At 45.5% G+C, this 72089-nt stretch overlaps 3 protein-coding genes across 3 annotated transcripts; 2 read left to right on the forward strand and 1 right to left on the reverse strand.

The window, feature by feature from the left end:
* Positions 1 to 13967: 13967 nt before the first annotated feature.
* On the forward strand, positions 13968 to 16429 carry LOC120930825 (E3 ubiquitin/ISG15 ligase TRIM25-like). Its single transcript, XM_040342004.1, has 2 exons — positions 13968 to 14971; positions 15005 to 16429. The coding sequence occupies exons 1-2, from the start codon at positions 14042 to 14044 to the stop codon at positions 15698 to 15700; spliced, it is 1626 nt and encodes a 541-aa protein (XP_040197938.1). The 5' UTR covers positions 13968 to 14041; the 3' UTR covers positions 15701 to 16429.
* An 11521-nt stretch (positions 16430 to 27950) lies between these two features.
* On the forward strand, positions 27951 to 30281 carry LOC120933825 (E3 ubiquitin/ISG15 ligase TRIM25-like). Its single transcript, XM_040347223.1, has one exon. The coding sequence runs from the start codon at positions 27980 to 27982 to the stop codon at positions 29552 to 29554; it is 1575 nt and encodes a 524-aa protein (XP_040203157.1). The 5' UTR covers positions 27951 to 27979; the 3' UTR covers positions 29555 to 30281.
* A 16723-nt stretch (positions 30282 to 47004) lies between these two features.
* Positions 47005 to 49169, reverse strand: LOC120933826 (E3 ubiquitin/ISG15 ligase TRIM25-like). The gene has a single exon (XM_040347225.1). It carries the CDS (start codon positions 49051 to 49053, stop codon positions 47392 to 47394), a length of 1662 nt encoding a protein of 553 aa, XP_040203159.1. The 5' UTR covers positions 49054 to 49169; the 3' UTR covers positions 47005 to 47391.
* Positions 49170 to 72089: the final 22920 nt, after the last annotated feature.

A 72089-nucleotide genomic window follows, 5' to 3' on the forward strand; every position in this document is an offset into this window, starting at 1 on the left:
TCCTCTTGCTGGCTGGGTATGGAGATGAGTGAGGGGGAGATGACCCCCCCACCCGTCTCCATATCATTGCAGGGAGGAAGTGACGTCACAACGTCCCTTCCGCCCAATGCTCCTAAAGAGACATTTTATTTTTATTTATTTCAAATGACATTTAATTTGTTTTTTATTTTTTTCTTTCATTTAAGTGTAAATATGAGATGTGACGTCTTTTTGGCCCCCAGATCTCATATATAAGAGGACCTGTCATGCTTTTTTCTATTACAAGGGATGTTTACATTTCTTGTAATTGGAATAAAAGTGACAACAGTTTTTTTTTTTTTAACAGAACAGTGTGAAAAAATAAAAGGTAAAAAATAAAATAAAAGTTAAAATAAAAAATTGAAACCCGCTCCATCACACTAAGCTTGCATGCAGAAGCGAACGCATACGTGAGCAGCGCCCACATATGAAAAAGGCGTTCAAACCACACATGTGAGGTATCACCGCGATCGTTAGAGCGAGAGCAATAATTCTAGCCCTAGACCTCCTCTGTAACTCAAAACATGCAACCTGTAGAATTTTTTAAATGTCGCCTATGGAGATTTTTAATGGTAAAAAGCGTGACATGTTGGGTATCAATTTACTTGGCGTAACATTATCTTTCACAATATAAAACATTTGGGATAGCTTTACTTTTGTCTTATTTTTTATTTAAAAAAAAGCATATTTTTTCCCAAAAAAGTGCGCTTGTAAGACCGCTATGCAAATACGGTGACAGAAAGTATTGCAACGATCGACATTTTATTCTCTAGGGTGTTAGAAAAAAATATATATAATGTTTGGGGGTTTTAGTAATTTTCTAGCAAAAAAAACAGTTTTTAACTTGTAAACAACAAATCTCAGAAAGAGGCTCGGTCCTTAAGTGGTTAAAGTATCCATTACAGGGATAACTGCTTATTCCATTCATTAGTGATCCTACACTGACATCTACAGGTCTATAATGGAACTGCATGTTGCACTTCTCCTCATTTCTCCTCTATACCTCCTATACAGCAAGCATGGTGATACGCACTCACCTCTGCAGAGAGAACCGCACAACTTTTCATCATCAGATCTCTTATATGAGCTCTGCTGGAGATTTACACCTTTTTACACAACTTTTGGAACCCCCGACATATATTACCAGACCAAAGATGTGTCCAGTATTGTCCTCACCAATCCTGACAGTTTGATAATGAAGCTCCATGGTGAATTGAGGATTCTCTGAGGAAATACGGGGAGATCCCCAACTGAAGATTTACATCACTCAACATTGTCTTCTCCAACATTCTTTACTCAATGAAGTCCCAGAATACAATCCCATTGGATGAATACAACTCATTATTGTCCTAACACTGACACCCTCTGGCCTTACATGGAACTGCATGTAATGATTATTCTTTATTTATTTTTGTGTTTTTCCCCCCAATTATCCTGGCTATGGAAGAGATTCCCGAGTTACTCTTCTGACATTTCATAGCCAGCAGACAATTACAGAACTCCCATTACTAACAGAGGATATAGACTTTTCCTCATCAATCGTATGATAGAGACGACTCCGGGAATCATTATTACGTTTTTGGTTGTTTTTATTACATTGGATTATTGTTTAGAGGAGGAGACATCAATGGAAGTTTATATGTGCCTGGAACTCTTCACTCCATTACACAACCTTTTTTCATTTATTTCAATCATTGTAGTTACACATAACATGCATTATTAATATTAATATCAGTGGATAATTCACAATTAGATTGGATATGATCTCCAGCAGCAGTATTACCCCCCATTCATGTCTCCTGTCCTGACTTAGTCCTCCATGTTTGTCACGGTCACAATAAGTACACTATTCCCTGTTTGCTCAGCCATAATATAATAGATATAAGAGCACAGCTAATGGATTTTTGGTAATTTAACTGTCTCCGCCCCCCACATGCCGACATGATTCCCCCGCTCAGTCCGTATATGTTTCCAATTGGATTGGATCCGCTCTAACTTGTTCAAAAATTATTACACAGATTTTTTTTTGTTACCTTTATATTTTTTGTCTGAAGGTTTTCAGAGTGAGTCAGAGACCTCCTGGTCTCATCAGAATTCTCAGGCGGAGAATCACCAATCTTCCATCCCCCATACACTTTTATCATTACAGATCTATTGTATTCTTAATATACGTTATCGGAAAATTTTTGTTCCTGCAAGAAATTCTACTTATGGTCCATCCCTATTGTATTGCCTTATATTCATCCGGATGGAGAGAAATTCTTCTGTTACAAGTTCCTTGTACACCTGGTTGGCCCCAGAAACATTAAAGAGAGGTAAACATTCATACAACTCCTTCATGTGCTACCAATCACATATCTACACTCCCTGATAGATCCCCGGAAACAAATCACTACCATGACCAGAACTAGACGGGTGCGCTTCCTTTCATTCTGAATTAAAATTCAGACACATTTTCATATTTCGGAAAATCGGATGTGTCTAAATTTCAGAATTAGAATGGTACCAAATTCAAACAAATCCAAAATATCGAAATTTGAATTCGGACGAAATTCTAACTTGAATAGTTTTCGAATACTTTTTGAATTTGAATAGTTTTCCAATTGCCAAAGAGAATAAAAAAAGAAAATAAAGGAATTATAATAGAATTTTTTTTCTATTCTATTACTTTATTTTCTATTCTATTTTATTCTTTTTGGGAATTGGAAAACTATTTGAATTTGAAAAAAATTCTAATTTGAAAACCATTCGAAAACTTTTCAAAAATTCAAAAACGTTTCAAATTCAAAAACTTTTCAAAAATTAAAAAATGTTTCAAATAAAAAAAAACTTTATAAAATACAAAAAACTTTTCAAAAATTCAAAAGATTTTCAAATTAAAAATCTTTTCAAATTCAAAAACTTTGCAAAAATTCAAAAGCTTTTCAAAAACTTTTCAAAAATTCAAAAGCTTTTCAAGTTCAAGAACTTTTTTAAAAATTCAAAAGCTTTTCAAAAATTCAAAAGCTTTTCAAAAATTCAAAAGCTTTTCAAAAATTCAAAAGCTTTTCAAAAATTCATAAATGCTTTTCAAAAATTCAAAAGCTTTTCAAAAATTCAAAAGCTTTTCAAAAATTCAAAAGCTTTTCAAAAATTCAAAAGCTTTTCAAAAATTCAAAAGCTTTTCAAAAATTCAAAAGCTTTTCAAGAATTCAATAGCTTTTCAAATTCAAAAACGTTTCAAGTTCAAAAACTTTTCAAATTCGAAAAGCATTTAAAATTGATTTGAAAACTTTTCAAATCGATTTGAAAATGAATATTTAAACTTTCTTCATTAATTTTTCTTCAAAACAAAAAACACGGTAGATACAACACAAACACGGTCTCAATATATCGTAATACACAAAGAAGAACAACCTTCAGGCCCCGTACACACGACCGGGTTTCTCGGCAGAATTCAGCAAGAAACTCGATGGGAGCCGTATTGTGCCGAGAAAACCGGTCGTGTGTACACTTTTCACAGAGAAACCCGCCGAGGAATTCGGCGGCTTCACAAGGAACTCGATGAGCAAAACGATGTGTTTTGCCCGTCGAGTTTCTCGGACGTGTGTACGGGGCCTTACAGTTTATAATAACCAAGCATTAAAACCTGATGTCCCTAGAACTTGGAGATCCCTCATCCCTCCCCCACCCATATCTACTTCAAAGTCCCACCTTGTTTCCCTTCCCTCAGGTACTATACTCCCTCATGAAGGGGAGGGGGAGGGGTCACAGGCAGGCACCTTTGCAAGGCATACCCATCCAGTCACCCAGCCCCCTCTCTCTTCCAGGGTATATATGTCACAGCCCCCACAGGGGAGAAGCAGTCAGAGCAAGAGAGAGGGAAGATATGTAGAAAAGGGGGAAGAGAGGAAAAAAAATCCCCCAACCACACTCCACCTCCTACACCCCTTAGCCACCCCCCCAATCCCTAAATACCATCCCTCCCTTCCTATTTGCCACACTTATTATTAATTGTGTAGCTCAAAAACATGTCAATAGGGAGACCCCCTTGTGTTGGTACTTATGTACTTAAGGTTTTTCATGTGTCTCTAGGAGGGGGGAGAATCACCCCCAAACTCCCACCCAGTTGCCCAGCCCTTCTACCATTTACAAATCTTTATGCTTGTGTATATCGTAGCAAAACATATTTACGTGCAATTTTGTATCCTTTTATATATGAAGTGTATCTAAAAAGAAGAAAAAAAGAAAAGGAAGACACCTCCCCCACCAACCTCCCCTCTGCCTCCCCCCCAAAAGCCACGCCTCAGTCTCTCACGTTATTCAAATAATTCTCTGATGCTTAAAGCGGTGGTTCACCCTCCTTCACATCATTAGACCATTACATTCGGCATCGTAGCGCGAGCTACGGTATGCCGGTCTTAAATTTTTAATCCCCGTACTCACTGTGCTATCGCTCATTGAAGAATCCGACTCCCGCGAGGATTGGGCGTGCCTATGGAGAGGGAGGATGATTGACGGCTGGCTCTGGCACGTCACGCTCCCCGAAGACAGCCGGAGTAGGTCTCGGTTCTTCACGGCGCCTGCGCACAGGCTATGCGCAGGCGCCGTGAATAGCCAAGCCTATTTCGGCTATTTCCGGAGAAGCGTGACGTGCCAGGGCCGGCCGTCAATCACCTTCTCTCACCATAGGAACGCCCATTCCCCGGAATCTTCAATGAGCCATAGCACAGTGAGTACGGGGATAAAAAATGTAAGACCGGCATACTGTAGCTCGCGCTACGATGCCGAATGTAATGGTCTAATAAAAAAAAAACATTTTTTTTTTTTTAACAGGGTGAACCCCCGCTTTAAACTCATTCCATCCCCTCCATATTTTATTGAATCTTGGTCTACAGTCATTTTGTATGGATATCAATTCCTCCATCAGTCTAATTTTATCCATCTCCCTTAGCCACTCCTTTATCGACGGGGTTTCCTTTGATTTCCATTGTCTCTGTATTAAAGCTTTCGCTCAATTTACTAGATATGGAGTAATTATTGTTTTATATTTGTTCCTTGATTCCCCTGTGGTGTGAAACAGACATCGCCAGGAAATCCCATTTAACCTCTACTCCATTATTTTTTTCTATCATTTTCAATATCTCCCTCCAAAATGATTGTATCAAGGGGCAGTACCACCATATATGGGTGTGTGTTTCCTCCCCCCGCATTCTCTCCAACACAATGGTGATATCTCTAGATTTATCCTATGAAGTTTCGTTTGGGACATAATACCATTTAATTAAAAGCTTATAGGTCATCTCTTTTACTTTCGCATCTATTGATGTGGAGTGTACAAAGTCTAAAATTTTCCCTTTCGCTTGTTCTGGTATCATTTGATTAAACTCCATTTCCCAGCTCTCTAGAGGGCCTGGTGACTCAGACCCTTGTGGAGATAACAATATCCCGTATATCTTCGATATCTCATGCCCACTTATTCCTCCCTGATCAATAAGTCTTTCCTATGAGTTAAGCTTTCTCATAGAGCGCAGAGGTCTTGGGAGGGTACTTAAGTGTTGGAGTTGCCTGTATCTCCATACATCCCATGGTATTTATCTCGTAATTCAGAGATTGAGCATAAGACATTCCCATTTAGGACATCTTTCAATTTTAGGCTATCCAAGAGTGTCCATCTCGTTCTTCCTTCCAGGCAGGAAGTAGTGTGTACCCGAGAGGGGCATCAGCGGGCTATTATGTTGCCATGTCCTTATTTTAACCAGCTTATCCCACATTCTGAAGGTTTCCTTTGTAATTGATGCTATGTCCTTAGTAAGGACCCTATGTTGGTGTAGAGGTGGGTTCCTTTTTTCATGTGGTCTGGTCCTGTCCTGTGATACAAACTTATTGGCAGGGGGTGGTTAATGTGATTAAATCTGTAAGTAAGATCAGTGTACCCTGTGACCCTTTACCGATGCTCCTGGGGATAGTGGACACACTGCCTGGTACTCTATCTAGAAAACTTTTTATTTTTTTTGCAGCCTTTTACGCCAGGAAAGCAATTATTTTGAGATGGAGTGAGGCCTCTCCCCCCACGGTGCAACAGTGGAGGAAGTTGATTAATAGGGCTCTCCCCCTCTATAAACTAACGTATATGGGTCGCAACTGCCCCGGGAAGTTTGATAAGGTCTGGGCGGCCTAGGTGAAAGCGGAACAACTGGAACTGGACTAGGTGGGCGGTGTCTCAGGTATGCCTGGTTACTCTCTTTGGGTGTTAATGTTGGTTGCACTGGGAGCCACGTGGGATCTCATAGGGATGGAGGCCCAGGTCACGATTATCTGAGGGTCTGGTGCTGTGGGGCCTGTCCTTTCCCCCCGCCCCCCCCCTTCACGCCTCCCCCTTCCCCTTCTTTTAAAGGCACAGTCTACGGTGTGCTAGTGGAGGCCTTTCCCTCGGCCCTGATGAGTTACTGGTATGGTTCCCAATAGGTGTTGTGATGCATTTGCCTATATGTCTCAGTCTAATTCTCCCTGCTTGCCCTGTGTAATTCTGTCCTCGGCTAACAGGTTATTGACGTGCTAATGTCCCCTCACTATTTCTAAAGGTTAATTGATCTATTGTGTTGTGTGAAGGAGATCTGTGTTTAAGTGGCTTGTGTTAATTATTCTGATTGCTCCATTGTGGTAATTATCTCTCTATATGCGGGGTCGAGCTGTCTAGTTAATGTATTCAGTACAACTAGTAATCAGCGTCATTGATGTCATTGTCTAAAGAAAATGTGTTTTCAGACTCGGCTCCGTCGTGTCTGCCTAATCATCTGTATGGAAGCCCCAGTGTGAGGGGGGCGGAGATTTGTCATTGTAACAGTTTTGGAAATGACATATAAGCTGTGTGATATAACATTAAAGTCTGTCTTGTTCTAGCAGTAAGCCTGGACTAATGTGTGGCTTAATGGGCGATCTCAGGAATATTCCTCCTAGTGGAATATTGGGTGACGTTCTTATGGAAGAAGGGAATCTTTGACGGGGATATCATTCTAATACCGTCACAATTGGTTGGCAGCAGCGGGATTTTCCCTTCTACTCTCCTTTACACCCGGATTCCAAGCAGACACTGGAAGAACTACTGGAAGTTCGTGGAAGGATTGCTAGCAACAAAACCAAGCGGGTAATCATAGCAGAATTAATGGAGCTAGACCAGGAGGACGGGATTGCAGCAACGCCAGCAGTACAAGAGATGGAGACACCAGTGATTCAGGAGGAGGAATCGCCAGCCAACAAGCTAATGAGAGAGAAGCTAGCATGGTTCGGCCCGAACCCAACGCCGGATGTGGTGCTGAAAGTGATGGACCTGTTAGTAAACGCAGAACTACAGAAGGATAAACAAATAAGAGACGCAGAGCTACAGTTAAAACTGGCAGCAGTCCAACAAGCAGCCGCACATTCTCCAAACAGTGAGTACAGCACAGCAGACGCAAGGAAGATTCCGTTTAGCGCTTTTAAAACTTTTGATGAAAAGGACTGTGAAATTGATAACTACCTGGCTGATTTTGAGAGACAATGTAACCTGCACCGAATAGCTAGAAGAGAGTGGGTTGCAATATTGTCAGGCAAACTGTCAGGCAAAGCTTCTGATGCTTTCCGGACCGTGCCAGATCAGGATATCCATAGCTACGCCAGGGTTAAAGAAGCGCTCCTGGCTCATTATGCAGTAACCCCAGAGTCCCACCGACAGAAGTTCAGGGACTCACGCAAAACCACAAAAGACTCTTACGCGGAATGGGCATGCCAGTTGTCCCTGTCGGCCTCTAACTGGGTTAACAGCAGCCAGGCCACCACCGCAGAGGACATTTTGCAACTAATGCTCCTGGAGCAATTTTACAATCACATCCAGACGGATGTCAAAGATTGGGTGAGAGATCGCAGGCCCATGACTCTACCAGAGGCCGCGAAGTTGGCGGATGAATATGCGGATACTCGCAAGACGAACCAGGTCACACCACAGGTACAACCTCCATGACCAACAGTGCCCTCACACCCACCAGCCGCTAGATACCAACCTCCTAACAGACCGATGACATCGAGCCCTCGCTATCCACGCCAGGAGGACAACGAACAACGCTGCTTCCGGTGCAAACAGTTGGGTCACTTCAAGCAGAATTGCCCCCTGAATGACAACACCAGATCAAATTGGTCTCAACCTGGGTACCGCCCACCAGCAGCAGCCCATTGTGTAGACTCGGCTTGGGATCCCCAGGAGCTGGGTCTGGAAGAACCATTGGGCACCCCTTACGAAGCCCTCATGGTACAATCTGTTATTACGGACAACAGGGAACACCATTGTCAGCTGGTCATGGGCGACAGCCATGAGCCGGAGGGGCCCTGGAGGGAGCTGGGCAGAAAGAGGCACCGCCAGCTACCCTCCAAGAAGAGGAGGTCCTGGAAGCCGTATAACAAGCTGACCTGGGAGGAGAAGAAGCGACTGGAGGAGATGGAATCGCAGCGGGCGCCCCAGATGCGGGCCCGAGATGTTCGCCAAGGGCCCACCGGTGGCCCCTTACACCACCACCCAGTTCCTGATGATGAAGGGCCACGTGGAAAGCCTGCAAGACATGAGCAAGCAGGAGCTGATCCGTGAATACATGGAGCTGGAGGAGTGCATAAGCCGCATGGAGGAGGAGAACAACCGCCTGAGGTCACAGCAGGCCGACCCCCCCAGGCTCCATGAACTGGATATGGAGCTGGAGAAGCTCCAAGCGGAGAACCGGCGGCTGCGGAGGGAGCAGGGGGTGGCTGACCTTATGGGGCTCTGATTCCCCCCCCCCCCGGACTCTGAGCACCAGTGCTACAGCATTTCAACAAATATAACTTTTCCTTTTTATGAATCTCCTGTGATTGTCACTTCAGAGCCATAACCTGCCCCTCCCATAGCGGGACACCTAGATGGCGGCGCACAGACCCATTCGCTGTCTTCACACTGACTTCTGGTGACTCTGCAGATTGCACAAAGACTTGGGGACTGAACGGCGTGTGATCTGACGACCCGGTGGCATACCTGAGTCTGAAGCAGTTGCCAAGGGAGGTCAGTCACGCCAAACGGAGTTAACCTCGGACTAAAAGCTCTGAACCCGTCAACCCTACTGGACCAGGGAAGGTCCAACCGGGTTTGCCGTAGCAGGGAGAAAAAGGGGGGCCATTGTGATGCATTTGCCTATATGTCTCAGTCTAATTCTCCCTGCTTGCCCTGTGTAATTCTGTCCTCGGCTAACAGGTTATTGACGTGCTAATGTCCCCTCACTATTTCTAAAGGTTAATTGATCTATTGTGTTGTGTGAAGGAGATCTGTGTTTAAGTGGCTTGTGTTAATTATTCTGATTGCTCCATTGTGGTAATTATCTCTCTATATGCGGGGTCGAGCTGTCTAGTTAATGTATTCAGTACAACTAGTAATCAGCGTCCTTGATGTCATTGTCTAAAGAAAATGTGTTTTCAGACTCGGCTCCGTTGTGTCTGCCTAATCATCTGTATGGAAGCCCCAGTGTGAGGGGGGCGGAGATTTGTCATTGTAACAGTTTTGGAAATGACATATAAGCTGTGTGATATAACATTAAAGTCTGTCTTGTTCCAGCAGTGAGCTCTGACTCATGTGTGGCTTAATGGGCGATCTCAGGAATATTCCTCCTAGTGGAATATTGGGTGACGTTCTTATGGAAGAAGGGAATCTTTGACGGGGATATCATTCTAATACCGTCACAGGTGTACTTCTTGTGTGGGAGGGATTCCTGGAATAATGGGGTTATGCAGTCTTCTGTTTCTATGCTGTACTCTATATACACATTTTTGTTGGCTCTAATACATGGATAATGTGTTCACACATGATCAGTCACCTTCTGTGTTAATTTGACATGTCTTCTTTGTTCTTACTGCTGCATTCAATGGTGTATTCTGTATGCATAATGTCTGGCAACTGTGTATTTGCTCTGTTTTTTTTTACATCAATAAACAACTCTTTTGTTAAAAAAAAGGACCCTATGTTACTTTGGTACCCAGATTATTTGTTCCAGGCCCCCATTGCTCAAGCTTTCTTCCAATACTACCCATGTTTTTCTGAGAGATTCCATGAGTCCAGTCAATCGTTCTCCGTAATACTGCTGCCTCATGGTATCTCTTAAAATCTGGCAGATACAAGCCTCCCCTGTGCTTAGGCCTGGTCAAGATTTCAGCCGAGACATGGGGCTTCATGTCTTTCCATATAAATCTCCTGACCCCCATTCCTAGCGTTTTAAAGTAGGTATCTGGAACGTTTATCGGAAGGGGTTGGAAGATATATAGGGCTTTTGGCAAGATCATCATTTTAATAACGTTTATTCTGACGAACCAGGAGAGCTTATCAGCCGGGTAACCCCTCAGCTCCTGCTTGATCTTATTTAATAAGGGCATATAATTATCATGATATAAATCACTTTCTAGGTTAGACAGGAATTCGGAAACGTTTCAAAATTGATTCGAAAACTTTTTGAATCGATTTGAAAATGAATAACAAAACGAATCCTAAAAACAAATTAAATGAATTTAACTAAACAAATTTATGTAAATAAAGAATCGAAATGAAACAAAACAAAACATTTTTTTTTCGTTCTGCACATGTCTAACTATAACGGTTATTTCACATGATGTTCAGGGATTCAATTCCCCAAATAAAAGGAAAAAAATCTTCTTGCATTACAAGAAAATAAATGACAAGATAATTTTACTTCAAGAATCACATTTCATGAAAGATAATCACCCAACATTTCTCCATAAAGCCTTTAACCAATATTTCTATTCCTCTTCATCTACCAAAACTAAAGGAGTGGCCATTGTTAGTTTGTTACCCATCAATCCTTCCCTCTGGAGGTTCATCAGGTTTACAAAGACATCAGGATTATAATTGTGAAGGGTATTTTGTCAGGTGGAGAGGTAACAATAACCCATGTATACCCACCAAATGAGACACAAACCACGTTTTTCACACAATTCTTTAATATTCTACAACGCTACCACTCCCCACATATAATACTAGGGGGAGATTTCCATTCCACATTACAAACTAATCTGGATCGTAGTAAACAAATTCCAAATTCAAAAACGTTTTCAAAGCCCACTACTACACTTATACATGATCTACAACTTATTGACTCTTGGAGAGCACTCAATGTAGGAGAAACACCAATATACTTCACATCCACACCAATCATACTCTCGCTTGGACTATATTTTTTGGACTCTTATTATCTTGGCTAACACCCATGATGCAACAATACATCCATGTTCTTGGTCAGAACACCATATTACCACTCTCAGCACCCAATTTATTGGCCTCACCTCAACACCATACTCATGGAGACGCAATGAGTCTTTACTAACTGACCCCAAACACCAACAAGAGATAGACTCAGCTATAAAATAATATTTTACATTAAACTCCACTCCAGATGTCTCTCCCACAACCATATGACTGGCACACAAAGCAGTCCTGAGAGGTCACCTCATCAGATTAGCTGCACAATGTCATAAGAAAAGATGGGAGAAGATACATTCCCTCAGAAAAGATCTTCATAAATTATATAAAGATCTCACCAACACACATCACCCCACTATCTTTATTACGATATCCCAAAAACGTCATGAATTACATTCCTTATTCTCATTCAAAGCAGAAAAGACTTTGCTGGTCTAAGGACACATTTTTCCTGTCTAGCGAAACATATTCATCAATGTTTTCCTGCAATCTCAACCAATCAATAAGGCCCACAAATGTTTACAAACTCAAGAATAACGCCAATCATCTGATCGCTCATCCTCAGGAAATTTTATCTATTTTTATAAAATAAACAAATCGGATCTCCTCTCCCCTCCAACATCCTCAATTCCCCCCCTGCACTGTCCTGGTTAGACAACCCCCCCAATACCTACACTAACCCCCCCACACAATTAGAGAAATGAAATGCACCGTGTACTGATGAAGAAATTCTCCAAATGATTAAATCCCTTAAAAGAGGTTCAGCTCCTGGTCCAGATGTCTTCTCTTCCTTTCATTATAAACAATTTCCCCAACATCTAATCCCCAATGTAACAAAATGATACAATAACATTATGAAAGGAGATCAATTCCCAGAAGAAATGTGACTTGCAAACATGTCCTTAATTCCGAACCCAAATAAAGACCAAACATCACCCCAAAATTACACAGCGATTTCGGGAATAAACAATGATCTGAGGATATTTATCAGACTGTTAGCCAATAGATTATCAACAATAATCCTTCTCTGATATCCCCTTACCAATCTGGATTCATCCCAGGCCGACAAATTACTGATAATATTCATTTGGTAACCAATATAATTCAGGATGCAAATATGAAATCACAATCAGTTTTATTATTAAGCCGAGATATTAATAAGACCTTTGTCAGGGTGTCATGGAGTCACCTTGATATGGTGCTGCAGAGATATGGATATAAAGGAGAATTCCCCCATTCCTTCCATGCTCTGTATCATAGACCCCCCACCAGAAGAAAGTCACCAGGATGGAATTCTGAATTCTTCAAGGTGGGTAGAGGAACACGTCAGGGTTGCCCCCTTTGACCTTTATTTTTCACACTAGCTATTGAGTCCTTAGCCACGGCAATACTACTTCCCCCAGATATCAAAGGTTATACATCAAACACCAATACATATAAGGTGAGTATGTATGCAGATGATATGATACTATTCCTTACACAACCTAATATAGCTTTACCCAGGGTCTATTGCTGGGTCTACAAAAGATCTGGGGCTAGAGCCCATAGCAGCGAAGTTAGGAGCCATATGCTTGGGCAGGCATACACATATAAATAATATACATGGGTGTGTGTGTATATATATATATTGTTACATATATGAGTGCAGATTCCCCCTTACATCAGACTCCACAGAGAGCCCCCCTTACATCAGGGTCCCCAGAGAGCCTCTTCCTTACATCAGGGTCCCCAGAGAGCCTCACCCTTACATCAGGGTCCCCAGAGAGCCTCACCCTTACATCAGGGTCCCCAGAGAGCCTCACCCTTACATCAGGTTCCCCAGAGAGCCCCCCTTACATCAGGGTCCCCAGAGAGCCTTCCCATTACATCAGGGTCCACAGAGAGCCTCCCCCTTACACCAGGGTCCCCAGAGGGACCCCCCTTACATTAGAGTCCCCAGAGAGCCTCCCCCTTATATCAGTTTACCCAGAGAGCGATTCATACATAAGGGTCCCCAGAGAGCCTCCACCTTACATCAGGGTCGCCAGAGAGCCTCCACCTTACATCAGGGTCCCCAGAGAGCCTCCACCTTACATCAGGGTCGCCAGAGAGCCTCCCCCTTACATCAGGGTCACCAGAGAACCTCCCCCATACATCAGGGTCCCCAGAGGGACCCCTCTTACATCAGGGTCCCCAGAGAATCCCCGCTTACATCAGTTTACCCAGAGAGTGCTCCATACATAAGGGTCCCCAGAGAGCCCCCTATATTCCCAGCACCAGCACAGAACCCACCAAAAAAATGTCTGGAGCCGCCCCTGCCAATCAGACGTCTATTTCCCTGTGACTGCAGGAAGTCATAGAGGAACCAAGTTCCTCACAACTTCCTTCCCTTTCTGCTCTGCCACTTCGGTGGAGCGCCACCTGCAGTGGGGAGTACAGACTGCACCTGTCTACATGGGATGTGGTGCCTTAGCCCACTCCAGACTCTGCTGTGAATACCACCATTATTCTCTGCATGTCGGGGGGTTGGCATCATTAATGAAGACATATTTTTGGGGTACAAAGGCTGCAGTATATGCCGTGTATAGTGTAAGCTCAGACTTTATATAACCAAATGTCTTTTCATCATGATGTAGTCATCTCCACTTTTCATCTCAATGCTTCTCTACATCCGTCTTTCCCTCTTTCTCTCTTCTAATGTTGGGAGGTAGAATTATCATTACTACTGCAAAACTAATCTTCTCCCTTCTGTACTCTGATCTCCGTGTTCTATAATATTCATCCAGCCTCACCCTGTGTAGGAGGATGTCACCCCTCCCCCATCCACATTCCTCTCCGGTGTCAGAGACTTTGAGTTTCGTTTCTCTTCTGCTGTCAGCGATGGCGTCTGCTGATCTGAGAGCTGAGCTGGAATGTTCCGTCTGTCTGAACATTTACACCGATCCTGTGACCCTGACATGTGGTCACAACTTCTGCTGGGTCTGTATTGATCGTGTGCTGGATACACAGGGGGGGTCTGGAGATTTCTTCTGTCCTGTATGCAGAAAAAGGTTCAGGAGTCGTCCTGCACTGCAGAGGAATATAACACTACATAACATAGTGGGAAATGTTGTGTCTGCTCATCCAGATTGGGAGGAGTCCGGGGTCTTCTGTACTCAATGTGTGGACTCTCCTGTACCTGCTGTTAGATCCTGTCTACACTGTGAGGTTTCTCTGTGTGATAAACACCTGAGAGTCCACAAAAAGTCCCCAGAACACGTCTTATGTGACCCCACCTTGTCCATGGAGAGCAGGAAATGCTCCGTCCATAAAGAAGTTTTGAAGTATTTCTGCACCAAAGATAATACTTGTATCTGTGTGTCCTGCAGTTTGGCTGGAGAACATCGAGGACATCAGGTGGAGACACTGGATGAGGCTTCTGAGAAGAAGAAGGAGACACTGAGAAATGTTCTGCAGAAACATCTTACAAAGAGAGAGGAGACAGAGGAAAGAGTCCAGAGTCTGCAGGAACACAGGAGGAAAGTAGAAGAAGAAGCAGCTGGTGACACCGAGAGAGTCACTGTCCTGTTTAGAGATCTCAGGAGACGTCTGGAAGACCTGGAGAAGAGAGCCCTGAGGGAAATCTCCGGGAGGGCAGAGCGGATCTCCATCTCCATCCGGGATCTGGAAATAAAGAAGGAGGAGCTGTCCAGGAAGATGCGTCACATTGAGGAGCTGTTTAACATGACGGATCCACTGACTGTTATACAGGAATCAGACACAGGTGACTTGTGTGATACTGAGGATGGAGATAATGAGGACAGAGAGAGACATGAGGAGCTCCTCCATGATGGAGGGGGTCTGGGTGTGGCGGGGGTCTTACACACAGGTTTATCTGATATAATAACAGAGGTAAATGTATACTTCTATATACAGGAGGCTGCAGACATATTACTGAATGGAAACACAGCTGGTAATACTCTACAGATATCAGATGACAGGAAATCTGTATCCGGGTCAGATATAGACCAGAATCGCCCAGAAACACCAGAGAGATTCCAGTGTTATCAGGTGTTGAGCAGTCAGAGTTTCTCCTCAGGGAGACATTACTGGGACGTGGATGTCGGGGGGTCAGATGAATGGAGAGTCGGGATGTGTTACCCCAGTATAGAGAGGAGAGGATGGGAGTCATTGATTGGATCTAATAAGAAGTCCTGGGGATTGGACAGGGATGTTAATGATGATGATGATGATGAGTATTCTGTGAGACATGACAGTAATAAGATCCTCTTACCAACCGATATTTCCAGTAACAGAGTCAGGATAGATCTGGATTATGAGGCCGGGCGGATCTCCTTTTATGATCTGTGTGACCCGATCCGACACCTCCACACCTTCACCACCACCTTCACTGAGCCCCTCCATGCTGGGATAGGTGTATGGGATGGTTGTATAAAGATATGTGGGGGGAGGGAGGAGATGTGAGAACTCCGCCCACAGTCTGGTGATGTCAGATGAAGGGGTGGAATAAATGTAATATTCATCCAATAGTATATAGCAGTGGGCGTGGCTTCCTTTCAAATTTTTATACTATAAATTAATGTGCGATTTCTTACTGATCGCTGTGATTGGGTAGAATATCTGTCCAATTACTGGAGTAACAGTAATCCTCGGGTCACACCTATGCAATTTTTTTAGTGATTTTATTACAGAATCGCACTACAGTCCATGTAACATGGTTTCCTATGGGACGCGGTCACATCGAGGCTTTTCTCAGCCGCTGCGTTTTTTGGAAAGGGTCAGGGAATTTTTATAATGCGTTTTTTGGTTTAATAGACTTCAATGGAGAAGCCGCAGAAAAGCGTGCGATGCGTTTTTGCCACGATTTTACAGCTTTTTTTAATCTGCCCGACAACAAATTTCCAAAAAAGAAAAAGGAGCATAAAAACGAATCAAAGGTGAATGTGGAAAAACAGAAAACGCACCGCAAAAAAACACTGCAGGGATGGATAAAAAGCAAACTGCATAGGTGGGAACCGGGTCTAACTATCCAATCAGACAGTGAGGGTGGGTGTGGCCTATCTATCTATAGACCCAACATCTCTCCATAAAGAGGACCTGTCATGTCTTATTTCTGTCACAAGGGATTTCTTGTGATAGCAATAAAAGTGATCAAATAAATAAATACATAAATAAAAGGAGAGATAAAAAAAATAATAATAATACATTTTTCATAAAAGGGTGCCCCCCCGTGTCACACGCTTATGTAAGTCACGCACACGTATGTAAATGGTGTTTGCGCCACACATGTGAGATATCACCACAAACGTTAGAGTGAGAGCGATAATTCTATCACCAGATCTCCTCTGTAACTAGAAACTGGTAACTTGTCCCGAAGTTTGGCGCCATTTTACAAGCGTGCGCAATTTGAAAGCGTGACATGTTTGGTATCTATTTACTCAGCATAACATTATCTTTTATATTATAGCAAAAAAATTGGTTATTCTTTGTGTTTTTTGCATTAAAATTCATTAAAGTGTATTTTTCCTCAAACAATTTGCATTTCAAAAATCGCAGTATAAATACCGTGTGACATAAAAAAATTGTAACAACTGCCATTTTATTCTGTAGGGCCTCTGCACTTTATAGTACTTGGCAGTGTTACAGAGAGCTATGGAAGGGGGTTCCTTATCTCAGTGGTTCTCAACCTCAGTCCTCACCTACCCCCAACAGGCCATGTTTGCAGGTTTTCCTTGATCTTGCACAGGTGCTTGTAAAGTGAATGTAAACCTGATTCATGAAATCTGAGCTGGGCACATATATCTGCAGTGTTTTCTTATCTCTCTTCAAAGCACTGAGTCCCGTGGCTTTCTCCTGCTCCGTTCTTCTGTTATCAGCCTGACAAGTTCACAGAGACGGGAGACAAAACAGCCTGAAGTTTGTGTTGTGGGAGGTTGCTATAAATAGATTAGCAGAGAGCTTGCCTTCTCACAGCACAGCTCTGCACATTACTTCCTTCCTTTGCCAATGTGGATTGGGGGGTGTGTGTCTTTCCTCCAATCATCTGTCTTGGCTGTGTTTCCAGACTTCACTCCCAGTGCTGAACAGGAAGAGAAAATCTGTAACAAGATGTGAACTTTCTAAAGAATATATAAAGCTGGAGACAGCAGATATACATGTAATACTTATATAGGGAGATTTGTTTCATCTCTGTGTATCATCTAAGGCTGTTCACATCACTGGGTACATGGAAGGTTTACATCCACTATAAATCAGAGTCAATGGCTTGGTATATTGGACAGCTATTTTATCTAAGAGAAATTCCCAAAACATGGCCTGTTGGGGGTACTTGAGGACCGGGATGAGAACCACTGCCTTATAGAATTCCTATGAATGGGAAGGATAATCATTGAGGGGGGGAGGGGTTTGGTCTCCCCCAATGGATTCTCCTATCATGGTGTAGCAGCTCCAATGGTGGTTTCCAGGTTTCTGCAGCCAAAGCCTGAGCACTCTTTGTTGTATACAAATATATTTTCTTCTTCTTTTCTTGGAACATTTTGTAGCGTTGATTCTGAAACAATCCTCCATTAATTTCCTCCCTGAAGAAGCGGATGACAATCCGGGAAACGTGTCGAGCTCAGTCAAAGGATATAAAAGTGGGATACATTTGTAGAAATTAATCTGTGAAGGTGGAGATGACCATAAGTTCTGGAAATGGATAAATGATGTACAAATATCTATGGCATATGGAGGATATTTGAATGTATTGTACTCAATGAATTATTAACTTCATATTTCTTCTGTAATAAAGTATATGAAATTTTATATATTTTGTGTGAGTTACGCCTCAAAAATCCTGCTATTTGATTGGCACATTCTCTATATACATTGGCAATCTGGAGAGACACATTCTCTCCATAGTGCCAAGAGCCTGAGGCACCGTGAGCCTCTTGTGTGCGGGGATCTGGACAATTTCAGACCCATCACTGGGGTATCTGTGCCCACACCAGGGTCCAAAGGACTGAGAGGCTGAGAGGTCTCCTGCCGTGCCGAAACCCAAGGCTGGAGAGACCTGTTGCTGTGTGAGTGTCTACACCAGAGCTGAGAGACTGAGCCGCCGGGACCTGACTTCAGAGATCTGCAGACTGCCAAGTGATCTGGACCGGATTTCTGTGTACCAGGAGGGGTGAGCCGACCATCCGTGTTTATCCCAATACAGTTCAGGCAATAGAGACTGCTCTTTGTTCAGCAGCCCACTAGCCATCTACTGCACACTCTAAAAGAGACAGCGACACATGCACCACCTACAGAAGGGCCCCAATGAAAGCTGGCCAACACTGACAATTAGGCGCCAATACTTTATAGCCACCTGCAGGGGGTGCCCCATTGTCAGGAACGTATACGCACCTCCCACTATTGGGGCTGTATGCATGGGGTGCACATGAGGACCTTTATTTTCTTGGTTTAGTTGATGCCAATACTTTAACCCTGTTTGCATTTGCTGTAATTTGTTTTAACAATGCTACGGTTAAAGTTATTGCCAGGGCATTGCCCAGTTATCTAGTACAGAGTCTTTAACCCCTTCCACCCAGCCAATTGTAATATGACGGCCTGGGCAGGAGCCCTATTATCCGGGGAGGATGTCATATGATGTCCTCCCAGGATGGCGTCTCGTGCTCCCCCCACAGGCCGCACTCTGGTGTGATCTGTCACCCGCTGTGTCCAATGACAGATCACTGTATTGGACTACTGCCGTTACCATGTGATCACTGTGGCCAATCACAGCAGATCACATAACAATTGTACTCAATAAAAGGCTTTGTTTCATGCCACTTACTATGTACTATTGAGATGAGCTCTGTGATTGGTCGCATTGATCACATGATACAGACAGGGCCAATCACAGCCAGTCATAATAGTAAACACTGAATGAATAGTTTTCATTCAGAAAAATGGTTGTTTATAAATGTACAATTCACAATTATAAGCAATCATAGTGTGTATAAAAAATCCTGATCACCTAGCCAGAGTAGTGCAGTGTTACTATGGAAACATTGTATTGCTCTGGTCACTGTGTGTAAAAGTAAAATAGTTGTATAAAAAAGAAAAAAATATTTATAAAATTAAACAATAATGACTTTTTTTCATCCTGTCACCAGTCAGTGTCCCTGATGATCACCACACCAGTTATATGATGACGCTGTACTGCTCTGCTGACTGTATGTTAAAAATTCTGAACATTTTTTTTTGTTTAATTTTCCAAAAAATGGTGTCAAAAAAATTACAACTTAAAAAAAAACCCGCCGTGCCTCTTACTAAATACTCTGGACTGTCTACTTTACAAAAAGGGTCATTTGGGGGGTAATTGTTCTGTCCTGGCTTTTTCAGGAAATGAGATCGGCCGTCAGTACATCAGGATTGATCAACTTTCAGATACAGTGCCTTGAAAAAGTATTCATACCCCTCGACATTTTCCGGTGCCCTCCGCTGCTTACCGGAGCCTTCGGTAGCGGCGGAGGCAATCGCGTCCTCCTGCTGGCTGGGTATGGAGATGAGTGAGGGGGAGATGACCCCCCACCCGTCTCCATATCATTGCAGGGAGGAAGTGACGTCACAACGTCCCTTCCACCCAATGCTCCTAAAGAGACATTTTATTTTTATTTTTTTCAAATGACATTTAATTTGTTTTTATTTTTTCTTGCATTTTAGTGTAAATATGAGATGTGACATCTTTTTGGCCCCCAGATCTCATATATAAGAGGACCTGTCATGCTTTTTTCTATTACAAGGGATGTTTACATTTCTTGTAATTGGAATAAAAGTGACAACAGTTTTTTTTTTAACAGAACAGTGTGAAAAAATAAAAGGTCAAAAATAAAATAAAAGTTAAAATAAAAAATTGAAACCCGCCCCATCACACTAAGCTTGCATGCAGAAGCGAACGCATACGTGAGCAGCGCCCTGATCCTGATCACCTAGCCAGAGTAGTGCAGTGTTACTATGGAAACATTGTATTGCTCTGGTCACTGTGTGTAAAAGTAAAATAGTTGTATAAAAAAGAAAAAAAATATTTATAAAATTAAACAATAATGACTTTTTTTTCATCCTGTCACCAGTCAGTGTCCCTGATGATCACCACACCAGTTATATGATGACGCTGTACTGCTCTGCTGACTGTATGTAACAAATTGTGCAAATTTTATTTTGTTTAATTTTTCCAAAAAATTGTGTAAAAAAAAAATTACAACTTCAAAAAAAATACTCGCCATGCCTCTTACTAAATACTCTGGACTGTCTACTTTACAAAAAGGGGTCATTTGGGGGGTAATTGTTCTGTCCTGGCTTTTTCAGGAAATGAGATCGGCCGTCGGTACATCAGGATTGATCAACTTTCAGATACAGTGCCTTGAAAAAGTATTCATACCCCTCGACATTTTCTGGTGCCCTCGGATGCTTACCGGAGCCTTCGGTAGCGGCGATCACGTCCTCTTGCTGGCTGGGTATGGAGATGAGTGAGGGGGGAGATGACCCCCCACCCGTCTCCATATCATTGCAGGGCGGAAGTGACGTCACAACGTCCCTTCCACCCAATGCTCCTAAAGAGACATTTTATTTTTTTCAAATGACATTTATTTTATTTTTATTTTTTCTTGCATTTTAGTGTAAATATGAGATGTGACGTCTTTTTGACCCCCCAGATCTCATATATAAGAGGACCTGTCATGCTTTTTTCTATTACAAGGGATGATTACATTCCTTGTTATAGGAATAAAAGTGACACATTTAATTTTTTAACACTGTTAAAAAAAGGTAAAAAAAAATAATAATTGAACCGCGCCCCATCAAACTAAGCTTGCATGCAGAAGCGAACGCATACGTGAGCAGCACCCACATATGAAAAAGGCGTTCATACCACACACGTGAGGTATCGCCGCGATCGTTAGAGCGAGAGTAATAATTCTAGCCCTAGACCTCCTCTGTAACTCAAAACATGCAACCTGTAGAATTTTTTAAATGTCGCCTATGGAGATTTTTAAGGGTAAAAAGCGTGACATGTTGGGTATCAATTTACTTGGCGTAACATTATCTTTCACAATATAAAACATTTGGGATAGCTTTATTTTTGTCTTATTTTTTATTTTAAAAAAAAGCATATTTTTTCCCAAAAAAAGTGCGCTTGTAAGACCGCTATGCAAATACGGTGACAGAAAGTATTGCAACGATCGACATTTTATTCTCTAGGGTGTTAGAAAAAAATATATATAATGTTTGGGGGTTTTAGTAATTTTCTAGCAAAAAAAACAGTTTTTAACTTGTAAACAACAAATCTCAGAGAGAGGCTCGGTCCTTAAGTGGTTAAAGTATCCATTACCGCGATAACTGCTTATTCCATTCATTAGTGATCCTACACTGACATCTACAGGTCTATAATGGAACTGCATGTTGCACTTCTCCTCATTTCTCCTCTATACCTCCTATACAGCAAGCATGGTGATACGCACTCACCTCTGCAGAGAGAACCGCACAACTTTTCATCATCTGATCTCTTATATGAGCTCTGCTGGAGATTTACACCTTTTTACACAACTTTTGGAACGTCCTTTCCTATTCACGGACGACTTACGCAAAAAAAAAAAAAAAATTTGACGCGGGAACGACGGCCATACTTTAACATGGCAAGTCTAAATATAGGCCAAGAAACAGCATCTTTAACTATACGCCGGGAAAAGCAGACTAGCGACGACGTAAGAGAATGCGACGGCCGCGCGTACCTTCGTGGATCGCCGGAAAAAGCTAAATTAGCATACCCGACGCGGAAAACGACGCAAACTCCACCCAGCGGGCGCCCAAGTATTGCACCTACGATCCGAAGGCGTACGCCTGTCGGATCGAAGCCAGAAGCCGTCGTATCTTGGTTTGAGGATTCAAACTAAAGATACGACGCGGCAAATTTGAAAGTACGCCGGAGTATGAGTAGATACTTCTTCTGTGAATCTGGCCCACTATTTTTATGGCGCATGTTTCCACAATATCCACACGCTGCTTGTGTGTTCCTTGTCCCAGGGCCATAGGTGCCCTTTACTCCTGTGTGTGTTCTTTCTTGTCCCATATCTGCTGCTGTGATTGTCTATGGCATTAATCTGGAGCCGTGTTCCTTCCAGTACCTGCATGTCCTTTCCATTTCATATGCTCTGGCAATCCTTATGGCTTCCTCAAGATTTAAGTCTTCTTCCTGCAGCAGCTTTTCCTGAACTTCCTGCCCATCAGAATGCGGTCTTTTATCATATCTCCAGCATCATAGAAAGCGCGGTCTTTGGCAAGCAAGCGCAGCTGTGTCACCCATTCATCCAGAGACTCGCCTCCACGCTGCTTCCTCTCATAAAACACTTTCCTTCGCACTGTGGCGTTTCTCCTTGGGTTGCAGTAGGCCTCAAACTTTGCAAACACTACCTCTGGTTTCTTTTTGTCCTCCGCAGTGATGTCCCCACATGCTTGCCATGCTCTGCACACATGGGGCCAGATTCACAGAGAGATACGATGGTGTATCTCCTGATACGCCGTCGTATCTCTGACTTAGGCCGGTCGTATCTATGCGCCTGATTCATAGAATCAGTTACGCATAGATATGCCTAAGATCCGACAGGTGTATACTGTGTTACACCGTCGGATCTTAACTGCAATTTAAAAATGGCCGCTGGGGGCGTTCTCGCTGATTTACGCTGAGGAATATGTAAATCAGCGAGATACGCCAATTCACGAACGTACACGGGCCCGACGCAGTGTTGTTACGACGTTTACGTAGCGGTTTACCCGGCGTATACTTACCCCTGCTTCTATGAGGCGCAGCCAATGTTAACCACTTAAGCCCCGGACCATTTTGCAGCTAAATGCCCAGGCCAGGTTTTGCGATTCGGCACTGCGTCGCTTTAACAGACAATTGCGCGGCCGTGCGACGTGGCTCCCAAACAAAATTGGCGTCCTTTTTTTCCCCACAAATAGAGCTTTCTTTTGGTGGTATTTTATCACCTCTGCGGTTTTTATTTTTTGCGCTATAAACAAAAATAGAGCGACAATTTTGAAAAAAATGCAATATTTTTTACTTTTTGCTATAATAAATATCCCCCAAAAACATATATAACATTTTTTTTTTCCTCAGTTTAGACCGATACGTATTCTTCTACCTATTTTTGGTTAAAAAAAAATCGCAATAAGCGTTTATCGATTGGTTTGCGCAAAATTTATAGAGTTTACAAAATAGGGGATAGTTTTATTGCATTTTTATTAATTTTTTTTTTTTACTACTATTGGCGGTGATCAGCGATTTTTTTCATGACTGCGACATTATGGCGGACACTTCGGACAATTTTGACACATTTTTGGGACAGTTGTCATTTTCACAGCAAAAAATGCATTTAAATTGCACTCTTTATTGTGAAAATGACAGTTGCAGTTTGGGAGTTAACCACAGGGGGCGCTGTAGGAGTTAGGGTTCACTTAGTGTGTGTTTACAACCGTAGGGGGGTGTGGCTGTAGGACTGACATCATCGATCGAGTCTCCCCTATAAAAGGGATCACTCGATCAATGCGCCGCCACAGTGAAGCACGGGGAAGCCACGTTTACATACGCCTCTCCCCGTTCTTCAGCTCCGGGGAGCGATCGCGACGGGGCGGCTATAAATGAATAGCCGCGCCATCGTCCCGGATCGCTCCCCGAGGGAACCCGCCCGTCGCGGAGGGGGTCCCGATCGGACCCCCCACCCGCTAGAAGGCAAGGACGTATATATACGTCCTTCTGCCTGTCTGTGCCATTCTGCGTACGTAAATAGTCGTGCGGCGGGCGTTAAGGGGTTAAGTATAGCTGTCGTTTCCGCGTCAAATTTTTTTTTTACGTCGTTTGCGTACGCCGATTCTCAAACCCGATCGTCGCTATTTACGCTCACGCCGAAACCACTGACGTCCTAGCGACGTCAGTGGGAGCAATGCACGCCGGGAAATTTTTCGCGGACGGCGCATGCTCATTTAAATCGGCGCGGGAACGCGTCCTGATTTAAATAGTACACTCCCCCTAGCCGCGGAATTTGAATTCCGTAGGGGGATTTACGATCCGCCGCCGCAAGTTTGGAGGTAAGTGTGTTGTGAATTACCCACTTGCCTCTCAAACTTGCGGCAGCGTATCTTAAATCACATAGATCGCGCAGATCTAAAGATCCGCTGATCTATGTGAATCTAGCCCATCACGTCCTTTTTGGCCCACACAAATCAGAAAGTGAGCTGCTTTCTGCTGATCAGATCATCTGTCTGCATCTGGTCCTGCAAACACAAGTTCTATCAGCTCCCCCCACTGTGACCAGTTTTCAGACACATTTCCTGATTCCAAATCCAGGGATGGAATGTTCTTTGTGTCGCTGTGTGCTGCCAGGACTCTTCTGTTCCACACTTCTGCTACCATGTACAGATTTAGCATGAAGGATAGGCAGGCAGCAGGAGCTTGGTGTTTATTCAGTAACCTCCATCTTAGAACTGACCACAGATCCCCACCCCCCAGATCACATGACCAAAACTGTTACCTGTTTCCTAACATGATAAGGAACTGGGTATAACAATTGAACTTGGATTATAACATAAAGCATACACATCATTACACTAGTGTGCCCACATGTCCCGGATTGCCCGGGATTGTCCCGCAATTCACATTTGTGTCCCGTGTCCCAGGCACCTTCATTCCGGGACTATACATTGTCCCGGAATGAAATGAGGACACGCAGCCAACCTAATAGACAATTGCCAAACTGGTTGCTAGGGCTGTCCTGCCTGGCGTCTAGCAACCAGTGACATCACATTAACAGAGTCTCAGAGCGAGGCCGAGAGGAGCAAGGCCTTTACCCAGTGCTGCCCTGCAATTGGAGAAGGTCAGGTGACAAGTCGGTGAAAGGTCGGGGCACTGGGGCTGGACACAGTACAGTAATAAATGAGGCTGACAAAGTGGGGCAATAAAAAATGAAGCTGACAAGTGGGGGGGACAATAAAAAATGAAGCTGACAAGCGGGGGCAATAAAATGAGGCTGACAAGTGGGGGCAATAAAAAATGAGGCTGACAAGTGGGGGGCAATAAAAAAATAAAGCTGGCAAGTGGGGGGCAATAAAAAATGAAGCTGGGAAGTGGGGGGCAATAAAAAATGAAGCTGGGAAGTGGGGGGCAATAAAAAATGAAGCTGAAAAGTGGGGGCAATAAAAAATATATATGTAAAAAATGTATACCACCTGTCTAAACTGGTGACCACTGTTTGCTTTTGTTTTTCCAAAAATTGGCAAAAAAAGTCAAAAATCATCTTTTTTTGGGCTGGTGCAAGGTCGTGCGTGGGGGGCGAGGGCGTGCGTGGGGGATGTCCCTGAATGGAAGTTTGAAAATGTGGTCACCCTACATTACACTCACCAATCCTGACAGTTTGATAATGAAGCTCCATGGTGAATTGAGGATTCTCTGAGGAAATACGGGGAGATCCCCAACTGAAGATTTACATCACTCAACATTGTCTTCTCCAACATTCTTTACTCAATGAAGTCCCAGAATACAATCCCATTGGATGAATACAACTCATTATTGTCCTAACACTGACACCCTCTGGCCTTACATGGAACTGCATGTAATGATTATTCTTTATTTATTTTTGTGTTTTCCCCCCAATTATCCTGGCTATGGAAGAGATTCCCGAGTTACTCTTCTGACATTTCATAGCCAGCAGACAATTACAGAACTCCCATTACTAACAGAGGATATAGACTTTTCCTCATCAATCGTATGAGAGAGACGACTCCGGGAATCATTACTACGTTTTTGGTTGTTTTTATTACATTGGATTATTGTTTAGAGGAGGAGACATCAATGGAAGTTTATATATGCCTGGAACTCTTCACTCCATTACAAAACCTTTTTTCATATATTTCAATCATTGTAGTTTAGTGTTTTACGTATCATAGATTCACTAACAGGGATGTTCGCATATGCCAGAGACTTTTGTAAGTCTTTAGCTGTCACTCTAGGATTCTTCTTCACCTCATTGGTCAGTCTGCGCTGTGCTCTTGCAGTCATCTTTACAGGACGGCCACTCCTAGGGAGAGTAGCAGCAGTGCTGAACTTTCTCCATTTATAGATAATTTGTCTTACTGTGGACTGATGAACAGCAAGGCTTTTGGAGATACTTTTATAACCCTTTCTGGCTTTATGCAAGTCAACAATTCTTAATCGTAGGTCTTCTGTGAGATCTTTTGTGCGAGGCATCATTCACATCAGGCAATGCTTCTTGTGAAAAGCAAACCCAGAACTGGTGTGTGTTTTTTATAGGGCAGCTGTAACCACCACCTCTAATCTCATCTCATTGATTGGACCCCAGTTGGCTGACACCGCACTCCAATTAACTCTTGGAGATGTCATTAGTCTAGGGGTTCACATACTTTTTCCACCTGCACTAAGATTTTTTTTTAACAGAAAAAGCACTGTGAATTTTTACATGGTGTGTTCAATAAAAAACATGGTAACATTTAATTATTTGCGTGTTATTAGTTTAAGCCGACTGTGATTGTCTATTGTTGTGATCAGATCACATTTTACGACCAATTTGTGCAGAAATCCATATCATTCCAAAATGTTTCACATACTTTTTGTGGCAACTGTATATATATATATCGTTACATATCTGAGTGCAGATTCCCCCTTACATCAGACTCCACAGAGAGCCTCCCCATTACATCAGGTTTCCTAGAGAGCCTCCCCCTTACATCAGGATCCCCAGAGAGCCTCCCCCTTACATCAGGGTCCCCAGAGAGCCTCCCCCTTACATTAGGGTCCCCAGAGGGACTCCCCCTTACATTAGGGTCCCCAGAGAGCCTCCCCCTTACATCAGGGTACCCAGAGGGACTCCCCCTTACATTAGGGTCCCCAGAGGGACTCCCCCTTACATTAGGGTCCCCAGAGAGCCCCCTCATTACATCAGGGTTCCCGGAGAGCCTCACTCTTATATCAGGGTCTGCATCAAGCCTCTCCCTTACATTAGGGTCCCCAGAGGGACTTCCCCTTATATCAGGGTCCCCAGAGAGGCCCTGCTTACATAAGTTTACCCAGAGAGCGCTCTATACATTAGGGTCCCAGAGAGACTCCTATATTACCAGTTCAGAACCCACAAAAATGTCTGGAGCCGCTCCTGTCAATCAGACATCTATCTCCCTGTAACTGCAGGAAGTCATAGAGGAACCAAGTTCCTCAAAACTTCCTTCCCCCTTCTGCTTTGCCGCTTTGGTGGAGCGCCCCCTGCAGTGGGGAGTACAGACTGCACCTGTCTACATGGGATGTGGTGCCTTAGCTAACTCCAGACTCTGCTGTGAATACCACCATTATTCTCTGCATGTCGGGGTGTTGGCACAATAATGAAGACATATTTTTGGGGTACAAAGGCTGCAGTATATGCCGTGTATAGTGTAAGCTCAGACTTTATATAACCAAATCCCTTTTCATCATGATGTAGTCATCTCCACTTTTCATCTCAATGCTTCTCCACATCCGTCTTTCCCTCTTTCTCTCTTCTAATGTTGGGAGGTAGAATTATCATTACTACTGCAAAACTAATCTTCTCCCTTCTGTACTCTGATCTCCGTGTTCTATAATATTCATCCAGCCTCACCCTGTGTAGGAAGATATCACCCCTCCCCCATCCGCATTCCTCTCCGGTGTCAGAGACTTTGAGTTTCGTTTCTCTTCTGCTGTCAGCGATGGCGTCTGCTGACCTGAGAGCTGAGCTGGAATGTTCCGTCTGTCTGAACATTTATACCGATCCTGTAACCCTGACATGTGGTCACAACTTCTGCCGGGTCTGTATTGATCGTGTGCTGGATACACAGGGAGGGTCTGGAGGATATTCCTGTCCTGAATGCAGAGAGAAGTTTCCGGATCGTCCTGCACTGCAGAGGAACATGAAACTACGTAACATAGCAGAGACTTTCCTGTCTGCTCAGCCAGATCAAGAGGAGTCCGGGGTCTTCTGTACTCACTGTGTGGACTCTCCTGTACCTGCTGTTAGATCCTGTCTACACTGTGAGGCCTATTTGTGTGATAAACACCTGAGAGTCCACAAAAAGTCCCCAGAACACATCTTATGTGACCCCACCTTGTCCATGGAGAACAGGAAATGCTCCATCCATAAGAAAATCCTGGAGTATTACTGCACTGAGGATGAGACCTGTATCTGTGTGTATTGTGTGATTGGAGGACATAAAGGACATCAGGTGGAGACACTGGATGAGGCTTCTGAGAAGAAGAAGGAGACACTGAGGAATGTTCTACAGAAACATCGGACAAAGAGAGAGGAGACGGAGGAAAGAGTCCAGAGTCTGCAGGAACACAGGAGGAAAGTAGAAGAAGAAGCAGCTGGTGACACCGAGAGAGTCACTGTCCTGTTTAGAGACCTCAGGAGACGTCTGGAAGATCTGGAGAAGAGAGTCCTGAGGGAAATCTCCGGGAGGGCAGAGCGGATCTCCATCTCCATCCGGGATCTGGAAATAAAGAAGGAGGAGCTGTCCAGGAAGATGCGTCACATTGAGGAGCTGTGTAACATGACGGATCCACTGACTGTCTTACAGGAATCAGACACAGGTGACTTGTGTGATACTGAGGATGGAGATAATGAGGACAGAGAGAGACATGAGAAGCTCCTCCATGATGGAGGGGGTCTGGGTGTGGCGGGGGTCTTACACACAGGTTTATCTGATATAATAACAGAGGTAAATGTATACTTCCCTATACAGGGAGCTGCAGACATATTACTGGATGGAAACACAGCTCATAATAATCTACAGATATCAGATGACAGGAAAACTGTATCCTGGTCAGATAGAAAACAGAATCACCCAGAAACACCAGAGAGATTTCTGGATTGTGCTCAGGTGTTGAGCAGTCAGAGTTTCTCCTCAGGGAGACATTACTGGGAAGTGGATGTCGGGGGGTCAGATGAATGGAGAGTTGGGATGTGTTACCCCAGTATAGAGAGGGGAGGGGAGGAGTCATTGATTGGAAATAATAAGAAGTCCTGGGGATTGGACAGGAATGATGATGATGATGAGTATTCTGTGATACATGATAGTAATAGGATCCTCTTACCCACCAATCTCTCCAGTAACAGAGTCAGGATATATCTGGATTATGAGGCCGGGCGGATCTCCTTTTATGATCTGTGTGACCCGATCCGACACCTCCACACCTTCACCACCACCTTCACTGAGCCCCTCCATGCTGGGTTAGGTGTATGGGGAGGCTGTATAAAGATATGTGGGGGGAGGGGGGAGATGTGAGAACTCCGCCCACAGTCTGGTGATGTCAGATGAAGGGGTGGAATAAATGTAATAGTCATCCAATAGTATACAGCAGTGGGCGTGGCTTCCTTGCAAGTTTTTCTACTATAAATAAAGGTGCGATTTCTTACTGATCGCTGTGATTGGGTAGAATATCTGTCCAATTACTGGAGTAACAGTAATCCTCGGGGTCACACCTATGCAATTTTTTAGTGATTTTTACAGAATCGCACTACAGTCCATGTAACATGGTTTCCTATGGGACGCGGTCACATCGAGGCTTTTCTCAGCCGCTGCGTTTTTTGGAAAGGGTCAGGGAATTTTAATAATGCGTTTTTTTGGTTTAATAGACTTCAATGGAGAAGCCGCAGAAAAGCATGCGATGCGTTTTTGCCACCATTTTACAGCTTTTTTAATCTGCCCGACAACAAATTGTCCAAAAAAAAAAGGACCATAAAAACGCATCAAAGATGAATGTGGAAAAACAGAAAACGCACCGCAAAAAACACTGCAGGGATGGATAAAAAGCAAACTGCATAGGTGGGAACCGGGTCCAACTATCCAATCAGACAGTGAGGGTGGGTGTGGCCTATCTGCCTATCTATCTATCTATAGACCCAACATCTCTCCATAAAGAGGACCTGTCATGTCTTATTTCTGTCACAAGGGATTTCTTGTGATAGAAATAAAAGTGATAAAATAAATAAATACATAAATAAAAGGAGAGTTAAAAAAATATAAAAAATAATAATACATTTTTCATAAAAGGATGTCGTCCCCCCCCCGTGTCACACGCTTATGTAAGTCACGCACACGTATGTAAATGGTGTTTGCCCCACACATGTGAGATATCACCACAAACGTTAGAGTGAGAGCGATAATTCTATCACCAGATCTCCTCTGTAACTAGAAACTGGTAACTTGTTAACATATTTAAAGTGTACGGAGATTAAGTACCGAAGTTTGGCGCCATTTTACAAGCGTGCGCAATTTGAAAGCGTGACATGTTTGGTATCTATTTACTCGGCATAACATTATCTTTTATATTATAGCTAAAATAATGGGTTATTCTTTGTGTTTTTTGCATTAAAATTCATTAAAGTGTATTTTTCCCCAAACGATTTGCATTTCAAAAATCGCGGTATAAATACCGTGTGACATAAAAAAATTGTAAGAACTGCCATTTTATTCTGTAGGGCCTCTGCACTTTATAGTACTTGGCAGTGTTACAGAGAGCTATGGAAGGGGGTTCCTTATCTCAGTGGTTCTCAACCTCAGTCCTCAACTACCCCCAACAGGCCATGTTTGCAGGTTTTCCTTGATCTTGCACAGGTGCTTGTAAAGTGAATGTAAACCCAATTCATGAAATCTGAGCTGGGCACATATATCTGCAGTGTTTTCTTATCTCTCTTCAAAGCACTGAGTCCCGTGGCTTTCTCCTGCTCCGTTCTTCTGTTATCAGCCTGACAAGTTCTCAGAGACGGGAGACAAAAGCAGCCTGAAGTTTGTGTCGTGGGAGGTTGCTATAAATAGATTAGCAGAGAGCTTGCCTTCTCACAGCACAGCTCTGCACATTACTCTCTTCCTTTTCCAATGTGGATTGGGGGGGGGTGTGTCTTTCTTCCAATCAGCTGTCTTGGCTGTGTGCCCAGACTTCACTCCCAGTGCTGAACAGGAAGAGAAAATCTGTAACAAGATGTGAACTTTCTAAAGAATATATAAAGCTGGAGACAGCAGATATACATGTAATACTTATATAGGGAGATTTGTTTCATCTCTGTGTATCATCTGAGGCTGTTCACATCACTGGGTATATGGAAGGTTTACATCCACTATAAATCAGAGTCAATGGCTTGGTATATTGGACAGCTATTCCCAAAACATGGTCTGTTGGGGGTACTTGAGGGCCGGGATGAGAACCACTGCCTTATAGAATTTCTATGAATGAGAAGGATAATCATTGAGGGGGGAGGGGGTTTGGTCTCCCCCAATGGATTCTCCTATCATGGTGTAGCAGCTCCAATGGTGGTTTCCAGGTTTCTGCAGCCAAAGCCTGAGCACTCTTTGTTGTATACAAATATATATTTCTTTCTTCTTTTCTTGGAACATTTTGTAGTGTTGATTCTGAAACAATCCTCCATTAATTTCCTCCCTGAAGAAGCGGATGACAATGCGGGAAACGCGGCGAGCTCAGTCATAGGATATAAAAGTGGGATACATTTGTAGAAATTAATCTGTGAAGGTGGAGATGACCATAAGTTCTGGAAATGGATAAATGATGTACAAATATCTATGGCATATGGAGGATATTGGAATGTATTGTACTCAATGAATTATTAGCTTCGTATTTCTTCTGTAATAAAGTCTTTGAAATTTTAATATATTTTGTGTGAGTTACACCTCAAAAATCCTGCTATTTGATTGGCACATTCTCTATATACATTGGCAATCTGGAGAGACACGTTCTCTCCATAGTGCCAAGAGCCTGAGGCACCGTGAGCCTCTTGTGTGCGGGGATCTGGACAATTGCAGACCCATCACTGGGGTGTCTGTGCCCACACCAGGGTCCAAAGGACTGAGAGGCTGAGAGGTCTCCTGCCGTGCCGAAACCCAAGGCTGGAGAGACCTGTTGCTGTGTGAGTGTCTACACCAGAGCTGAGAGACCGAGCCGCCGGGACCTGACTTCAGAGATCTGCAGACTGCCAAGTGATCTGGACCGGATTTCTGTGTACCAGGAGGGGTGAGCTGACCACCCGTGTTTATCCCAATACAGTTCAGGCAATAGAGACTGCTCTTTGTTCAGCAGCCCACTAGCCATCTACTGCACGCTCTAAAAGAGACAGCGACACATGCACCACCTACAGAAGGGCCCCAATGAAAGCTGGCCAACACTGACAATTAGGCGCCAATACCTTATAGCCACCTGCAGGGGGTGCCCCATTGTCAGGAACGTGTACGCCCCTCCCACTATTGGGGCTGTATGCATGGGGCGCACATGAGGACCTTTATTTTCTTGGTTTAGTTGATGCCAATACTTTAACCCTGTTTGTATCCGTTGTAATTTGGTTTAACAATGCTACGGTTAAAGTTATTGCCAGGGCATTGCCCAGTTATCTATTACAGAATCTTTACCCCCTTCCGCCCCGCCTATTGTAATATGACGGCCTGGGCAGGAGCCCTATTATCCTGGGAGGATGTCATATGATGTTCTCCCAGGATCTTGTCTCGTGCTCGCCCCACAGGCCGCACTCCGGTGTGATCTGTCACCCGCTGTATCCAACGAAAGATCACTGTATTGGACTACTGCCGTTACCATGTGATCACTGTGGCCAATCACAGCAGATCACATAACAATTGTACACAATAAATTGCTTTGTTTCATGCCACTCACTGTGGACTATTGAGATGAGCTCTGTGATTGGTCGCATTGATCACATGATACAGACAGGGCCAATCACAGCCAGACATAATAGTAAACACTGAATGAATAGTTTTCATTCAGAAAAATGGTTGCTTATAAATGTACAATTCACAATTATAATCAATCATAGTGTGTATAAAAAATCCTGATCACCTAGCCAGAGTAGTGCAGTGTTACTATGGAAACATTGTATTGCTCTGGTCACTGTGTGTAAAAAAAAATAGTTGTATAAAAAAGAAAAAATATATTTATAAAATTAAACAATAATTACTTTTTTTCATCCTGTCACCAGTCAGTGTCCCTGATGATCACCACACCAGTTATATGATGACGCTGTACTGCTCTGCTGACTGTATGTAACAAATTCTGCAAATTTAATTTTTTGTTTAATTTTCCAAAAAATTGTGACAAAAAAATTACAACTTCAAAAAAAACTTGCCATACCTCTTACTAAATACTCTGGACTGTCTACTTTACAAAAAGGGGTCATTTGGGGGGTAATTGTTCTGTCCTGGCTTTTTCAGGAAATGAGATCGGCCGTCAGTACATCAGGATTGATCAACTTTCAGATACAGTGCCTTGAAAAAGTATTCATACCCCTTGACATTTTCTGGTGCCCTCCGCTGCTTACCGGAGCCTTCGGTAGCGGCGGAGGGAATCGCGTCCTCTTGCTGGCTGGGTATGGAGATGAGTGAGGGGGAGATGATCCCCCACCCGTCTCCATATCATTGCAGGGAGGAAGTGACGTCACAACGTCTCTTCCACCCAATGCTCCTAAAGAGACATTTTATTTTTATTTTTTTCAAATGACATTTAATTTATTTTTATTTTTTTCTTGCATTTTAGTGTAAATATGAGATGTGACGTCTTTTTGACCCCCAGATCTCATATATAAGAGGACCTGTCATGCTTTTTTCTATTACAAGGGATGTTTACATTTCTTGTAATCGGAATAAAAGTGATCAATTTTTTTTTTTTCAACAGAACAGTGTAAAAAAATAAAAGGTAAAATAAAAAATTTAAACTTGCCCCATCACACTAAGCTTGTGCGCAGAAGCGAACGCATACGTGAGCAGCGCCCACATATGAAAAAGGCGTTCAAACCACACATGTGAGGTATCGCCGCGATCGTTAGAGCGAGAGCAATAATTCTAGCCCTAGACCTCCTCTGTAACTCAAAACATTCAACCTGTAGAATTGTTTAAATGTCGCCTATGGAGACCGGGCGCAATTTTGAAGCGTGTATCAATTTACTTGGCGTAACATTATCTTTCAGAATATAAAAAAATTGGGCTAACTTTACTGTCTTATTTTTTAATTAAAAAAAAGTGTATTTTTTTCTAAAAAAGTGCGCTTGTAAGATTTCTACACAAATACAGTGTGACAGAAAGTATTGCAACGACCGCCATTTTATTTTCTGGGGTGTTAGAAAAAAATATATATAATGTTTGGGGGTTCTAAGTAATTTTCTAGCAAAAATAAACAGTTTTTAACTTATAAACACCAAATCTCAGAGAGAGGCTCGGTCCTTAAGTGGTTAAAGTATCCATTACAGCGATAACTGCTTATTCCATTCATTAGTGATCCTACACTGACATCTACAGGTCTATAATGGAACTGCATGTTGCACTTCTCCTCATTTCTCCTCTATACCTCCTATACAGCAAGCATGGTGATACGCACTCACCTCTGCAGAGAGAACCGCACAACTTTTCATCATGAGGAATAAAGCGTCTGTAGTATCCTGCGAAACTGAGAAAACTCCTCACTTCTTTCAGTGTAGTAGGAGTAGGCCAATTTCTGACTGCGGCTATCTTCTCTGGATCCGGTTTAACACCTTCAGAGCTTACGATATGCCCTAAGTATTTGACTTCTGTCTTCAGTAGATAGCACTTAGATGGTTTGACTTTGAGTCCATGTTTAATGAGGATTTGAAAAACTTGGGCCAAATGTTTCAAGTGATCTTCATAAGATTTGTGACATCATCTAAGTACAACAGGACGGTTTCAACATTCTTGTGTCCTAAAAAATGCTCCATTAATCTTTGAAAGGTTCCGGGCGCATTGCAAAGTCCAAAAGGCATGCGGTTGAACTCAAATAGGCCCATCGGGGTGGTAAATGCAGTCTTCTCACGATCTTCAGGCGCCATTGGTACTTGCCAGTATCCACTGGTTAAATCAAGGGTAGAGAAGTAGGCTGAAGATCCTAAAGCTGTCAAAGATTCCTCTATGCGTGGTAAAGGGTAAGCATCCTTGTGGGTGATTTGGTTAATTTTTCTGTAATCCACACAGAATCTGATGTTACCATCCTTTTTACGGACAAGGACTAGAGGTGCAGCCCATGGACTATGGCTGTCTCTAATGACATTGGAGTCCTTCATCTCTTGGATCATTTGCTTTACGGATTGGTACATAGTTGGTGGTATAGGCCGATATCTTTCCTTGATCGGTGGGTGTGAACCTGTAGGAATGGAGTGCTTGATAATATCCACTTCCCCATAGTCTGTGGGATGCTTACTGAAGGCACGGTGAAGCTCCTTCACAATTTTTAGTACTCCCTCCATTTGGTTTGCTGGTGTGGAAGCATCTCCCACATGAAGTTCTTTCCACCAGGATGTGTTTACATTTTGGTCCTGTGGGTTCTGTCTCTTGGTAGGTTGCTCTGTGGTAGCTGTAGCCACACTGATGACATCTTGAAAAGTGACTTGGATGAGCTGTGCAATAGGACGGTGTTACACTGCTATCACTCAAGTTTAGGAGTTGTATAGGCACTTTACCTTCAGAGACGGTTACTAGGCTCATTGCAGCTCTAACTAGAGGATAGTCTTCCAAAACAACAGGCTCTACCAGGGCTTGGTAGTCTTGACCTTGGATTCCGACTACAGCTCGGCACCACAAGAGAGTTTCGGTGTTGGGTTTGAGGATCACAGGTTGCTTATCCCAGATGCGGGCACAGCAAATTTCTCCTTTTTCGTTGGTGAATCTCTGTTGCGCACTCAGTACTTACTGGTTTGTTGGATCACCTTCTTAGAATCAAGAGAGGCAGTAGGCACTAACTAGTGCAAGGCTTCTAGCATCTCAACATAACAGTTCCTGAGGACATTCATTCCTAGGACTATTGGAGGGTTAGGGTTATTGTCTCTGACTTGTACCACAATAAGGCCTTGTCGGGGTAGTGTAGTTCCTCCTACTTGAATGGTAGGTTCCCAATAACCATGGACTGGTATGGGTTTGCCGTTACTGGCTATGAGACTCAGCCAGGAGTCTTTTCTGCTTTGAATGAGAGTAAGGAATGGAATTCATGAAGTTTTGGGATCGCCTTGTCCATGACGGAATGAGACGCTTCCTCACGGACAACAACCTTCTCCACCCCCTACAGTCCAGCTTCCGCCCACAACATTCTACTGGAACCACCCAACTAAAACTCACCAATGACCTACTAACAGCTACAACCAATGGTCATAACTCCATACTCGTACTCTAATGCCGCGTACACACAATCGCAAATTCCCACCAGAAATCTGTGGATTTTTTTTTCCTGACAGAATTTCAGCTCAAAATTGTGTTGCCTACACACTATCACACAAACGTCCGACCGCCAAGAACACGGTGATGTACAACACTACTACGAGCCGAGAAAAATGAAGTTCAATGCTTCCATTCATGCGTCGACTTGATTCCTGAGAATGCGTGGTTTTTGGTGCGTCGGAAATTGCATACAGACGATCGGAATTTCCTCCAAGAACTTTTTCTTGTCGGAAAAATTTGAGAACCAGCTTTCAAATTTTTATTGGCGGAAATTCAGACAGAAAAATTCACACACAAGCGGAATTTCTGACCAAAAGCTCACATCGGACTTTTCTTGTCGGAATTTCTGATGGTGTGTACGCGGCATTAGACCTTTCTGCTGCCTTTGACACAGTTGACCACCGGCTCCTCCTCGGCAAATTACACTCCCTTGGCTTCCGTGATTCTGCTTTATCCTGGTTCTCCTCCTACCTATCTCAGCGCACTTCCAGTGTCACAACTCCTTCTCCTCCGCTCCTCTTCCTCTTTCTGTTGGGGTCCCCCAAATCTCCATCCTTGGGGCCCCTCCTATTCTCACTCTATACCTGTTCTCTGGGCCAGTTGATAACCTCTCATGGCTTCCAATATCACCTCTATGCCGACGACACCCAGATCTATCTCTCCACTCCTCAACTCACCCCCTCCATCTCAAACTTACTGAAGGACATATCGGCAGGGCCGCCATTAGGGGGATACAGGCAGTACACCTGTAAGGGGCCCGGAGGTCCCCAGGGGACCAGATGGAAACCCCCTTTTTTATTTATTTTTTATTTATTTTTATATTTTGTAAGGGGCCCAGATGGCAACCCCCTTTTTTTATTTTATATTTTATATTTTTTTATTACATTTTTTATATATTCATTTATTTTTATTTTTTAAAGGGCCCAAAGGTCCCCAGGGCCCCCGGATGGCTACCCTCATTTTTTTATATATATATTCTTTCTTCTCAATTCACGGCAGCCCCCCACTTCTCAATTTGAGGTGGCACAGCACCCCCCCCCCGGTTCTCTGCTCCAGGAGGCCCATGCCTGAAGCTGTGTAAGGGGCCCCATAATTCCTGATGGCGGCCCTGCACATCGGTATGGATGTCACAACACTTCCTCAAACTCAATCTTTCTAAAACTGAGCTTGTTATATTTCTTCCTTCCCGATCCCCTCCCTCCATGACTTCACCATTAATATTAACAACACAGCCATTGGTCCCTCAACACATGCCAGGGTCCTGGGTGTAATCCTAGACTCTGACCTCTCCTTCACCCCACATCCAATCACTGGCTAAATCCTGCTGCCTTACATCTCCAGAATCCGAGCCTTCCTGACTAATGACACCACAAAGCAACTTATTCACTCCGAGATTATTTCCTGCCTTGACTACTGCAACTCCCTCCTCAATGGCCGACCCTTACACAGGCTCCTCCCCCCTTCAGTCTATTATGGATTCTGCTTCTAGACTAATACACCTCACTAACCGATCCGTGACTGCTGCTCCTCTCTGCCAATCCCTTCACTGGCTTCCCCTCCCCCACCATATAAAATTAAAAATGCTAACCACAACATACAAGGCAATTCACAACATCGCCCCCCATCTACATCACCAACCCCCTCTGCAGATATCGTCCCCTCCGCTCCTCCCAGGACCTCCTGCTCTCTACCTCCCTTGTTACCTCCTCCCCATGCTCGCCTTCAGGACTTCTCCAGAGCCTCTCCCATCCTCTGGAACTCCCTGCCCCGGTATGTACAATCAGCCCCTACCCTGTCCACCTTCAGGAGATCCCTGAAAACTCATTTATTCAGGGATGCCGATCCCACACCCACCTAACAACTGTCCCCGAGCCACCCCCATCACTGTACCTGAGCCACCCCCATCACTGTCCCTGAGCCACCCCCATCACTGTCCCTAAACCACCCCCATCACTGTCCCCGAGCCACCCCCATCACTGTCCTCGAGCCACCCCATCACTGTCCCCGAGCCACCCCCATCTCTGTCCCCGAGCCACCCCCATCTCTGTCCCTGAGCCACCCCCATTATTGTCCCCTGAGCCACCCCCATCACTGTCCCTAAATCACCCCCATCACTGTCCCTGAGCCACCCCCATCACTGTACCGGAGCCACCCCCATCACTGTCCCTGAGCCACCCCATCACTGTCCCTGAGCCACCCCCATCACTGTTCCCGAGCCACCCCCATCACTGTCCCTGAGCCACCCCCATCACTGTCCCCGAGCCACCCCCATGGCTGTACCTGAGCCACCCCATCACTGTCCCTGAGCCACCCCCATTACTGTCCCCTGAGCCACCCCTATTACTGTCCCCTGAGCCACCCCCATCACTATCCCCGAGCCACCCCCATCACTGTCCCCGAGCCACTCCCATCACTGTCCCTAAATCACCCCCATCACTGTCCCTGAGCCACCCCCATCACTGTCCCTGAGCCACCCCCATCACTGTCCCCGAGCCACCCCCATCACTGTCCCTGAGCCACCCCCATCACTGTCCCTGAGCCACCCCCATCACTGTCCCAGAGTCACCCCATCACTGTCCCTGAGCCACCCCCATCACTGTCCCTGAGTCACACCTATCACTGTCCCTGAGCTACCCCCATCACTGTCCCTGAGTCACACCTATCACTGTCCCTGAGCCACCCCCATCACTGTCCCTGAGCCACCCCATCACTGTCCCTGAGCCTCCCCATCACTGTCCCTGAGCCACCCCCATCACTGTCCCTGAGATACACCCATCATTGTCCCTGAGCCACCCCCATCACTGTCCCTGAGCCACCCCCATCAAATCATTCTCTGCAGCTATTTCGTTTTTGTACCTCCACCACTCCATTTAGAATGTAAGCTCTACAAGCCGGGCCCTCCTGTCCCTTCTGTATTGAACTGTAATTGTGTTGCCCCCCTATACCTTGTAAAGTGCTGTGTAAACTGTTGGAGCTCTATAAATCGTGTATAATAATTAAAAAAATAATAATAATAATAATAGTGCATGTTATGTGTAACTACAATGATTGAAATACATGAAAAAAGGTTGTGTAATGGAGTGAAGAGTTCCAGGCATATATAAACTTCCATTGATGTCTCCTCCTCTAAACAATAATCCAATGTAATAAAAACAACCAAAAACGTAATAATGATTCCCGGAGTCGTCTCTCTCATACGATTGATGAGGAAAAGTCCATATCCTCTGTTAGTAATGGGAGTTCTGTAATTGTCTGCTGGCTATGAAATGTCAGAAGAGTAACTCGGGAATCTCTTCCATAGCCAGGATAATTGGGGGGAAAACACAAAAATAAATAAAGAATAATCATTACATGCAGTTCCATGTAAGGCCAGAGGGTGTCAGTGTTAGGACAATAATGAGTTGTATTCATCCAATCGGATTGTATTCTGGGACTTCATTGAGTAAAGAATGTTGGAGAAGACAATGTTGAGTGATGTAAATCTTCAGTTGGGGATCTCCCCGTATTTCCTCAGAGAATCCTCAATTCACCATGGAGCTTCATTATCAAACTGTCAGGATTGGTGAGGACAATACTGGACACATCTTTGGTCTGGTAATATATGTTGGGGGTTCCAAAAGTTGTGTAAAAAGGTGTAAATCTCCAGCAGAGCTCATATAAGAGATCTGATGATGAAAAGTTGTGCGGTTCTCTCTGCAGAGGTGAGTGCGTATCACCATGCTTGCTGTATAGGAGGTATAGAGGAGAAATGAGAAGTGCAACATGCAGTTCCATTATAGACCTGTAGATGTCAGTGTAGGATCACTAATGAATGGAAGAAGCAGTTATCCCTGTAATGGATACTTTAACCACTTAAGGACCGAGCCTCTCTCTGAGATTTGGTGTTTACAAGTTAAAAACTGTTTTTTTTTTTGCTAGAAAATCACTAAAACCCCCAAACATTATGTATATTTTTTGTACAATAAAATGGCGGTCATTGCAATACTTTCTGTCACACCGCATTTGCGTAGAGGTCTTACAAGCGCACTTTTTTTGGAAAAAAAAAACACTTTTAAAAAAAATAAAAAATAAGACAACATAAAAGTTAGCAGAATGTTTTAATATTCTGAAAGATAATGTTACGCAGAGTAAATTGATACCCAACATGTCACGCTTCAAAATTGCGTCCGGTCGTGGAATGGCAATAAACTTTTACCCTTAAAAATCTCCATAGGGGACATTTAAAAAATTCTACAGGTTGAATGTTTTGAGTCACAGAGGAGTTCTAGGGCTAGAATTATTTCTCTCGCTCTAACGATCACGGCGATACCTCACATGTGTGGTTTGAATGCCTTTTTCATATGTGGGCGCTGCTCACGTATGCGTTCGCTTCTGCACGCAAGCTTAGTGTGATGGGGCGCGGTTCCAATTTTTTTTTTTTTTTTTTTTACCTTTTATTTTTTTACACTGTTCTGTTAAAAAAATGTTGTCACTTTTATTCCTATTACAAGAAATGTAAACATCCCTTGTAATAGAAAAAAACATGACAGGTCCTCTTATATATGAGATCTGGGGGTCAAAAAGACGTCACATCTCATATTTACACTAAAATACAAGAAAAAAATAAATAAATTAAATGTCATTTAAAAAAAAAAAAATTAAAATGTGTCTTTAGGAGCATTGGGTGGAAGGGACGTTGTGACGTCACTTCCTCCCTGCAATGATATGGAGACGGGTGGGGGGTCATCTCCCCCTCACTCATCTCCATACCCAGCCAGCAAGAGGACGCGATCGCCTCCGCCGCTACCGAAGGCTCCGGTAAGCAGCGGAGGGCACCGGAAAATGTCAAGGGGTATGAATACTTTTTCAAGGCACTGTATCTGAAAGTTGATCAATCCTGATGTACTGACGGCCGATCTCATTTCCTGAAAAAGCCAGGACAGAACAATTACCCCCCAAATGACCCCTTTTTGTAAAGTAGACAGTCCAGAGTATTTAGTAAGAGGCATGGCGAGTTTTTTTTTTGAAGTTGTAATTTTTTTGTCACAATTTTTTGGAAAATTAAACAAAATAAAATTTGCAGAATTTGTTACATACAGTCAGCAGAGCAGTACAGCGTCATCATATAACTGGTGTGGTGATCATCAGGGACACTGACTGGTGACAGGATGAAAAAAAAGTCATTATTGTTTAATTTTATAAATATTTTTTTTCTTTTTTATACAACTATTTTACTTTTACACACAGTGACCAGAGTAATACAATGTTTCCATAGTAACACTGCACTACTCTGGCTAGGTGATCAGGATTTTTTATACACACTATGATTGCTTATAATTGTGAATTGTACATTTATAAGCAACCATTTTTCTGAATGAAAACTATTCATTCAGTGTTTACTATTATGACTGGCTGTGATTGGCCCTGTCTGTACCATGTGATCAATGCGACCAATCATCACAGAGCTCATCTCAATATTACACAGTGAGTGGCATGAAACAAAGCCTTTTATTGTGTACAATTGTTATGTGATCTGCTGTGATTGGCCACAGTGATCACATGGTAACGGCAGAAGTCCAATACAATGATGTGTCATTAGACACAGTGGGTGACAGATCACACCGGAGTGCGGCCTGTGGGGGGAGCACAAGGGAGAACATCATATGACATCCTCCCAGGATAATAGGGCTCCTGCCCAGGCCGTCATATTACAATAGGCTGGGTGGAAGGGGTTAAAGATTCTGTACTAGATAACTGGGCAATGCCCTGGCAATAACTTTAACCGTAGCATTGTTAAACCAAATTACAACGGATGCAAACAGGGTTAAAGTGTTGGCATCAACTAAACCAAGAAAATAAAGGTCCTCATGTGCGCCCCATGCATACAGCCCCAATAGTGGGAGGGGCGTATACGTTCCTGACAATGGGGCACCCCCTGCAGGTGGCTATAAAGTATTGACGCCTAATTGTCAGTGTTGGCCAGCTTTCATTGGGGCCCTTCTGTAGGTGGTGCATGTGTCGCTGTCTCTTTTAGGCCCCGTACACACGACCAGATCTATCCGCTGGGATTTATCGGCGGATCAGTTCCAGCGGATAGATCCAGTCGTGTGTAGGCCCGAGCGGACATTTCCCAGCGGATAAAAATCCAGCCGACGGATTTCCAGCGGATATAAATTTTGTAGCATGCTACAAAACCTATCCGCTGGAATCCTGTCCGTTGGACTTATCCGGTCGTCTGTACAGACTCACCGGATAAGTCAGTCCGCTCCCCATCCCTCGCATGCGTCGAAATGATTCGATGCATGCGTGGAAGTATTTACCTTCCAGCGTCGCGCACGTCGCCGCGTCATCGTCGGGGCGACGGCGCGGCCACGTCGCGACACGTCACCGCGGATGTTTTCCACATGGATTTTGATCCGATGGTGTGTACAAGCCATCGGATCAAAATTCGGAGGTGAAATGTCCGATGGAAACGGTCCGGCAGACCGTTTCCATCGGACAACCCCTCATCTGTACGAGGCCTTAGAGTGTGCAGTAGATGGCTAGTGGGCTGCTGAACAAAGAGCAGTCTCTATTGCCTGAGCTGTTTTGGGATAAACACGGATGGTCAGCTCACCTCTCCTGGTACACAGAAATCCGGTCCAGATCACTTGGCAGTCTGCAGATCTCTGAAGTCAGGTCCCGGCGGCTCGGTCTCTCAGCTCTGGTATAGACACTCACACAGCAACAGGTCTCTCCAGCCTTGGGTTTCGGCACGGCAGGAGACCTCTCAGCCTCTCAGTCCTTTGGACCCTGGTGTGGGCACAGACACCCCAGTGATGGGTCTACAATTGTCCAGATCCCCGCACACAAGAGGCTCACGGTGCCTCAGGCTCTTGGCACTATGGAAAGAACGTGTCTCTCCAGATTGCCAATGTATATAGAGAATGTGCCAATCAAATAGCAGGATTTCTGAGGCGTAACTCACACAAAATATATTAAAATTTCATATACTTTATTACAGAAGAAATATGAAGCTAATAATTCATTGAGTACAATACATTCAAATATCCTCCATATGCCATAGATATTTGTACATCATTTATCCATTTCCAGAACTTATGGTCATCTCCACCTTCACAGATTAATTTCTACAAATGTAGCCCACTTTTATATCCTATGACTGAGCTCGACGCGTTTCCCGGATTGTCATCCGCTTCTTCAGGGAGGAAATTAATGGAGGATTGTTTCAGAATCAACACTACAAAATGTTCCAAGAAAAGAAGAAAGAAATATATTTGTATACAACAAAGAGTGCTCAGGCTTTGGCTGCAGAAACCTGGAAACCACCATTGGAGCTGCTACACCATGATAGGAGAATCCATTGGGGGAGACCAAACCCCCCCCCCCCCTCAATGATTATCCTTCTCATTCATAGGAATTCTATAAGGCAGTGGTTCTCATCCCGGTCCTCAAGGACCCCCAACAGGCCATGTTTGTGGAATTTCTCTTAGATAAAATAGCTGTCCAATATACCAAGCCATTGACTCTGATTTTTAGTGGATGTAAACCCTCCATATACCCAGTGATGTGAACAGCCTCAGATGATACACAGAGATGAAACAAATCTCCCTATATAAGTATTACATGTATATCTGCTGTCTCCAGCTTTATATATTCTTTAGAAAGTTCACATCTTGTTACAGATTTTCTCTTCCTGTTCAGCACTGGGAGTGAAGTCTGGGCACACAGCCAAGACAGCTGATTGGAGGAAAGCCCCCCCCCCCCCAATCCACATTGGCAAAGGAAGGAAGTAATGTGCAGAGCTGTGCTGTGAGAAGGTAAGCTCTCTGCTAATCTATTTATAGCAACCTCCCACGACACAAACTTCAGGCTGTTTTGTCTCCCGTCTCTGAGAACTTGTCAGGCTGATAACATAAGTTCGGAGCAGGAGAAAGCCACGGGACTCAGTGCTTTGAAGAGAGATAAGAAAACACTGCAGATATATGTGCCCAGCTCACATCTCATGAATCGGGTTTACATTCACTTTAAAAGCACCTGTGCAAGATCAAGGAAAACCTGAAAACATGGCCTGTTGGGGGTAGTTAGGACTGAGGTTGAGAACCACTGAGATAAGGAATCCCCTTCCATAGCTCTCTGTAACACTGCCAAGTACTATAAAGTGCAGAGGCCCTACAGAATAAAATGGCGGGTGTTACAATTTTTTTATGTCACACGGTATTTATTAGGGTTGTCCCGATACCGATACTAGTATCGGTATCGGGACCGATTCCGAGTATTTGCGGGAGTACTCGTACTCCCGCAAATACCCCCGATACCCAAATAGAATACCCCCCCCCCCCCCCCCCCCCCTCCTCCTCCGCCGCCGCCGTCGCCGTGACGCCGCATCCCGCCGCCATTCGCCGCATCCCCGCTGCCGCCGACTGTGTCATACGCCGGGAACATTACAGCTTTGAGTAGCTGTAATGATTGGCGCCGCGCATAGACACTCCCCCTCGCTCGGGTGAACTGTCCAATCCCGAGCGAGGGGGAGTGTCTATACGCAGCGCCAATCATTACAGCGATTCAAAGTTGTAATGTTCCCGGCGTATGACACAGTCGGCGGCAGCGGGGATGCAGGTAAGTGGGACATGGATACATGGGGGGGAGACGCTGGATGGGGGGAGACGCTGGATACATGGGGGGGAGACGCTGGATGGGGGGAGACGCTGGATACATGGGGGGGAGACGCTGGATACATGGGGGGAGACGCTGGATACATGGGGGGGAGACGCTGGATGGGGGGAGACGCTGGATACATGGGGGGGAGACGCTGGATACATGGGGGGAGACGCTGGATACATGGGGGGAGACGCTGGATGGGGGGAGACGCTGGATGGGGGGAGACAATGGCTGCATGGGGGGGAGACGCTGGATGGGGGGAGACGCCGGATGGGGGGGAGACAATGGCTGCATGGGGGGAGACAATGGCTGCATGGGGGGAGACGCTGGATGGGGGGAGACAATGGCTGCATGGGGGGAGACATGGCTGGATGGGGGGTGACAATGGCTGGATGGGGGGGTGACAATGGCTGCATGGGGGGAGATGCTGGATGGGGGGAGACAATGGCTGCATGGGGGGTGACAATGGCTGCATGGGGGGTGACAATGGCTGCATGGGGGGTGACAATGGCTGGATGGGGGGTGACAATGGCTGGATGGGGGGAGACAATGGCTGCATGGGGGGAGACGCTGGATGGGGGGAGACAATGGCTGGATGGGGGGTGACAATGGCTGCATGGGGGGTGACAATGGCTGCATGGGGGAATACATTGCTGGATGGGGGGTGACAATGGCTGGATGGGGGGATACATTGCTGCATGGGGGGAGACGATGGCTGCATGGGGGGTGACAATGGCTGCATGGGGGGAGACGCTGGATGGGGGGAGACAATGGCTGCATGGGGGGAGACATGGCTGGATGGGGGGTGACAATGGCTGGATGAGGGGGTGACAATGGCTGCATGGGGGGAGACGCTGGATGGGGGGAGACAATGGCTGCATGGGGGGTGACAATGGCTGCATGGGGGGTGACAATGGCTGGATGGGGGGATACATTGCTGCATGGGGGGAGACAATGGCTGCATGGGGGGGAGACAATGGCTGCATGGGGGGAGACAATGGCTGCATATGTGGGGGGACATGGCTGCATTTGGGGACACATTTAAAAAAAAGTATCGGTATTCGGTATCGGCGACTACTTGAAAAAAAGTATCGGTACTCGTACTCGGTCCTAAAAAAGTGGTATCGGGACAACCCTAGTATTTATACTGCGATTTTTGAAATGCAAATCGTTTGGGGAAAATACACTTTAATGAATCTTAATGCAAAAAACACAACGAATAACCCATTTTTTTGCTATAATATAAAAGATAATGTTATGCTGAGTAAATAGATACCAAACATGTCACGCTTTCAAATTGCGCACGCTTGTAAAATGGCGCCAAACTTCGGTACAAGTTACCAGTTTCTAGTTACAGAGGAGATCTGGTGATAGAATTATCGCTCTCACTCTAACGTTTGTGGTGATATCTCACATGTGTGGCGCAAACACCATTTACATACGTGTGCGTGACTTACATAAGCGTGTGACACGGGGGGGGGGGGCACCCTTTTATGAAAAATTTATTATTATTATTTTTTTTATCTCTCCTTTTATTTATGTATTTATTTATTTTATCACTTTTATTGCTATCACAAGAAATCCCTTGTGACAGAAATAAGACATGACAGGTCCTCTTTATGGAGAGATGTTGGGTCTATAGATAGATAGATAGGCCACACCCACCCTCACTGTCTGATTGGATAGTTGGACCCGGTTCCCACCTATGCAGTTTGCTTTTTATCCATCCCTGCAGTGTTTTTTGCGATGCGTTTTCTGTTTTTTCACATTCATCTTTGATTAATTTTTATGCTCCTTTTTTTTTTTTTGGACAATTTGTTTGTCGGGCAGATTAAAAAAAGCTGTAAAATCGTGGCAAAAACGCATCACATGCTTTTCTGCGGCTTCTCCATTGAAGTCTATTAAACCAAAAAATGCATTATAAAAATTCCCTGACCCTTTCCAAAAAACGCAGCGGCTGAGAAAAGCCTCGATGTGACCGCGTCCCATAGGAAACCATGTTACATGGACTGTAGTGCGATTCTGTAAAAAAATCACTAAAAAAATTGCATAGGTGTGACCCGAGGATTACTGTTACTCCAGTAATTGGACAGATATTCTACCCAATCACAGCGATCAGTAAGAAATCGCACATTTATTTATAGTAGAAAAACTTGAAAGGAAGCCACGCCCACCGCTGTATACTATTGGATGAATATTACATTTATTCCACCCCTTCATCTGACATCACCAGACTGTGGGCGGAGTTCTCACATCTCCCGCCTCCCCCCACATATCTTTATACAACCTTCCCGTATCCATATCCCAGCATGAAGGGGCTCAGTGAAGGTGGTGGTGAAGGTGTGGAGGTGTCGGATCGGGTAACACAGATCATAAAAGGAGATCCGCCCGGCCTCATAATCCAGATCTATCCTGACTCTGTTACTGGAGGGATTGGTGAATAAGAGGATCTTATTACTGTCATGTATCACAGAATACTCATTATCATAATCAATATTAACATCCATGTCCAATCCCCAGGACTTCTTATTCAATCCAATCAATGACTCCCCCCCTCCCCTCACTATACTGGGGTAACACATCCCGACTCTCCATTTATCTGATCCCCCGACATCCACTTCCCAGTAATGTCTCCCTGAGGAGAAACTCTGACTGCTCATCACCTGATAATACTCCCGAAATCTCTCTGGTTTTTCTGGGTGATTCTGTTTTCTACGTGACCCGGATACAGTTTTCCTGTCATCTGATATCTGTAGAATTTTATGAGCTGTGTTTCCATCCAGTAATATGTCTGCAGCTCCCTGTATCGGGAAGTATATATTTACCTCTGTTATTATATCAGATAAACCTGTGTGTAAGACCCCCGCCACACCCAGACCCCCTCCATCATGGAGGAGCTCCTCATGTCTCTCTCTGTCCTCATTATCTCCATCCTCAGTATCACACAAGTCACCTGTGTCTGATTCCTGTAAGACAGTCAGTGGATCCGTCATGTTACACAGCTCCTCAATGTGACGCATCTTCCTGGACAGCTCCTCCTTCTTTATTTCCAGATCCCGGATGGAGATGGAGATCCGCTCTGCCCTCCCGGAGATCTCCCTCAGGACTCTCTTCTCCAGATCTTTCAGACGTCTCCTGAGGTCTCTAAACAGGACAGTGACTCTCTTGGTGTCACCAGCTGCTTCTTCTTCTACTTTCCTCCTGTGTTCCTGCAGACTCTGGACTCTTTCCTCCGTCTCCTCTCTCTTTGTCAGATGTTTCTGCAGAACATTCCTCAGTGTCTCCTTCTTCTTCTCAGAAGCCTCATCCAGTGACTTCATCTTATGTCCTGTGTGTTCTCCAATCATACAACAAGAAATACAGATACAGGTCTCATCCTCAGTGCAGTAATACTCCAGGATCTTCTTATGGACGGAGCATTTCCTGCTCTCCAAGGACAAGGTGGGGTCACTTAAGATGTGTTCTGGGGACTTTTTGTGGACTCTCAGGTGTTTATCACACAGAGAAACCTCACAGTGTAGACAGGATTTAACAGCTGGTACAGGAGAGTCCACACAGTGAGTACAGAAGACCCCGGACTCCTCCGATTCTGGCTGAGCAGACAGGAAAGTCTCTGCTATGTTACGTAGTTTCATGTTCCTCTGCAGTGCAGGACGATCCGGAAACTTCTCTCTGCATTCAGGACAGGAATATCCTCCAGACCCCTCCTGTGTATCCAGCACACAATCCATACAGACCCGGCAGAAGTTGTGACCACATCTCAGGGTTACAGGATCGGTATAAATGTTCAGACAGATGGAACATTTCAGCTCAGCTCTCAGATCAGCAGACGCCATCGCTGACAGCAGAAGAGAAACAAAACTGAAAGTCTCTGACACCGGAGAGGAATGTGGATGGGGGAGGGGTGACATCCTCCTACACAGGGTGAGTCTGGATGAATATTATAGAACACAGAGATCAGAGTACAGAAAAGCCCGGAGCTAAGAAATGAAATGCCATAGGCGGAGGGCTGGCATGACTAAGTAAACAAGGGAATGTAAGAGAGGGGGATGTGGATTGGCAGGAGTGTGGTGGGAGGGGAGGACTGGGCAGTTTAAAAAATCTAACCCCTCCCACCTCTGTAACACATCCCCAGGGAAAGTTTAGGAACCATGTCCAGGATAGAGGAGCTGCTGGCTGAGCTTAGGGCCGAGGCCTCCGCTGGAGGACCGGATTGGGTCCAACAGAACGTGGGGCCCGATCATGGAGAAGCCAGCGGAGGATCCGCAGACACGGGGGAGGGAGTCAGCCGCCGCCTGAGTGCTTCTCCCCTGACCTCTCTCCCAGAGCCAGGCGTCTTTCAGGGAATCCCACTTCTCGGGCCCTTTCGGGTCCTCCCGCGAAGCGGAGGAATGCGGTCGCTGAGGAGGACACCGGAAGGAATCCCCAGCCCAGACGCAGCTCTACGGGCGGCTGGTCCGGGAGCTCCGGAGCGGCAGATTCGCTCGTTCGCCGCATGGAGTCGGAGCGAGCCGGTCCCTCCCACCACGTGACATCATCGAGGGGAGCGCCTCAGCGGGAGGAATCGCTGGTGGCGGTGCCTGGGCCACCTACCTCCTCGGCTGGGACCCAACACCGGATGGATGGAGATGGCAGCAGATCATCAGTGCAGGCGGGGAGCAGCAGGGCTGGAGAGAGCCCCCCCCGGTCCAGGGGAAAGCGCAGAGGAAATTGTGTGGCGGTTCTGCGATCAGGAGGCGGAGCGAGGAGCCGGCAGGACCCTCGCCTCCCAGGGACCCATCCCCTGGGGGGTTTTTCATCTGAGGAAGAGCGGGTCGCAGAAAGATCAGAAGGTGAGGTGTCCAGATCCGAGGACGAGCGGGTGATCCCGGTGAGGTCGGCGGCGAAGGAATCGGGACGGTCGGCTGGTGGGTCTCTTCCTAGGCAGCCCGGTAAGTCTATCTCTAATTCACATTCTGCTTCTTTGTCTGGTGGGGGGGGGGGGTTACAAGTGGTAGCCAGGATGGGTCTGGGCCAGGGAGGGCAGGGGGGAGGAGGCTGGTTTTAAGGGTTTTTTGGCAGGTATAGAAGAGCTGGTTAGCCGTTTTGAGCAAGGTGGGAGTGGGGCGAGTCCGGCGGTTGCATGGGTTTTCCCGCAGGCAAGCGCAGCGGTGAGTATTCCTGCGGTGGGGGCAGTTAATTCTCCCGTGCCAGTTGTCCCTCCCGCTGCCGCGGAGAGCGCGAATAAAACAGGGGAGGGGAGCAAGGCTACGATGGTCAGGCAGTATGTAGTGAGGTTGACAGATGTGGCTAAGTGCGGAGTATACATATGCTTCGAAGGTCCGTTGGGGGCGCATCTGTAGGCTGAGGTACGCGAAAAAATCGGTAAAGGTGAGTATGTCGAGATTTTTCGTTGTTGCCATTGGAAAAGTTCAACTTGGACAGGGTCAAGCCAGAGGACTACAACAAAGATGATGAAGAAAAGCGTAGGTATCGGCTGATCCCACAAACTTTCACAAACTAATTGCAGGCTTTTGGTATTTTGGCTAGTGTGATTTGCACTAAGAAGCCCGAATGCGGGGCGGCCCCCCTTTTCGGTTATCAGGACTTCATTGGGGAGGCATACGGGGTTTACGGTGCACTGCTTGGCTTAGATATGATGAACAGTTTAGGCAGCGGATGGCGGTGCGACCAGATTTGAGATGGGACCACAAGGACATAAATTTGTGGGTCCGGCTTATGACTTCTGCTAGGGCCACGAATCAGTTTTTTCTGGTAGTGGCCAGCGGATCGTCTTCCTCTGGACAGCCGGCCAGTAAAACAAAGGGCAATAAAACGCCGGTTTCTGCAAGTTTGGGGCCACATGCGGATTCAAACATGAGTGTTCAGGCTGCGGGGGAACACACACCTCGTGCAGATGTTTCAAACAAGGAAAAGGCCGTTCAGGTGAGTCTGGTAACAAAAGGGAGGACTCCGGTGATGGTGAGAAAGATGCGTCCGTTTCTAAGTAAGTATCCGGACAGGCAGGCGGCTTGTTTATTGGAGGACGGTTATGCGAAAGGTTTTAGGATTCCTTGCTGGTTGCAGGTAGTACCGCCAGTTCCTCGCAATTTACGGTCTGCGTTACGACATCCTGAGGTGGTTTCAGAGAAACTTTTGAAGGAAGTGGCTTTAGGTCGCATGGCAGGCCCCTTTTCTGAGGCTCCATTGTCAGATTTGGTGGTTTCCCCCTCTGGGGTGGTTCCAAAAAAAGGAGCCAAACAAATATAGATGGATTCACCATCTTTCTTTTCCGAAAGGGGGTTCCGGGTATGAGGGCATAGACCCGTACACTTGCGCAGTGAGTTACACATCGTTCGACACTGCTGTGTCCTGGGTTCGCTTTTATGGCCGCGGAGCGCTGCTGACGAAATCGGATGTGGAAGCGGCCTTTTAGACTCCTGACGGTTTACCCCGAAGGCTTTCGCCTTTGGGGTGTACATGGGAGGATGAATTTTCCGTGGATCGGTGCCTGCCAATGGGTTGCTCGGCGTCGCGTGCACTGTTTGAGAAGTTCAGCTCATTGTTGGAATGGGTTGTTAGGGACGTGTCGGGGGTGAATTTGGTCATCCATTAGTTAGATGACTTCCCCTGCGTGGGCCCGGCTAGTCCAGGACTTGTGGGATACTGTTAGGTACATTAGAACACGTGGTGGACATGTTCGGCGTCCCATTGGCACCGGACAAGACGCAGTGGCCTAGGACAGTCATTACGTTTTTAGGGATCACAATAGACTCGTGGCCATGGAGTGTCTATTGCCCGAGGGTAAGGTGGACGCGTTGAAGGAAGAAGTACAAGGTATGTTGGCGTTTCACAAAAATTCAATTGCGAGCATGGCAATCCTTGTTGGCAAGCTCAATTTTGCTTGTCGCATTGTACCGACGGGCAGAGCGTTTTGCCGACGGATGTCGGCAAGCATGGCGGGGGTGAGGTCTCCACACCACTTCGTCCGGTTGGTAAAAGGCACATAGGATGGATTTACAGGTGTGGCACACATTCTTGGAATCCTTTAACGTAAGGGCTCTGTGTATGTCAGGGCCTGTCAGTAACTTCTATATGGAATTATTCACGGACGCGGTGGGTTCCACTGGCTTTGGACCCTTTTTCTAGGGCAAATGGAGCGCCGGTCATTGGCCACAGTGTTGGTGCAGGCAGGTTTTACAATGAATCTGGTACTGTTGGAGTTGTTTCCAGGGGTGCTGGCTGTGGAATTGTGGGCGAGTCCTTGCGAGATCGCAAGGTTCGCTTTCATGTGATAACCTGGGGGTGTTTCAGGTTATTAACAAGGCCTCGGCATCTTCGCCTCCGGTGGTGCGCATGCTGCAGAGGTTAGTATTGCGTTGCATGCAGTTGAACATTTTCATATACGCAGTGCATCTTCCTGGGGTAGAGAACGTCATCGCTGACGCTTTATCTCATTTCTGGTGGGACAGATTTCGGGAGTTGGGGCCGGAAGCGTAAAAAACAAGGAATTACATGTCCCGACTGGCTGTGGAAGGTTGCCTTGGAGTAGCACATGGATGGATGCGGAGGTCGGAGTGAGACGGCGTGGGCCGCTTACAGCAAGGTGTGGCAGGAATGGGCGGAGGTAGGCCACTAAGTAGGGGTGGATATCACAGGTCTGGAAGTAAGGCTGCTGGTGCTTTATTTTATCTCAAGGTTTATGGAGGGGGGGGGTGTCCACATCCGCATTGAATAATTTAGTGACTGGGCTGGCGTTTTTGTTTAAATGTCAGGGTTTGCCCGACCTTACAAAATATTTTGGGTGAAACAGGCGCTGAAAGGCTATAGGCGGGCCAGGCCCAGCAGGGATACCTTACAACCAGTTTCGTTTTAGTTTCTGCAGGGCATGTTTGCCAGTTTGTCAGTGGTCTGTACCTCGACTCACGCAGCTTTTGCGTTAGCCTTTTTCTGGGCCGTCAGGATAGGCAAATTGGTTAGCCCCTCCATGAAGGTCCAAGGAGGGATCGGGATTGACGAGGTAAGTTTTTCTGGCGATAGGGTGGCAATATGGTTTTGTAGATCTAAGACGGATCAAGGTGCAAAAGGCAAGAGGGTGCTAATTTTCGCATTACCAGAGTCACCAATATGTCCAGTAGTTGCGGTTCGAGGATTTTGGAGAAGCGCCTGAACAAGGGAGGGTCTTTACTGATGCACGCGGATGGGTTGCCATTGTCCAGGTTCCAGTTTATTTCTTTTTTTCGCACATATGTTTAAGGTCATTGGGCTTAGCAGATAAGGAATATTCGTCGCACTCATTTCGTATAGGGGCGGCTACAGAAGCAGCTAGGAGGGGGTTAGATGAAGAACCTGTTAAGCGTTTTGGGAGATGGGAGTCTAATAGGTTCCGGATTGATGCCCGCCCCCATTTGATGGTCAGTTTGTAGGGGAAACAAGTTTTATTAATGGAAAAGATGTTATCACAGTTGGTTATGCATAAGTGTCAGTGTTCAGGCTGCTAGGTTACGGTGGAGCACTTTCTTTCTTTCTTTTCTTACAGGTGCGGCGCCGGCCTTGGTTTGGATACTAGGGCACTCTTACGTTTTTTTGGGGGGGTAAGAGGGCGGAGGCTAGACCGGAAGGTCGGCAATTTGGGGTTTCCCAGGGAGGAAGCCTGGATTCGCTAGTTGGGAGTGCCGGGCATGCTGTGGAGTAGGATGGTCCCGGAGGTGCATAAGTTTGTGCGCCTGGACCGCCCGCCCGACGTTCTTATACTGCACGTGGGCAGGAATGATTTAGGCCTATGTTGGATTTAACGAAGGATATTAAATTCGATATCCTTCGCCTTTGCATGGCTTTCCCGGACATGGTGATAGTCTGGTCTGACATGGTGTCTCGCACATCGTGGCGTCTTGCCAGGTCTTGGGAGGGCATTAATAGAGACAGGAGAAAGGTGGACAGAGATGTGGGAAGGTTTATGGTGAGGAATGGAGGTGTAGTCATTCGCCATGTGGAGCTGGAAGAGGAGACGTGGCGGTACCTCCGTGGAGACGGGGTATATTTAAATGATATTGGGATTGACATGTGGGCCTTAGGAATACAGGATGGTATCCAGAGAGCTCTTAGGGTGTGGAGGGTCGCACAACTGTAAATGTTTTTACAGTGGTGCGCTGTGGCGGGTGTCTGGTCGTTGCAGGAGAAGGAAATACCTGGTGAAAGATGGGTCAGGATTTGTTGGTGGTATGGGTCCTGATGTTTGGGCTTTCAGCAAGTGGAGGGCTTAGCTGGAAGCACTGGGAATGGGGCACTGCGGTCAGGATTGTCTTTGAGCCAGCATGTCGGCTTGAGGCCTAATATCGGATGGGAGAAGACCGCAGTGCAGGGATTTAATGGAAGTGTGTAATAAAGGTTTTCCCTGCAAAAATGATTGACACCTTTGACGTATGGTTTTGGAAAATGTTTTTGAGTTTATTGTTTATTGTTCATACAATGTATGAACAGCGATTTGTCATTTCCCCATGTCAGTCCCACCCCCCCTACAGTTATAACACACCCAGGGAACATACTTAACCCCTTCCCCGCCCCCTGGTGTTAACCCCTTCCCTGCCAGTGGCATGTTTATAGTAATCAATGCACTGATCGCTATAAAAATGACAATGGTCCCAAAAATGTGTCAAAATTGTCCGAAGTGTCCGCCATAATGTCGCAGTACCGATAAAAATCACTGATCGCCGGCATTACCAGTAAAAAAAAAATATTAATAAAAATGCCATAAAACTACCCCCTATTTTGTAAACACTATGGACTAGATTCAGGTAGGGGCGCGCATTGTTACGGCGGCGCAGCGTATCGTATTTACGATACACCGCCGTAAGTTAGAGAGGCAAGTGCTGTATTCACAAAGCACTTGCCTTCTAAGTTACGGCGGCGTAGCGTAAATGGGGCCGGAGTAAGCACGCGTAATTCAAATGTGGATGAGGGGGCGTGTTTTATGTTAATTCTTGGTGACCCGACGTGATTGACGTTTTTCCCGAACGGCGCATGCGCCGTCCGTGGAATTTCCCAGTGTGGTTACTAAGGAATAGGGCTGTCCCAGTGACGTAGCACAGTGTGTGTCAGAGGGGGACGGGATCACGTGACGCGTGGCCCACCTCCCCTATAAAAGAAACGTCAAGCTCCGGAGCGTCATTCGTGGAGCTGTGCTCTGAATGGGCGGACCTTCTCATCGCTGGACCAATCGTGGGCGAGAACACCCGTACACCCGTCGCAGGAGAACTCATCCGCCGCGGGATACAAGACAACGAGGGATCAGGGAGCAGCATGGATCGTCTATTTTCACCGCTGGATTTTTATTTGGTTTAATTAATAAAGTATTTTGTTCAACGGTGTGTGTGTTTTTTTTTTCAGACAACTATTTTCACCTTCACCTTTCTCCTTAATTCCGAACCCAAATAAAGACCAAACATCCCCCCAAAATTACACAGCGATTTCGGGAATAAACAATGATCTGAGGATATTTATCAGACTGTTAGCCAATAGATTATCAACAATAATCCTTCTCTGATATCCCCTTACCAATCTGGATTCATCCCAGGCCGACAAATTACTGATAATATTCATTTGGTAACAAATATAATTCAGGATGCAAATATGAAATCACAATCAGTTTTATTATTAAATGGTCACTAAAGGAAAAACATTTTTTGGCTGAAATGACTGTTTACAGGGTATAGAGACATAAAAGTTAACTGATTCCTTTTAAAAATGATTAAAAATAGATAAAAATTCAATCATATAATATGCCTCTAGTTTCACTTTCGGTTTTAGACTGGTTTCATGTTTCTGTGAAGTAAAGAGACCCACAGAACAAAAACAAACAGATCCAGGGCAGTGTTTTGTTTTTAAAATGAATCTGATTGGTTCTGAGGAGTTTTAGACACACAGCTTGGACCACAGTGAAAAGCTGCCATGAGATTTTTCATAAGGAGCCAGACAAGCAGGAAGTGTGGAGATCAGAGCAGAATTACAGCAACTTCAAAGCAAAAACGAACAATAAGGACATGAAACCAGTACTGCAGTAAGGTAAAGGAAGCTATTTAGCTAAAAAAAAAAAATTCCTTTAGTGATCCTTTAAGCCGAGATATTAATAAGACCTTCGTCAGGGTGTCATGGAGTCACCTTGATATGGTGCTGCAGAGATACGGATATAAAGGAGAATTCCCCCATTCCTTCCATGCTCTGTATCATAGACCCCCCACCAGAAGAAAGTCACCAGGATGGAATTCTGAATATTTCAAGGTGGGTAGAGGAACACGTCAGGGTTGCCCCCTTTGACCTTTATTATTCACACTAGCCATTGAGTCCTTAGCCACGGCAATACTACTTCCCCCAGATATCAAAGGTTATACATCAAACACCAATACATATAAGGTGAGTATGTATGCAGATGATACTATTCCTTACACAACCTAATATAGCTTTACCCAGGGGTAGGGATGAGCTTCAAGTTCGAGTCAAACTCATGTTAGACTCGAACATTGCCTGTTCGCCTGTTCGGCGAACAACAAACAATTTGGGGTGTTCGCGGCAAATTCGAAAAGCCGCGGAACACCCTGTTAAAGTCTATGGGAGAAATCTAAAGTGAAAATTTTAAAGGCTAATATGCAAGTTATTGTCGTAAAAAGTGTTTGGGGACCCGGGTCCTGCCCCAGGAAACATGTTTCAATGCAAAAAAAAGTTTTAAAAACGGCCGTTTTTTCAGGAGCAGTGAATTAAATAATGCTAAAAGTGAAACAATAAAAGTGTAATATTACTTTAAATTTCGTACCTGGGGGGGGTGTAAAGTCAGCATGTGAAAAAGCGCATGTTTCCCGTACATAGAACTGTCCCTGCACAAAGTGTTATTTCTGAAAGAAAAAAAGGCATTTAAAACCGGCTTTGCGGCTCTAATGAATTGTCGGCTCTGGCAATTACAGAGATGATTCATTCATAAAGAAAAAAAAATGTGTGGGGGTCCCCCAAATTAAATTACCAGGCCCTTCAGGTCTGATATTGATATTAAGGGGAACCCCGCCGTAAAAAAAAAAATGACATAGGGTTCCCCGCAAATATCCATACCAGGCCCTTCAAATGGCGTGGAGTCCCCCTAAAAATCCACACCAGACCCTTATCCGAGCACGTTAACCTGGCCGGCCGCAGAAACGAGGAGGGGACAGAGTGCGGCCCCCCCCTCTCCTGAACCGCACCAGGCCACATGCCCTCAACATGGGGAGGATGTCCCCATGTTGATGGGGACAAGGGTCTCATCCCCACAACCCTTGCCCGGTGGTTGTGGGGTTCTGCGGGTGGGGGGCTTATCAGAATCTGGAAGACCCCTTTAACAAAGGGGACCCCCAGATCCTGGCCCCCCCTATGTGAATTGGTAATGGGGTACACTGTACCTCTACCATTTCACGAAGGAAGTGTAAATAGTTTAAAAAAAACACACACACACCGTAGAAAAAATCCAGCGATGTGAATCCACTCTTGATGCGGCCCCCCCGCTCCAACGTTTTCTTCTATCCAGCGATGGATGATCTCTCCAGCGACGGATGATCAGCGGTCCGGTCCAGCGATGAGAAGATCCATCCATTCAGAGCGCAGCAGGCGAGCTCCTCTGTCCGCTGGACACAGCCCAGCGGAATGATGCGCTGGAGCTGTGACATTTCTTATATAGGGGAAGCGGCCACCCGTCACGTGACCCCGCCCCCTCTGACGCACCCTCGTACGTCACTGGGAAAGACCCCGAAAGACTGGGCAGCTGAATGGGAGAATTATTCCAACTCTGCTACATTGGTCTTAAGTTTGAAATTCCCGTTTCAATTTCCTGTAATTCTCTCTTTATTGAGTAGACCCTATAATCTGAAAAGTAGGTGAAGATTATGCGGAGTGGGTGGAGCTTCGGGGAAGTGAGTGTGGTAATTAATTAATAGCTGTGCTGCAAAGTGTCCCTGGAAATTTTTGTTCAAATGTTGGCAACTATGCCTGTTCTGTGTTGTGCCCACCATGTAATGTGCTGTCATGTGCCGTACCAACCATGTCATGTGCTGTGCCCACCACGTAATGTGCTGTATTGTGCAATGCCAACCATGCAATGTGCTGTTCCGTGCTCACCGTTGAATGTGTTGTGCCCACCTTGTAATGTGATGTGCTTAGGGAGTGACAGGGTTCACGGAATATAGTCCCATCTGGTCGAATGATTCATATCCTGAACTGGCTAAGCTACAGCGTGGGGCACTCTGGAAGAGATATGGGATAGTACATCTGGGACAGATATTCCACAATGGGAGCCTTCTCTCCTTTGAGGCTCTGCGGGGTCTTTTCAAGCTGCCACGGTCAATGCAGTTCTACTATATGCAACTTAGTCACGCAGTGAGGGCCCAGGGTGAGGCTTCTGAGTGGCTCACCTCCCCTACCCCTTTGTTTTATCTGATCGCAAGGGCGGATACTACCAAGGGATTTATATCACAATGCTATAACATGCTGCTGCACAGCTTTATGACCAAACACCCGCTGAGAGTGAGGGCCAAGTGGGAGGGAGACGTGGGCCCGATGGACGGAGAACAGTGGGACAAGGCTTTACAGGCGGTACCAATATGTTCCCTGAATGTATCTCATAAGGTGTCGCAATTGTACCTACTGTTGAGGGTGTATTACACTCCCCATAGACTGTTTGCTATGGGGCTAAGGCCCACCCCACTATGTACTAGGTGTAAGAGGGACCATGGAGACTTGATCCACCGATTGTGGAGATGTCCGAAGCTCCACCCTTATTGGACGGGAATAGTGGACACCATTAACAGGGTGTTTCAGATATCACTGCCTACTGACCCAAAGCACTGTCTGCTCCTTATATTAGACGAGCTGGAATGGGAGGAAGGTACTAAAGTGGCGGTCATTAGGGCTCTGTTTTTGGCCCGTAAGCTCATAATGTCTCACTGGATTTCAGAGGTGCCTCCTAGTCTGAAGGAATGGATCAATGTAATGGGGGAAATGCTCCATAAAGAGAAGGTGATATACCAACATAGAGGGTGCTCCCAGAAGTTTGAGAAGCTGTGGGGCGCGTGGCTGGATGTACCGGGCTTGGCCCCGGTGGATATGGTCACGGGTAGGTTACTTGGTTTGAGCAATTCAGTTTGATTTCCGCAAGAATACCAGGATTGATAAACGGGATGAGGGAGCTACCTGCAACGAGAGAGGGAGGCTGGGTGGGGCCGGGAGGGGATATTGAAATGTATGTGGATGATGCAGGGAGAAGGTGTTTCATTACTTGAACTGGTACTGGTATATTGCCTAATGGTTTTTGCCTGAGAGTGATCTCGATGTATGTAAATTTTCACTTGTGCTTCAATAAACTTTTTTCTGGATAAAAAAAAAAAAAAAAGTAATGTGATGTGCTTTGCCCACCATGTAATGTGCTTTGCTATTACCCCTCCCCATGTAACATACTATGGTGTGGTCTCTCTCTCTCTCTCTCTCTAGGAAATTGCCAATATATAGCCAATATATCAATACATATTGCTAATATATAATCTAATATATCAGCTGCGATATATACATTGATGTACATTGATACAGCATACTGTCTATATACATATATAGTCTATCTTTGTAATAACACAGATATGTGCAAATGTTTCCATGCAACAATAGTTCTAATTAGGTTTCCTCTATATGGAAAATGACTGTCTTTAAAAGTATCTTACAGAGAGAGAGATGTTTTTGCAGAGGTTATGTAACCACAAGTTCATATCAAGATAGCAATGTCTGTACATTGTACAAACACCTGCCAGGTTTCGGCCACATAATAAGGGATGACATTTGCTGACACTCGCTGTAGCAAGAGGTGTGATAGATGTGGTCACATTAAGGGGCTATTGTTTGCGTCACAAATGTAAAATGTCTTTGGAACACTTTGTATGACCTTTGTAACAGGGGAATTTTTCTCAATTAACTTTATATTGAAAAGATAAGATTGCATACAACATACAAGATCATAAGACACAGCATGGCGAGAAACAAGAAGATAAGGCACACATCTACCTGCGTTACAAGTGGTTAAGTAGTAGGCAATGCGGACCATCTGCATATTTCTAGGCAATAACTGGCAATCACAGCAATATATGTAAGTGCGTTACGTGATGTATAAACACAGGGGGAGTCACAGAGGTACTCACAATAGGAGAAAGAAGGAAAGAGGGAACAGAGAAGAAAGAAGAGGGGGGGTAAGGGGGGAAGAGGAGGGGTAAGGGGGGAAGAGGAGGGAAGGGTCATCAAGGTGGCTCGGTTACCTGATCACGACGGGTCCTTCCTGAGTCGCCAGGGTTCCCAGACCATGTCATGGGCCTCTAGTCTGTCCTGTATCCTGACAGTCATTCTCTCCATCAACTCCACATCCTTGATTCTGGCGTGCAAGGCCTCTGGGCCAGGGGGGGAGCTTTTTTTCCAATTTAGGGCAATAAGACAGCAGGCCGCAGTAAGGACATGACGAGTAAGCTTTCCACCAGACCCAGAGGTTCTCAGGGGAGATAGGCCCAGCAGGAAGAATTTGGGGGACAAAGGGACCTGTGCGTCCAGGAGGCGGCCCAAAAGTTGTTGCACCTCGGTCCAGTAGGGGACAATCAGCGGGCAACTCCAGTAGATGTGGAAGAGGGAGCCCCTCTCCCCCCTGACACCGCCAGCACCGATCCAAAGTAGTGGGATATATAGCGTGGAGCACGTCAGGGGTCATATACCAGAACAGGAGGACCTTGTACGTGTTTTCTTTATACAAAGTACAAAGTGAGCTCTTAGCTGCCTGGGCCCAGATGGTCCGCCACTGCTCTACAGGTATTTCCTCATTAAGGGCCTTTTCCCATCGTATCATATAGGAGTGTTTACCCTGGGACTCTAGGGGATAGGCATTTAGAATTTTGTATATATCAGAAATTAGGCCCCTCTGGGCCGACCCAGCCAAGACCAGCCTTTCAAAGGGGGTCGGAGGGGAAAATTGCAGAGTGGGGGCTATTGACAGGGCGTAGTGGCGGATTTGCAGGTAGCTATAAAACACCTGCTGAGGGATTTTGAATTTGGTTTGTAAGCTAGAGAAAGGCAATAGTTTGCGTGACAGGGGATCCACCAGATTCCCGAAGTGAAACAGGTTCCGGGACGTCCACGGATAGGACATTTGGTGGGTGAGGCTATCTGGCACCTTGGGATTATACATGAAGGAGGTCAAGAGTGAGCGCTCCGAGGACAGACCACAGGGTCGCGACAGCCGACGCCAAAGACGTCGGAGCTGTGTCACAGTGCCCAGCAAGCGCTCAGGGGGGAACTCCACATTCGCACTCCAGAGCAGGTTATTAGGGTGAGTTGGGGCTAGCCACAGCTTTTCGATCTCCGTCCACCTATTATAGGACCGTTGGGTGAACCAAGAGGTCACCGCCCGGAGCTGCGTGGCCTGGTAATACCTAACATGGTTGGGGAACGCGAGACCCCCGTCCGAGCACGCCGCCATCAGTACCGTCTGGGGAACTCTATGTCTTTTGTGATTCCATGTAAATTTGAGTAGGTCGGATTGGAGTTTTCTCAGATGTTTGTAAGGGACAGGGATGGGTAGTGTTTGAAAAAGATAAAGGAGCTTTGGGAGTATCGTCATTTTAATTGAGGCGATTCGGCCCAGCAGGGAAATATGATGTTTTTTCCATTGCAGCAGTAAGGACCTTATGGAGCGGAACAGGGGTGGGAAGTTTTCCTGGTATAAGGTAGTGAAACTCGGGGTGATATGTGTTATACCTGAAGGGTTTCACATGTACTGGCACTTTAAGGCTGGCTCCACCCAGCAGTGATGACAAGGGTCAAGGGGTATAGTAGCCATCTTAGAGAGACCACATGTAGAAAGAGATAACCTGTAATGTCCTGAGATGCATGTTCCAGGGTACAGCCTGTACTGAATAAACATCCATTGTTCCAGCCCAGAGTCTTGTGTCCCTCTCAACACAGAGGATATAACAGTGGCGACGAGGATGGGATTTATAAAGTGTCTATCAGTCTGAGAGAGAGACAAAGACATTGTGGATTGTCACCTGGATAAAAGCAATCACAGATCCCAGCAGGAAAATGTCATTAATCGGGACATTAAGTGAGTTTGATGGAGAACAGACATCCTGGAGTTCCTGGGTTGAGAGACTGGAACAGTATTTCAGTGCAAATGACATCCCAGACAACAGGCAAGTAGCAGTGTTTCTGACAGTGGTTGGGGCCAAGACATATGACACTCTGAGGGATCTGCTTTCCCCTGTAAAACCAGCAGCTAAGACATTGGCAGAGCTGCTGACACTGCTAGAGGATCACTTCCAGCCTAAACCATTAGAAATTGCAGAAAGATTTCGCTTCTATCAGAGGCAGCAACAGACAGGTGAAGAGATTAAAGTTTATGTGCTCGCCCTTCGCAGACTAGCCTCGACCTGTTCTTTTGGGGACTACCTACCTACTGCACTGAGAGATAAGTTTGTCATGGGACTGAATTGTGAGTCAACACAAAAGAGACTGTTAACAGAGAAAGACCTTACTCTTACAAAGGCAATTGAGATAGCTTCAGTGATGGAAATGGCTGTGAAAGATACAGAGGAATTGAACCCCCAGAGCAGAAGGGAAGAGGTGAAGCAGGAAGTTTTCAGAACAGCAGTCAAACCAACTGCTGCAAACTGGAAATACAGACCCCGGGAGTCAGCTTGCTACCGTTGTGGGAATACAGACCATGATTACAAAGTCTGCCGGTTTAAGGATCAGACCTGTCATAATTGCGGTAGGACCGGCCATCTGAAACGAGTTTGCCGTAGCAAGAAGGTGCGAGATAAACAACCTCTGAACCCCAAGACTAAGACATATATGGTGGGAAGATATACATCATCATCTGAGTCAGGGGATGAGGAAATGCTCCACAGATTAGACATACATCATATGCATTCAGCACCCTCCGCAATGACTGTAGATGTAACCATTGAGGGAAAGAGACTCAAGATGGATGTAGACACAGGAGCAGCAGTTTCAGTTATCACCCAGAAACAATGGAGACAACTTCAGACCCGAAAAACTGTCCGCCCAACACCAATCAAACTGCAGACATACTCAAAGCAGATACTCCACCCACTGGGTTACGCAAAAGTACAGGTATTGTACAAGGGTCAGACAAAGAGACTGCCATTATATATCCTAGAAAATGGGGGACCCCCTCTATTCGGGAGAGACTGGATTGCTCACTTTGGTATGCCAGACATCGCCATAAGTCCCTGTAACACCGTTACCATTCCATTAGGAGATAATGAGGGATGGGTGGTGTCCCTGAAGCAGCGGTTCCCAAAGATTTTTGATGACCAGTTGGGAAAAATAAAGCATGACTGTGTGAGACTCAAGCTGAAACCCAACGCTCAGCCTAAGTTCTTCAAAGCTCGGACAGTACCTTTTGCACTCCGAGCAGGTGTGGAAGCAGAACTAAGTCGGCTGGAGGAACAAGGTGTCATCTCAAAGGTAGAGCACAGCGAGTGGGCATCACCAGTTGTACCGGTAAAGAAATCGAATGGGGACTTGCGCATTTGTGGCGATTTCCGCATGGCACTGAACTCTCAACTGGAAATAGACCAGTATCCCCTACCCAGAGTAGATGACATTTTTGCCTCTCTTGCAGGAGGTCAAAAGTTCACCAAGCTTGATCTCAAACAAGCATATTTACAGTTTGAGGTCCATCCTTCTTCCCGCAAGTTTCTGACCATCAACACCCACAAGGGACTGTATCAATATAATCGGATGGTGTTTGGGGTAGCCTCTGCCCCAGCCATTTGGCAACGAAAAATGGACGAGATTTTGGCGGACATTCCTTTCACTCAGTGCCTGCTAGATGACATGCTCATTACAGGTCGGACCGACCAGGAACACAAGCAGAATGTGGAGCTTGTGTTGGCGAGACTCCAAGAACAGGGTCTGAAAGTGAACTTAGCAAAATGCCAATTCATGGTGCCTAAATTGGAGTTTTGTGGCCACCTTGTGAATGCAGAAGGTATACACACCACGGAAGCCAAGGTTGATGCTTTAGTCAAAGCTCCAGCCCCAACCAACGTCCAGCAGCTGCGATCATACCTTGGCTTGCTGAACTATTACCACAAATTCCTGCCAGATCTGGCACACACCTTGTTTCCGTTGAACAAGCTTTTGGAGAAACACTCCAGATGGGACTGGTCGGCTGCATGCCAACGTGCTTTTGAAGTTTCTAAGCGGAAGCTGTTGGCGTCACGCATGCTCGTGCACTATGACCTCCAGAAGCCTCTCACCTTGGCTTGTGATGCCCCACCCTATGGTCTGGGGGCAGTACTATCTTACATCTTACCAGATGGGTCAGAAAAACCAGTGGCATTTGCCTCCAGGTCTTTGACAAAAGCAGAAAGCAATTACTCACACATTGACAAAGAGGCTCTTGCGCTGATATGGGCAATTAAGAAGTTTCATCTTTACCTGTATGGTAGGGAATTCACCATACTGACGGACCATAAACCACTCCTTCAGATCTTTAGCCCTGACAAAGGCATCTCCCAGACTACTGCGGCCCGCCTCCAACGCTATGCCCTATTCTTGGGGGCATACAGCTACAAAATTCAGTATCGTGGTCATGATGCCAATGCTAATGCGGACGCTATGTCCCGACTGACAGGGAGGTCCATGGACTCTTCTCCACCGGTCAAGAGTTGTCGTTACACCAGCCTGTCCTTCTTGTCTTCTGGGGAGATAGCAGCCCATACAACCAAGGATACCTTTCTGAAAACCATACTCTCCTGGGTACGTTCCGGTTGGCCTGCAACTGTCACACAGGAGTATGAACCTTATTTCCGTAGGCGTATGGAATTAACTGTGGCTGGCAACTGTGTTTTATGGGGAGACCGAGTGATCATTCCACAGACCCTCCGGAGACACATTCTGGACTTGCTACATACTGGTCATCCCGGGAGCACACGTATGAAACAAAAGGCCAGAGGCTATGTGTGGTGGCCAAACCTAGACTCAGATATCACAACATATGTGAATGCTTGTGCTGGATGTGCACAAACGGCAAGAGACCCTCCTCGAGGGTGCGTCCAGCCCTGGACTTGGCCCACGGTTCCTTGGTTTCGCCTACACTTGGACTTTGCAGGCCCGATCAGAGGACACACCTTCTTGATCATAGTGGACGCCCATTCAAAGTGGCCTGAGGTCATTCCTGTTACTCAGCCAACGACTAAGGCAACGGTTTCCATACTGTTACATCTCGCTGCTACGTTTGGATACCCCAGAGAGATCGTCACAGACAACGGTGCACAATTCACCAGTCAGGAGTTTCAGCGTTTCCTGACTGCCCACAACATCAAGCACAAGTTGACCGCACCTTACCACCCGGCTACAAATGGTCAAGCAGAGCGGTTTGTGCAGACTTTTAAACGCTATTTCAAAGCTACAGTGGCTGCAAGTAAACAACAGTCCCTGTCACCCCAGCAGCTGGACTCCTTCCTTTCTGCTTACAGAAACACACCACATGCAACCACTGGGAAAACTCCAGCAGAACTCCTTCTGGGGCGGCAGCCATGGACTGTTTTGGATATGCTCCGCCCTCAAACAGTCCAGGAACATGTACTACAGTCCCAAGACAAAATGGTCAAACACAACGAGCTCCCCCGATTCACAGCCCAACAAAAGGTATGGGCCCGATCTTATGGGGCTTCCAACACCCGTTGGCTTCCTGCTGTCATTGCAGAGACTTTGGGACCCAAGATGTACAAGGTACGCCTGGAAGATGGTTCCATTTGTAGACGTCATGCGGACCAACTGCGTCCTCGTTCTCAACTGCCCGAATCCCTGATGCCGGCTGAACCACCAGTGTCTCAAGGATCTGCTCCCAGCGAATCAGGATGCACAGAGACTGATGATTGTGGGGACTCTGAACTTTTGAACTCGTCTCCAACAGAGCCCTCCAGCTCTGGTCCGGAGGTCTGTTTACCCTCTGAGCTGGGGGATCCCTTCTTGGCCCCGCCGGTACCCATTCCGGCCAGCCCAGTATCCTCCGGTCCCGAATCGCTGGATGCCCGGCCTCAACGATACTGTCGCCCTCCTGACCGGTTTCAGTTGCAAGAGCGGTTACGAGACTTTCGACGGGGCCGACGGAAGTGATCCGATGACATATTAACCCTGCAACGGTTCCTGGAAGCTTGAAGTCCCGTAATTCTCCTGTGTTTGGAGGACTGTTATTGGACAGCTATCAGTTAATGTTTTGTGCCTGTTATTGTTTTGTTGTGTTTTTGTTTTTTTTTGTTTTTGTTTTTTTTTAGGGATGGATGGAAGGTGTTATACCTGAAGGGTTTCACATGTACTGGCACTTTAAGGCTGGCTCCACCCAGCAGTGATGACAAGGGTCAAGGGGTATAATAGCCATCTTAGAGAGACCACATGTAGAAAGAGATAACCTGTAATGTCCTGAGATGCATGTTCCAGGGTACAGCCTGTACTGAATAAACATCCATTGTTCCAGCCCAGAGTCTTGTGTCCCTCTCAACACAGAGGATATAACAATATGTATCCCCAGCAGTGGCGGCTGGTGCTCTATTTTTTTGGGGGGGCGCAAACAAAACCCCAGTCAACCCCCCCCCCCCCCCCCCGCCACTCGCAGACAATGGGACCTGCAGACAGACAGAGAGACAGATAGATAGATAGACAGACAGATAATAAAACAAATAGATAGATAGATAGATAGATAGATAGATAGATAGATAGATAGATAGATAGATAGATAGATAGATAGATAATTAGGCAGATAGCTATAGATAGATAGATAGATAGAGGGAGGAGGAGGGAGCGAGAGATAGAGCTATATATAATTAGATAGATAATTAGATAGAGAGACAGACAGATAGATAGATAGAGAGACATAGCTAGATAGAGCTATAGATAAATAGATAATTAAACAGATAGATAGATGGAGGGAGGGGGAGAGAGATAGAGCTATAGATAATTAGATAGATAGATAATTAGACATACAGATAGATAATTAGATAGATAGATAGATAGATAGATAGATAGATAGATAGATAGATAGATAGATAGATAGATAATTAGACAGACATATAGATATAGATAATTAGATAGATCGATAGATAGATCGATAGATAGATAATCAGACAGACAGATATAGATAGATAATTAGATAGAGAGCGATAGATAGATAGATAGATAGATAGATAGATAGATAGATAGATAGATAGACAGACAATTAAACAGATAGAGAGAGACAGAGAAAGAGAGAGAGAGAGGGAGAGCGATAGATAGATAGATAGATAGATAGATAGATAGATAGATAGATAGATAGATAGATAGATAGATAGAGACATAGAGATATAGAGCTATAGATAGATAGATAGATAGATAGATAGATAGAGACATAGAGCTATAGATAGATAGATAGATAGATAGATAGATAGATAGATAGATAGATAGATAGATAGATAGATAGATAGATAATTAAACAGACAGATAGATATAGATAGACAGACAGATAATTAGATAGATAAATAGATAGATAATTAGACAGAGGTAGCTAATAGATAGATAGATAGATAGATAGATAGATAGATAGATAGATAGAGACATAGATAGATAGAGACATAGATAGATAGAGACATAGATAGATAGAGAGAGAGAGAGAGAGAGAGAGATAGATCGATCTATAGAGAGAGAGAGAGAGAGAGAGAGAGAGAGAGAGATAGATCTATAGAGAGAGAGAGATAGATAGAGCTATAGATAGATAGAGACATAGAGCTATAGATAGAGAGATAGATAGATAGAGAGAGATAGATAGATCTATAGATCGAGAGATAGATAGATAGAGCTATAGATAGATAGATAGATAGATAGATAGATCTATAGAAAGATAGATAGATAGATAGATAGATAGATAGATAGATAGATAGATAGATAGATAGATAGATAGGTAGATAGATATGGCTATAGATAGATAGAGAGATAGATAGATAATTAAACAGATAGACAGACAGAGAGAGAGAGAGAGAGAGAGAGAGAGAGAGGACAGGCAGGACAGTCAGATAGATTAGATAGACAGACAGAGATAAGAGATTTGTAAAGCACAGCTGCAGGACGCAGGCACTCTAAGCCCTCACACACAGACAGGAGATGTGAAGCACGGCACCCTCCCCCTCCCTCCTGTCCTCTCTCAGTCCGATCACAGTACAGGCTGAGCATACAGCATAAGGTGGTGGACATGATGGGGTGGACAGGACAGACAATGAGACAAATAAAGTGTTTTTAATAAAGTTAATTACCTTAGTCCTCCTGGAGTCAAAACCGACAGTAACACTGCCCTGGGGAAAGCACCGCCCATTTCCTTCTGCAGTGAGGAAGCAGCAGGACCCAATTAGAGAGGAGAGTGGAGACACTGGAGAGTGATTGGCTCATGGCGCACAGCACATAGCCACAGAGCTTAAAAAAAAACTGCAAATGAAGCGTCTTGCCTGCTGCATTGGCATGACGCTTCAATGATGCTATAGCAGTGCTCTGAGTCTTTGACCGGCGCTCACCCTGAACATGCACCGTCTTAAAGGACCTTTTTTTTTCTTAAAGGGCCCAAAAAAAAAAAAAAAAATTTTCATTTTTTTTTTTTTTTTTTTTTACTGGCTTTGGGGAGAGGGGGGGCGGCGCCCATGCGCCCCCTATGGACGGGCCGCCACTGATCCCCAGGTATTTCAGAGATATTGTTTTCCAATGATAGGGAAAGTTGGCTCTCAAATGGGCAGTCTCCGCTTCAGGGATATTAATCGGGAGGGCCTCCGATTTGGAGGTGTTGATTTTATAGCCCGACAATGCTCCATACCGAGTCAGTTCTACATGAAGGTTCGGGAGGGAGATCCTAGGCTGTGTCAGGGAGAGGACAATGTCGTCCGCGAACAAAGAAAATTTTAAATTCCCTGCCACGGACCGACATCCCCCAAATAGACGGGTTACCTCGGATCGTAGCCGCCAAGGGTTCAGCACACAGCGCAAACAACAGGGGTGACAGTGGGCACCCCTGCCAGGTGCCGTTGGTGATGGGGAAGGGAGTTGAGAGGGCGAAGGGCGTCTTAACCTGAGAGGAGAGGTCAGAATAGAGATGGCGGATCGCACTCAAGAATGGACCCCATATCCCCACGTGGCGCAATGTGGCGAACATGAAGGGCCACCTCAGGCGGTCAAAAGCCTTTTCAGCATCCAGGCTTAAAGTAACTGGGGAATTTTTATAAGCTTGATATTTCATTGGGTAATAGGATGCTGGGAGGGTGTTAAGCTAGGGGCTGGTTTTGGGAGGTTTAGGGAAATTTTGTGGTTTAAGGTTATAAATTGTCAATGATTGTCCGGCTAGCCGAAGGTTCATACACAGATCAACCCAAAGGGTGCACCCGACGGGCCTAACAAGCACCAGGCCCGTAATGCTCTTAATCCGAATTTCTTCCCTGATGTCAGTGTTTGGCGGAGTGATCTGTAAAGTGCTGCGGTTGCTTTGCTCTTTCAGGTGGCAACTGAAGTGAGAGAGCTGAAAGAGAGGGAACAGTAAAACGAATACGAGTGGAGCGGCGGTGGCGGCGGGTAGCGCGGCAGACACTGAGCAGCACACAGTGAGTGAGGGGTCACACCCGTTGTGATATCCTAAAAGAATAATCCAAAGTCCACACAGTGCCTTCTAACATCTTCTAGTTCTAGGATAATCATTCACACAGGACAACGGGGGCTCTGCGGCTTTGTCACCTCGTGTCACATGACTGGTGCTGACTTTGCTGTGGATGTGATGTGGGGTACAATCTGTAACACACAGTACAGCTAGAAATGAAGAAAGTCACCACCCAACAGCCATGTGATACAAAGTCATAGAGCCCCGCTGTCCTGTGTGGAGGATTATCCTAAAGCTATAAGACCCAATGCACTCATATATTTACTACCCACATCTGCCACTATACCGCCCTATACTACCCACACCTGCCACTATACCGCCCTATACTACCCACACCTGCCACTATACCGCCCTATACTACCCACACCTGCCACTATACCGCCCTATACTACCCACACCTGCCACTATACCGCCCTATACTACCCAAACCTTCCACTATACCACCCTCTACTACCCAAACCTTCCACTATACCACCCTATACTACCCAAACCTTCCACTATACCACCCATACTACCCAACCCTTCCACTCTACCACCCATACTACCCAAACCTGCCACTATACAACCCTATACTACCCAAACCTGACACTATACATTACTACACCCTATACTGTATCAGCCTGACCTCGCCTTTACTGTGTCCCCAACCCCTCTGTACTGTGCCTTCCTTCCCCCCCTATACCGTGTAACGTCATACATAAATACAAGCCACTGACAGTATGTAAAAAGGCATTTATGACAGTATGTAAAAATCTGTGGTTTTTTTACATCTGTCCCTGATATGTCCGAAACCGACATGCTTTTGATGTGAAAATCCTGAGATTTTATCTGCCCTGCCTCTGAACTGCCTCCTGGCATAGTGGCCATCTGTAAGCCCGGGGGCCCCATAATCTTCTATTGCCCGGGGGCCCCATAAGTTGTCAGTCCACCCCTGGGTATATTAATGATGATGATGATGATGAGTATTCTGTGATACATGACAGTAATAAGATCCTCTTACCCGCCAATCCCTCCAGTAACAGAGTCAGGATAGATCTGGATTATGAGGCCGGACGGATCTCTTTTTATGATCTGTGTGACCCGATCCGACACCTCCACACCTTCACCACCACCTTCACTGAGCTCCTCCATGCTGGGATAGGTGTATGGAGAGGTTGTTTAAAGATATGTGGGGGAGGGGGGAGATGTGAGAACTCCACCCACAGTCTGGTGATGTCAGATGAAGGGGTGGAATAAATGTAATATTCATCCAATAGTATATAGCAGTGGGCGTGGCTTCCTTTCAAGTTTTTTGACTATAAATAAATGTGAGATTTCTTACTGATCGCTGTGATTGGGTAGAATATCTGTCCAATTACTGGCGTAACAATTAGGGTTGTCCCGATACCAGTTTTTTAAGACAGAGTACAAGTACCGATACTTTTTTTCAAGTACTCACCGATACCGATACTTTTTTTTTAATGTCATGTGTCAGTATTTTTTTATTTTACAATTTTAATTTTTCACAATTTTTTTTGTTTTTATACAATGCTATATAGCTATAGACACTCCATGGCCACCGAGTCTATTGTGATCATAGCCGCTTCCACTTCCAAAAACGTAATGACTGTCCTAGGCCACTGCGTCTTGTCCGGTGCCAATGGGACGCCGAACATGTCCGCCATGTGTTCTAACGTACCTAACAGTATCCCACAAGTCCTGGACTAGCCGGGCCCACGCAGAGGAAGTCATCTAAGTAATGGATGACCGAATTCACCCCTGACACGTCCCTAACAACCCATTCCAACAATGAGCTGAACTTCTCAAACAGTGCACACGACGCCGAGCAACCCATTGGCAGGCACCGATCCACGGAAAATTCATCCTCCCATGTACACCCCAAAGGCGAAAGCCTTCGGGGTAAACCATCAGGAGTCTAAAAGGCCGCTTCCACATCCGATTTCGCCAGCAGCGCTCCGCGGCCGTAAAAGCGAACCCACGACACAGCAGCATCGAACGATGTGTAACTCACTGCGCAAGTGTACGGGTCTATGCCATCATACCCCGAACCCCCTTTCGGAAAAGAAAGATGGTGAATCCATCTAAATTTGTTCGGCTCCTTTTTTTTTATGTGAAAGATGATGTTACGACGAGTAAATAGATACCCAACACGTCACGCTTTAAAATTGCACACGCTCATGGAATGGTGATAAACTATAGTACTTGAAAAAAACATCTTCATAGGCGACGCTATGAAGAGGT

The sequence above is a fragment of the Rana temporaria genome, chromosome 3 (genome assembly GCF_905171775.1).
Source record: "Rana temporaria chromosome 3, aRanTem1.1, whole genome shotgun sequence".
NCBI classification, from domain to species: domain Eukaryota; kingdom Metazoa; phylum Chordata; class Amphibia; order Anura; family Ranidae; genus Rana; species Rana temporaria.

Coding starts and splice junctions, on each gene's coding strand:
- LOC120930825 (XM_040342004.1), top strand. CDS start 14,042: ATGTCACCCCTCCCCCATCCACATTCCTCTCCGGTGTCAGAGACTTTG. Junction 14,972..15,004: donor TGTTTAACATGACGGATCCA/CTGACTGTTATA, acceptor GACACAGGTGAC/TTGTGTGATACTGAGGATGG.
- LOC120933825 (XM_040347223.1), top strand. CDS start 27,980: ATGGCGTCTGCTGACCTGAGAGCTGAGCTGGAATGTTCCGTCTGTCTG.
- LOC120933826 (XM_040347225.1), bottom strand. CDS start 49,053: ATGTCACCCCTCCCCCATCCACATTCCTCTCCGGTGTCAGAGACTTTC.